Below are 72,089 nucleotides of genomic sequence, written 5' to 3'. Positions count from 1 at the left end.
CGCTAGGTTAAAACAACCACCCAGACCATACATATACGATTTCTCAAATCGTCTATTCAATCGTTTCCGTTCATTTCAAAATCAAGAAATAAGTCTTCAAGATGAATGCAATATATCATCATCATCAAAGCATTCTGTATATCATCACTTATTCAATAACTCAAAGTAAAACACATAAGAGCAAATAATCAAACAAGTATGTGATTTAGGGGAAACTCGATACAAACCATCTCGAGTTGTATTCCCAATCAAATAATAGTCCACTTTTACCTTTCAAATGTGAAGTGTAGGATGTCTTCTAACTGTTCAAAGCTGTACAAGATGACCAATATAAGCCTTGACTTAATTCTGCTCAAAACCATACAACTTGAATGTAGAATAGTCTCAAACCTTGTTCCTTCTTCTATCGATTTCAAAGTTGACGTTCTCGAATTGATATGCCCTGTTCATGCACTGAAATGATAGCATAATAATCAAGGAATCATCAGCTAATAGTTCAGCAACTTCTAAGTTCAAGAATAATAGCAAATCACTTCAAATCAAGAGTTCGACGGCATATCGGTATTACTTCGGCGATTCCGAACATATCAATAACAATTCTCACATATATATCAACTGTTGAAGCTTCAAAACCAACATATCAGCAGGTATAAAGATCAAATCAAAGCTGGAACATCACAAGAATATGATATATCAACCAATCCTCAACCCAATTTGGAGAAAACATAAGATAGAAGCTTAACAACCACACTTTCATATCAAAATCTGATCTCTGTCAAATTCGACTTCTCAAACCTTGATAAACAAAGAAGAAACTTACATCAAATCGAAGGTCGTATTGCAAGGATTCCAGAACATCTTTCGGAATCGAAATCGGATATCCGTAGCTCAAGATATATGAATTTGAAGATGAAGATTGAAACTTGGAAGAATTCTCGGTTGCTTACTCTCGGTTCTTGAATTGGAAATCTGATGGAAAGATCATATACACGTGAATGAGTTTACAAAATCACACGTGTCCTGGTCATTTTCAAAATTTTTCACTTTGGCCCCTCAACTATGCAATAATTGCAATTCAGTCCTCAATTTCTCAATTTATTCAATTTCAATCCTAAACAATTTAAGAATATTAGAATTTAAATCAAAACTCTAAATATTCCCAAATTAAATATTCTTGGATCAAAATTAAATAATTTTGGGCGTTACAATTCTCCCCCACTAGGACACGATTTCGTCCTCGAAATCTGAAGTAATATTAACAGATCATATATCAAATATCAGATAACAGAAAACTAAAGAAGACTCACATCAATGAAATATCTGTGGAAATCTTTGCTTCATATCAGATTCAATCTCCCAAGTCGCTTCTTCAATACCATGACGACTCCATTGGACTTTCACAAGTGGAATAGTCTTCGTTCGTAGTCGCTTCTCTTTTCGATCAAGAATCTGAATTGGCTTTTCGAAATAACTCAAAGTCTCATCGAGTTCAGTCTCATCAGATTGAAGCACATGAGATTCATCAGCAAGATATTTACGAAGCATCGATACATGAAAGACATCATGTATTCCAGATAACGATGGAGGAAGAGCTAATCGATAGGCAAGATTGCCTATTTTCTCCAGAATTTATAAGGACCGATGTAGCGTGGAGACAACTTTCCTCGTTTGCCAAATCTGACAGTGCATCTGAACGGAGAAATCTTCAAAAATACATGATCCCCCTATTCAAAAGACAATGGTCGACGTCGAATGTTAGCATATTTCGTTTGTCTATCTTGAGTTGTCTTCATTCATTTCTGAATAAGCTTCACCTGATCATTCATATCACGTATCATATCAGGACCAGTATCAGGTACTTCAGAAATATCATCCCAGTACAAAGGAGATCGACATTTTCTTCCGTATAAAGCTTCAAAAGGAGCCATTCCTATACTCGATTGATAGTTGTTGTTGTACGAGAATTCACAAAGAGGTAGTGATTCTTGCCAACTAGTGCTAAAATCAAGCACTACAGCTCTCAACATGTCCTCCAATGTCTGAATCGTACGCTCAGACTGTCCGTCAGTCTGTGGATGATAAGCTGTGCTCAAATGTAACTGAGTACCCAAAGCGTTCTGCAAACTATGCCAGAAATGTGATGTGAATCGAGGATCACGATCTGATACAATAGATTTCGGTACTCCATGCAATCTGACAACTTCACGGACATAAATTTCTGCCATCTGGTCGTGTCTATACGTCATACGATATGGAATAAAACACGCTGATTTCGTCAATCTGTCAATAATCACCCAGATAGCATCATAACCTCTAGAAGATCGAGGTAATCTAGTTACAAAGTCCATGGAAATATGATCCCATTTCCATTCAGGTACAGACAAACTCTGTAACAAACCAGGCGGTCTCTTCCTCTCAGCCTTCACCTGTTGGCAATTCAAACATCAAGCTACAAAATCAGTGATATCAGTCTTCATCTGCTTCCACCAATAATGAGCTTTCAGATCGTTATACATCTTCCTACCACCAGGATGAATACTGTAACGACTACAATGCGCCTCTTTCAGTAGTTGTTGACGTACATCAGAAATATCAGGCACTACAAGGCAATTGTGAATGTAAAGAAAATCATCTTGAACCCGGTATTCAGATACATGCCCTGATCAAACTTTATCAATCGAGTTCTGCACCTTTTGATCAAATTTCTGAGCATCTCGAATTCTTACCAATAAAGCTGGTTCAACTTGCATTTGATAGAGTCGTAATGGCTGATAATTTGTATCAAATACTAATCCAGATAAACAGCAATTTTCAATCAAATTCGATACACCAATCGTCGATAAGGATAAAGAACATACCTTTCGACTCAATGCATCAGCTGCTGCATTCGATTTTCCTGGATAATATTTAATCTCGCAGTCAAAGTCTTTCAGCAAATCAAGCCATCTCCGCTGTCTCATATTCAATTCTGACTGAGAAAACAGATATTTCAGACTCTTGTGATCAGAATAGATTTCAAACTGTTCCCCGTACAGATAATGTCGCCAAATCTTCAAAGCAAATACAATGGCGGCCAATTCAAGATCATGAATCGGATATCTGATTTCGTGAGGCTTCAATTGTCTCGAGGCATAAGCAATCACATGACCTCGCTGCATTAAAACACAACCTAAACCTCGGTGAGATGCATCACAATAAACAGTGAAACCACCAGTACCTGAAGGAATCGTCAAGACTGGTGCACTGGTCAATCGTTTCTTCAACTCCAGAAAACTGGATTCACAAGCATCAGACCAGACAAATGGAGTATTCTTCTGAGTCAACTGAGTAATCAGCTTTGTAATACTGGAAAAATCTTTAATAAATCGACGATAATACCCAGCCAATCCCATAAAACTCCGGATCTCAGGAACAGATGTTGGTCTCGACCAACTGATCACTGCTTCGACTTTACTTGGATCCACAGAAATACCATTTCCAGATATAATATGTCCAAGAAAGACAACCTGTTTCAGCCAAAACTCGCATTTCGACAGTTTAGCATACAGTTTCTCGGCTCTTAAAGTTTTCAATACTGTTCTCAGATGTTCAGCATGATCAATCAGATTCTTTGAATATATCAGAATATCATCAATAAAAATAATCACAAAGTCATCGAGATACTTCTGAAATACATGGTTCATCAAAGCCATAAACACAGCTGGAGCATTTGTCAAACCAAACGGCATAACTATAAACTCATAATGGCCATACCTGGTTCTGAACGCAGTCTTAGGAATATCAGAATCCCTAACTCTCAGCTGATGGTATCCAGATCTCAAATCGATCTTGGAATACACAGAAGAACCCTGCAACTGATCAAATAAATCATCAATACGAGGCAAAGGGTATTTGTTCTTTACCGTAGCCTTGTTCAGTTGCCGGTAGTCAATACATAATCTCATTGAACCGTCTTTCTTTCTGACAAACAGTACTGGAGCTCCCCAAGGAGAAACACTGGGTCGAATGTATCCCTTGGCCAGTAAATCTTCTAACTGTTCTTTCAATTCTTTCAGTTCAACTGGTTCCATTCGATAAGGTGCTTTCGAAATTGGTGCAGTTCCTGGCATCAGTTCGAAGTTGAAATCAATCTCTCGATACGGAGGTAATCCTGAAATATCATCAGGAAAAACGTCCGCAAATTCACTAACCACTGGCAAATCAGCCAGGTTCGGGCTAGTTTTTAACACATCAACTGCATAAACAAGAAATCCCTCTGCTCTTTTCTGCAAAAATTGGGTCATAGATAATACAGAAATAAGAGAAATCTTGGCACGTGAACCCTTACCATAGAATTTCCATTCTCCAGCCATTTCAGGTCTGAATCTCACTATCTTCTGGAAACAGTCTACGGTAGCTCTGTACTTGTTCAGCATATCAATCCCAATAATACAGTCAAAATCAGACATACCAAGTACGAAGCAATCTATCTCAATTTCATTACCCTCATACTGTAGTAAACAGTTCTTAACTATCTGAATCGATATAAGACCCCTCCCCAAAGGAGAAGAAACAGATACTACAACAGGTAATGTTTCAACAGGCAAAGCATGCAATGCAACAAATTTGGCAGATATAAACGTATGGGATGCACCTGTATCTATCAATACATATGCAGGATAACCATAAAGAGAACAGTTACCTGCAATCACGTCATCCGGTGCTCCCTGTTCCTGCTCCTCCGTTAATGCATAGACATGAGCCTGTTGTCTCTGTGGCTGACTGCCTACCTGACTTCCTCCTGGCCTCAACTGTTGCTGAGGTGGTGATGGTTGAAAGGAATGGACAGAGGAGGCTTGTCTCGCAGGTTGAGCCACTGATCGTGATGACTCTGCACCTCGTGCCTGTCCAGCACCTTTCTGAGGACATACTCTCGCAAAATGGCCAGTCTGATGGCATATATGGCATTTCCAGATACACCTCGACACTGATCAGTTGGATGTCCTCCACCACAAGTGTTACAGAATACCCCAGACTTCTGTTTCGTACCACTGGAACTTGAAGAACCGCTTCCAGATTTCTTAAATTGTTTTCCTCTAGCTTGCAAATATCCCTTCTTGCCACTGCTACTGCCACCACTGTCAAATTGCGACGACTGTTGCTGAGTTGAAGCTGAAGGTTGTGACTGTCTCGGAGACTGTGCAATATACGAAGCTCCTCGCTGCTGTATCAAGCCAGCTTCTGCTCCTTTGGCACTGTTCAAGGCATCAGCAAAATTATTCGGTCGCCTTGTGTTCACCAATGTAAAAACATCAGGATTCAGTCCATTAATGAACTGATCAGCCATAGCCTCGTCACTGTCTGCAACATGTGGAGCAAATCTTAGCAATGTAGTGAATTTTGCAACGTAGTCTTCAATATTCAAGTTTCCCTGCTTCAGATTAGCAAATTCGGCACCCTTGTCTTTTCGATAAGATACCGGAAAGAAACGTTGATAGAATTCAGTCTTGAAGACATTCCAGGTCAGAACAGTTCCTCGACGCTCCAGAGATTTCTTTGTTGTGAACCACCAGCTTTTAGCAACTTCATGCAACTGATGTCCAACAAGTCTAACTCTTCGTTCATCACCGTAGTCAAGTGAATCAAACAACATCTCCATATCATCAAGCCATCCTTCACATTCAACTGCATTTTCAGTACCCTTCAGAGTTGGCGGCTTGTAGGATTGAAAACGTTTCAATAGTGTTTCCATGGGAGTTGCAGTCATATCTGTCATATCTCGTGATGTACTGCCCTGTTCATTACTCGGGACTGCAATTGCAGGCACTATCGGTGTGACAACTGTCGGTGGAGTATGAACTGTCTGTTCGGGTAGAGAAATAGGAACATGGGGTCTCAGAGGAGGTCGTCCTGGTCTTCGAGACATATCTCATTATCAAAATGGTTAGGATACCAAATCATCAAATTATCTCAGTCCTCCTCTGATCATCTTACCTCTGATCAAGACTCGGTTCTGATTCAATCTTTAAATAAATAATTGAATTACTCAACAAGACATGCTTCCAATCAATTCAGATAATCAGATAACATATCATAAATCATCAGAATCCATGCCTCTAATCAGTTCAGATATTCCAGTAGGCATGCATCTTTAATCATCGTAATCATACTTTCAAATAAAATAAATACAACATCTTGTAATAAAATACTTGAAAGTAAATCATGCTAGCATTTAAAACATGTAATTCAATCACGTAATTAAATCATAGCATGATAAAAACAAAAAAATAAGTAAGGCAGAAGACTCGATCTACCCCACTCACTGTCTATCTAAGTCCAGAATTGTCTTGCTCTGATACCACCTGTTGTGACGACCCGGTTTTTAATCTCTCAAATTCACAAAATTAATCCCAGATCATGAATTAAAGATAAGCAAACACCAAGCATTCAAAGCTGGAAATTTTTTTTTTTTTAATAGGCTGCGCTCGAACAGCTGAAATACGCCGCTCGGGCGCACCCTGTTGGTGTCAAAACAGTAGCCAACTGCCCTGGCTGCGCTCGGGCTGCTGTTTTCTACAGCTCGGGCGCGGCCCTGGGCAGTTTCCTGCTCACAAAACGCAGCTCAAAACCAGCTCTAAAACTTGCTGTCAAACTTGAACCTTTGATCTACTAAAACATGCACAAAGTAAGAATCAAGTTCTAAACATGTTGTATCAACTCCCAAAAGCATCATCATGGTATATAAATCATATCAAGTCAACAACATATATATACATTAACAACTCAAGGCAAGAGTAGAACATCTATTTCAAGTGTTTGTACAAGATCAACTATCAACACTTTAACTAAAGTTCAAGTCTACTAATTCAATGTCTCAACTCTTATTCTCAACATATAAGACAGCAACTTCAGTTCTATACCGGATCATCACGCTAATCTCTCATCCCTTGTTCTTCAATTCCGCTTTTGCCCGGATCCACTTCCGCCTATCGTCATGACACATACAACACAACAAATAGCCGGATAACTCCGGTGAGAAATATATTTCCCAGTAAAAGAGACTAAACATGCAATACAAATCATATATCAAACCCATGATATAAAAGTAATACGATGCATGTTTTAAAACAAGGTTCATTTCGTCATTCGTCAATTGGGATCCCGAGAAGTAGATATCATAACTAATCCACCGACTCTCCCGCTCGAGGTGGGGTTACTTATCTTTCTTCTCTAGACTTTGAAGCAATCATATATGCAAATCAGACGCTAGGTTAAAACAACCACCCAGGCCATACATATACGATTCCTCAAATCGTCTATTCAATCGTTTCCGTTCATTTCAAAATCAAGGAATAAGTCTTCAAAATGAATGCAATATATCATCATCAAAGCATTCTGTATATCATCACTTATTCAATAACTCAAAGTAAAACACATAAGAACAAATAATCAAACAAGTATGTGATTTAGGAGAAACTCGATACAAACCATCTCGAGTTGTATTCCCAATCAAATAATAGTCCACTTTTACCTTTCAAATGTGAAGTGTAGGATGTCTTCTAACTGTTCAAAGCTGTACAAGATGACCAATATAAGCCTTGACTCAATTCTGCTCAAAACCATACAACTTGAATGTAGAATAGTCTCAAACCTTGTTCCTTCTTCTATCGATTTCAAAGTTGACGTTCTCGAATTGATATGCCCTGTTCATGCACTGAAATGATAGCATAATAATCAAGGAATCATCAGCTAATAGTTCAGCAACTTCTAAGTTCAAGAATAATAGCAAATCACTTCAAATCAAGAGTTCGACGGCATATCGGTATTACTTCGGCGATTCCGAACATATCAATAACAATTCTCACATATATATCAACTGTTGAAGCTTCAAAACCAACATATCAGCAGGTATAAAGATCAAATCAAAGCTGGAACATCACAAGAATATGATATATCAACCAATCCTCAACCCAACTTTGAGAAAACATAAGATAGAATCTTAACAACCACACTTTCATATCAAAATCTGATCTCTGTCAAATTCAACTTCTCAAACCTTGATAAACAAAGAAGAAACTTACATCAAATCGAAGGTCGTCTTGCAAGGATTCCAGAACATCTTTCGGAATCGAAATCGGATATCCGTAGCTCAAGATATATGAATTTGAAGATGAAGATTGAAACTTGGAAGAATTCTCGGTTGCTTACTCTCGGTTCTTGAATTGGAAATCTGATGGAAAGATCATATACACGTGAATGAGTTTACAAAATCACACGTGTCCTGGTCATTTTCAGAATTTTGCACTTTGGCCCCTCAACTATGCAATAATTGCAATTCAGTCCTCAATTTCTCAATTTATTCAATTTCAATCCTAAATAATTTAAGAATATTAGAATTTAAATCAAAACTCTAAATATTTCTAAATTAAATATTCTCGGATCAAAATTAAATAATTCTGGGCGTTACATCCCATCTCGCATGCGGCAGGTCATTAGCTCTTTGACAGTGGCGTACCGCTCAGATCTGGACTGAGCTCCAAAAAGTTCTTTGAGGGTCTTGTGAATGTCAGCAGCATTCACTGCATCCTCAAATCGCCTCTGAAGTTCATCAGACATCGAAGCCTGCATGTAGCATTTGGCCTTGATATCATGGTCCCACCATTTATCAAGTTTGGCCAATTCTTCCGGACTCACATCAGTCGGGGCTTTCTTCGGAGGAAACTTTTCTAACACGTAGAAAATCTTTTCCGAGCATAGGACAATCTTCAACTTGCGGAACCATTCCGTATAGTTTGCGCCAATCAGTTTGTGTTGTTCGAGAATAGAAAACAGTGGATTACGGAAATTCATTATAACGGTATACTGAAAAGAAACAGACAATAATCAGTGATTGTTTAATTAATTTACTAAGACATAAAATAAGGCGAGTATAATTTTATTAATTACTCTCCCACTATTTTTACGATTTCACCACCCTCTAGTAAAAACGAGAAAACCATTTTTTTTAGTAGGAACATGGAGCCCAATTTACAAATTATAGTTCCGAATAAAATCAATCAATTATAATTTTAAAAAGGTAGAGTTCAATTGCTGCTAGAGCAACCTCCATGTTTTTACCTCATATCCAATAAAGGGCCCAATAATATGACGTCGTTTAAAGTGATATGTCAAGTTGACCCATCAATATTAAGTTGTGATGGACGATCGCCATGTGAACCCCAATAATATGAGGTGATCCCATGGGAGTTCCACTCAACTTACAACAATTGTCTACTCAATGCACAGCTTTTCGGCGAACGGGCCTTCCCAATAATATGAGATGGACCACGTTCGCGGTTAGCATCTATCATGCATTGATAGTTGATGGAAGGTAGGAAAATATAAACTATATTTAATTTTTCTTTTATTAAACTTGATATTAATTTTAAATCATATTTAAAATTAAGGATTTTAATTTTAAAATTTGTCTCATCATTAAAAATTTGTATGCTTGCAGGATTCATGCAATTTAGTCTAAACATGCATACAACAATAATATCAAATATTAAATAAAGAATGATCGATGCCTATATCTAATCGACCCGTGGTTGTCAATCACGAGTTTAAGTCAATCCTAGGTGATATGCAAGTATGCAATGCAATCCTATTACATTGAGCTTCCAATTTACATTTCTCCGGTCTTTATGTCTGTTGGGCCCACCATTGTATTCAAATCTTTATCTCCCATTAAGTCTAATAAATTTACAATAAATTTCAATTACAAGTAGGGGATACATATTTAAGGGTGGGAACGGGCCATAAACCGGGCCCACTTTTATTACAAATGACAAATCAAATTGGGCCATAATACAAGCCCATTAATAAAAACCCTACAACAATAATAAAAACCAAATGTAAACCACCTAGCATATACCTAAAAAAAATTGGTCATGACAATCGATCATCCTTTTATCCAATTATTTAAATCAATTAAATGATTAGATAACATGCAATTCAAAATGACAATAAATATAAATAGATAAAATCATATTTTATACATAAAATCCCATTTTATATATAAAATCATATTTTATCTAGTATATCCATAAAATCATATTTTATTCATAAAATCTAATTTTATATATAAAATCATATTTTATAATCAATTGTACCAAAATTATTAATTTTCATAAAATTTAATTTATTGGATTAAATTTATAAATTTCCAAAAATTCAAAATTTATCCAACAATTAATTTTCTTAAAATTTTGGGTTCAAACCATTTTGACAATTGCCTCGTGGACCAATCGAAACAATTTTCGATCGGGCCAAAAACTGGGCCCAACAACTATTAGCGGGCCGAAATTCAAAATTTCAAAAAAAAATAAAATTTTAATTTTTCTGGGCTGCCCGGGACGATCCCGGGCAGCCCCCAACTATCGGGGGCCCAGCTGCGCGCAGGCCGCTGCCCTTTCGGGAAGCGGGTAGCCCCAAAAAATTTTTTTTCTTCGTTTTGTTTTCTGAAAAATCGAGGCTTTGTACAATCGATAAATTTTAATCGTTAGATCCGAGAACAATCTGGCTCTGATACCACTGTTGAAACACGTTCTCGGATTCGTAGATATGATACCCAAGGCAACGAAAGGTTTAAAATTTTTATTTTCTGATCTGGAACGATTTCAGATCGTGGGTATCAAATCTTTATGATTAAAACAAATAAGTAAAATAAAATAACAATTAAATTTTACCTCTCAAGTCTCAACTTGAGGTTATGGACTCCAACAGATAAATCCGCTCTTCTTGTATATCCCAGGAACTGATGACTCGATCGATCAACTCCTGAATCAGGTCCACTAACAGAATTCTTAATCCCTCTGACAAACTGCACTATAAAGTCTATCAGAAGTTTCTACGAAGAGAATAAACAGATATGATCTATTAAAACAGACTGCAAATTCAAAAATTTGCAGACTGAAAATTCGAACACAGAGGAGGGGGGGTCGGCCGAAACCCTAGGGAGAGAGCTCTCTAGGTTTTGAAATTTTTTGAGTTGTCTTATCTAATTTCTGTACTGCAATAACTTATTTATAACATGGGCTGCTAACAGCTTAGAGCCCATTAGTCATAAGTTCAAGCCTGACAAGCAAAGCCCGCATGTTCAGAAATTAATATAAAATTCATCGTGACTTAATTTGACAAACCAATTTTACCAATATGTACAGAAACCTTTTCTGTACATTTTAAAGTCAAGATAAATTTTCTGAATCCGAATTCAGTGGTTTCCACAAATGGCAATCCATATTCCATTTTAGGAAATCTCACTCCCTCTACTCATTAATAAGAAGTCCTACTTCTCATTCACTAAATTTAACTCATTAAATTTAATTATCTCAACGGGGATTAGAAATCTATTACTTGTGTAACCCTCAATGGTTCAGGGATACAGCTAGTCGTGGGCCCACAACTCCTTTGTGACTCGAAACAACAATTTTCGACTTGCCCATCGAATCATGGTAAGAGCGCCTAGCAACATCGCCCCATGATTTCCTAGGTATCACTGATAGTGCCTGCAAGAACCAGTGGGCTATGTTTAGCGTACAGTACGGTCCCTTCATCCATATATCCCGATCGAATCAACAACCATTGGTATATCGAGAGTCATTCGAGATTCGATAACTATGCAATACTTCTTGAAGATCAAATAGTGACATCGCATGTGCAACTAGGAAACCAAGTAACCTAAAGCACATCATGTACTCTGGCCAGAGATTTGTCACACTAATATCTCCTCAGATCGCATAGGATATCCACACTCGCAAGCGTGTGGTGAATCCTTGACAACAAAGCATTGACTCCTATATGTGTTGTAACTGTACCCAATCTCGACACCTGATGACCCTCATAGAGTCGGTAAACGAATCAAAGTACAGTACTAGCATATAGAGTCTCCATGATGTTTCAATTAGTAAGGACTAATGATGTACAACCAAAACCACAGACTTTTCCACTCAATTAGTGAAAACCACTTGGAAAGTCTGAATAGGGTAGTTCGATCATTCATACAATGAATATTCATTTGCATGCTTCGAACATCTCTATGTTCCATATCAATGAAACGTGGTACTCGGCATCGCAAATGCTAGTCTCAATCTTGAGCGATCCTTATCCTTATTGCGGACGGCTCAATTGACTAGGAACTGGTTTAGAATATACAGTGATTACAAGATGTGTTTCATGATAGTCATCCATATCCACTATCACATCTTGCATGCACTTTAGTATATTCAAGGTCTTTATCTAAACATCGTATAGCACGTCACAATATAACAATATGATAAAAGATAAAGTAAATGCCAATATAAAGTGTAAATTATATTAAACAAAGATTGTTTACAAATAGAGTCATAAAGGCTCTTAACCACAAGTTGGCTAACAGGGCACCCACTCTTTCAAATAGGTATCCTGGGTAGTGTAGTACTGAACATGAGTACTTTTGACAAGGTAGAATAAGCATGCATGAGTACTCTTGACATGGTATGATGAGCCCGGGAACCGTTGACATGGTAGGATGAGCATGAGTACTCTTGACAGGATAGGATGAACCCGATTTGAATGATCTGCACGCTCTCAAACAAGAAAGAGTCCGGCGTGATGACACTGACGCTCAAGTCAGTGAAATATTCACGCAAAAGAAAGAAAAATACTTAAGAAAATTTGTATAGAAAGTGTTGGAGAGTATACGTAATATAATTGACCTCCTCGATTTTACCTCTGCTAGGGGCATTTACAAGGCAACAAGGTTGGTGACCATCTCGGGATTCTTGGGTAGTGTCCATGCTGTAAGGACGTAGACCACGTTCTAGTATGGCCACGACTTGAAAACATGGGAGAAAACGTGTCTCTTGATTATCGGTCGACATGGTCCATGATAGATTGACTTAGTCTATCTATCTTGTGATTCTTTTCTGGTAAAAGAAAACTTTAAATGTGCTGAAAATGCCAAGGATGCCAAGGTTTTTTTTTCGGCCAGACATCTTTTTCACACCAAAATATCATTCCATCCTGTCCCATCGGGTACTCTTGACCCGACCACACACTCTTTCCACCTTGCAGGTCCATCTTTCACCTAGTCATATATTGGGCTCTCACTTCCTAGCCGGAGTCTGAGGATGACCCGAGAACTTCCCAAAACATCACCGATACAATTCATTTTTCATACCAAGTATTATTTCTCTATTATTTTATCATTCTATTAAAACACTTGTAAGATAAAAATGAAATGAAAATTTTCTTGATCCCTATGAAAATACACATACATATGCATGTATATATATATATATGTATGACATGAGACAGAAGGAATAATTAAATTTTCTCGTGAACATAACCGATTGATTATCAATACAACCACGCAATCGTTGCTTAAACTGAAACATAATAATAATTTTCGCCACTCTAATCAAATATTAATCCGACCATTAGTCCACCAACGATGTATCTCGTGCCACCTCAAGTCAATGCCAAATTATTTTAATTCGTTCTTTTAACCACTCTACATAGAAGAATTAATTAATAGTACGTACATATATATAGAGAGAGTCAATCCTATTTCTAAGCAAAAAGGACAATGAAAAAATAAGGCTTGTTAATAATTTAATTATGGTATATGATGCGATACATACAAAACAAAATCATAATTAAATTAGTGAATCATTAACTTTTTGGAGTCAATTTGTCTTCATGTACTGAAAATATATATATCATGCTGTGGACCATTAGATCTTTTACAAACACTCACATATACATAAATTAAAATTAATTAACAGCTTAAAATAAAATTCCAATCACATGCAATTATATTTGTACGTAATCATCTATAGTATATCCCATGTTTCCTGACATTGGAATACATATGAAAAACAAAAAAGTAATTGGGATGAGCCACCAATGGCCACATGTCAATGTTGCGTGGGATGATATTCACTATAATAACATAGTGGCAGACGCACAAAAACCAGAAGATGATAAATAATATTATTATTATTTAATTTAAACTATTATAATATTAATATATATATAAATCACAAGGTTCTTTATTTATTAAGGTTTCTTTCCTTGTATGGAACAGTGGGAAAGTATATGTATCTTCGGGAATTTCTGAGCTGAGACACAATTACGAATGCATTGCACCCCAAAGGTTGCAGAGATATTCAAGAAACCATCTTTAAAGGTACCTATATATATATATATATATATATATTTTGTTTACTTTTTTTATTATTAATTATTATTATCTGTTTAGCTTAGCTTCTTGCATGAACCCTAGAATTTAAGTTTAATTTCACAAATATTTCTTTTGGATAAATTTGCAAAACATATATACATTGATTGGTACGTGTAAAAGTGGATCGGAGGCTATTTGCATAAATTCATCAGGGTTTTAAGAGTGATGTATGAATAAATTACCAGCTAGTTTAATTTTGTAATTAAGTTCTGATTAATGCATGAGAGCAAATATAGATCTGATCCCATCATACATTAATGTTGAATACAGTTGGGTTTTAAAGTTCATTAATCAAATTCTAGATCAAGAAATTAAGAGCAAGATTTGTATTTTTAATTGAGATATAATTAGATACTGTGATTTTAGTGAGCTTTAGCTGAAGTAATTAAGCAGATGGTAAGTAATTATATATGAAAGTGTTCATGATTATATTTTAAATATAATGCATGTCTTGGATTCATTTTCTGATTTTCTAGCTAAATTTGAGAGTACTATGATAAAATCAAACATTATTAATGTGGTTAATTATAATCACACAACGTATTTTAATTTCTCCCTTTTTTTGTTTCGAATAGATAAATATTATATTTCTTATAAAATAAAAAAAATATTAAATAACATTTTTAGTTCTCAAAACTTAAATCCCATGAAAAGCGTCTATCCTTTAATGGAACTCAATCATAATCTCCACTTATAAAATATATACTTTTTCAAAAAAAGACAATTTTTAAAAAAAAATTAATACACCCTTTACATTATGCAATTCCACATGTCCATCCCACTTTTAGGAAAGGGCTACTACTTTTGGAGAATTGGAGAAATGGATATTTCCTAAATAAAAATAATAATAATAATAAAAAAAGGAAATAATTAATCGTCAAGTTTTGTTCATTTCTCAGATTTCTCAATCAAAGTTAACCCTTTATCGAACGGACTCTATGGACTAGACATTTTATTGCTATATTGGGGTTTAATAATACAACCATTTTAGATTATATGATTTCCACATTATATATTTTTCTTTTAAAGTATGCTGACTTTTTTATTTCCATCATTTTTCAAAAAGAATATAGGAGAGAAGATCTAATTTTAGTAGAGTAATGCCCCAAAAGTATTTAATGGTAGTAAAGTTCAATTGATTAAATACTGACAACTTTGTATTAATTAAGTGGGATAAAATTTTTTAATGCTTAGGTAAAAGTCAATGGTTCCATTATTAATTACTAGAGATAAAATAAATATCCAAATGAAGATTTCTCATGTTTGATTGGCAATGTTTTTATAAACTGATCAGTGTCTAAGAATAAAGGTTTCACTAGAAAAGGCAAGTAATATTTACTTATGATTTAGTGGATTTTTAGAAGAATATGATATAATATAATATAATTAATATATTTTTCATTCATATTTTGGTCCTCAGAATACTATATTCATCTGAATTTATTAGCTCTGTCCAATTTCAATTAGTCGGCATACTTTGTTCAATGCATCTAAAATAAATTTTTAATAATTTTTTTTAAAAAAATTAATATTATTAAATTGTATCCCATTTCAACGGTGACGTGGATGTTATAATTGAGGGTCCATTGAAGAATATATTATAAATTTTATTTATTTATGAAAAATAGGGAGATTTTAAGTTGGTAACATGATGGAATCCTCCGAGAAAGCAGAAAGGGATGGGGATTGTTTGGCTTTAGTTATTATCTCGAATTTCAGTGCGTTGGTTTGTTGGGTTCCGACACTTGGCTGTTTCCTCTCAGACAAACACGCACTTCCTTCCACGTACAAAGAACCAATATAAAAAAAAGTGTCCGCTTTTAGGAATTTTCTTTTCTTTTTGAGAATATGAAATTTTAATTTTAAATGACACAAAAGCTTTTATTTTATAAATTATTATGAGTTGCGATTTCTCAAGATTTTAACTTGGATTACTATTTACTTGTACTATTCTTTCTATCTATCTATCTATCGAAGACGGGAAGTTCTTGGGCCGTTCATGGGGCCGGGCCCCATGAATAGGAGTCCGGGCCCCACATAATTATATGTGATCCGGGCTATTTAGACGGTAGATGCTGCACGGGTGAATTTCACCCGGTGCAGCATAGAATAAACCATTGAAAACCTACTCATATATAATATTTTCGTTTTAATGGGGACAAAATAGTGTTTTGGTGTAATTTTTAATATATTTAAAGTCACCCTATTTCTTTTTATATATTATTATTTTAACCCAATTGTGTAAAACCAAATTAGAAAATATTAATTTTTTTACAATTTGTTTATTCATAATATTTGTGAAAAAGAAATGAATAGAACAAGCACACAATATTTATATGTACACGAGAGCTCCATTAGATACTTGAATCTTTTTTTTTTTTTTTGAGATCCATTAGATACTTGAATCTTGATCCAACTACATGATAGTTAATTAAGAGCAACTTGGATTACTTGCGCATCAAATATATATACCTCTCTAATAATTCATTGAAGATTCTAATATTCACACACACACACACACTATTAATTAAGAGCAACTCTAATAATTAATTAAATTTTGGTGAATTTTTTTTTTTTAAGTCCAAAATTACTCCTCACATTTTATTATAATGTATACAATTTTGTTATTGAATTAACTCTTCAAAAAATAAAACGAAAAAGTATCTTACTAAATCTTGACATTTTTAATTTGGTGAATATCATAACTAAACTTAAGAACAAACATGTGCAACACAAATATTCATATATTATATTACACACATCATATTTGTCGAGTTGCTAATATTAAATAAGAAACAAATGAATGATATGCAATATAAATTTTTTAGATAAAATAAAACCGATTTTACGTATAAATTCTATCGAGTTGATCACGGGACTCATTATAGAACCGAACATTATTTGTCGTAGATAATTAGCTGTACAACTAGATGAAGCACCTAACTAGCACAACTAATTGATTTAAAAATATAACGACCGTGTGTGGACTAGCATGCCGTTGTAACTCGTAAGAGAGCCACCGTGGTTTACCTCACGCGCCGCCGCGCGGACATTCACGCTCTCATTTGCTGCGAAATTGCCAAATTGTTCTAATTACATGCTGTGATTGCTCACACTTTTGCCTCTAGAAACATTGTTTTAAGATGAAGAAGCTCAAAACGAGAAACCGCCACCAGCAACCAGAGGTAATGTTGCCTCCATTCTGGCAATCTTTCAATTACCATTTTCTTTTAATTTTTGACTTGAGAAAGATTGCAGAGGAATTGGGCTGAAATATTGTGTTTGGGTTGCACGTGCCTGCAGCTTTCATGGCGGCGCGTGGTTATGCGCAAGTGGCTCAACATCGCTGCCAGCAATTCCGATTACTCAGCTGATACTGAAACTGAATCTGATTCAGATGAAGGTCCTTTTTTTCCCATCACACGGCGTCGTTTTACTCATGCCTTAGACATATTTTCGTCAACTTCTTATGGGTTTTACAGAATATTGTGATTGGCCAAAAGAATCGAGATTCAAGAATGATGTATCCGATGGAGTTCAGCTCGATGTTGGTGGTAATATGTTGTATTTTTTATATTTCTTTTGCTAGTCGACTAATTTGATCAGAGAGTTTTTGGATAAGAAGACGTCTTGCATTGTTGAATGGGGAGTATGGTTGCTTAATCTGATAGAAAAATCTCAACTTTATCGGCCATGAAATTGGTTTGCTAGAATTGTTCACTCAAGAATTTGGTATTAGGGGGAAATTGCCAAATGACCTTTTTGGAGTTCAATAATCTTTATTTCTGCCAAGAGTCAAACATTCTGGTTGTACATTTTTTCGAATTTATTCTCGAAATCTCTGAATTTTATAATTTATTGATCTTAGCAATTAATTTTACTGTTTTGGGGTATTGATGAAAGTATCAAGAATCTGATTTTTATAGCAGGCATATGTCATCTTTGATGATGTTCTGAATAGGGAGAGCAATTTGATTTGCCACATAGTAATGAAGAGCAAAGGCTTGGTGTATCAATGTGGTTAAATAAACTGTGTTTCGTTCATCTTATAGAAAATCATGAACTTATTAAAATTTGCCCCATTTTCAGTAGAGCTTAAGTCCGCTGTCTGGATATGCATAGGCTTCGCCCTTAATAATTAGTTCTTGACCGATATTTAGTTTCCCAAGTTAGGTGCCGAGGATGTACTGCATTTCAGAGTGCCCATTTATCTGTCTATTTTCAGGCTTCTTATCCTGCTATGCAGTGGAGTTTAGTGTTTATTTACCTCTAACTTTCAGACTCGAATGTAGTTGTGATTTATGTTGCTTATACAATCATTCGATTTCAGAGGCTCTTCCCATCTTAAGAAGACGAAAATCAGAGACATTTAGAGCTCAATATATTGACACAAAGGAAATCAGGTATTCTTTCCGTATATCTTTTATATCATATCACACACTAGTATTATATTCATACGTAAGCTTCTCAAATTTATTAACGCTGCGAAAGTTAAGAAAGATTTTAAATTCCACGATCTTGTCTTCGACTGAGTAGGGTATGCGCTGGCACATGGAACGTTGGGGGAAATGTTCCTCCTGATGATCTGGATCTTGATGGCTGGTTAGATATTGATGATCCTGCTGATATTTATGTAATTGGGTGAGTTCAATATTTTAAATTCCCTTGATTTGATATCTACATACTTGGAGTCAATCTTATCGATAATATTCATGATCTTATTTCTACTGTGCTTCCATTTTATTTTAATTTGGTGTTTGCTGTAAAATATTGCTGTTGGTTCTAATGCAAGATGTCTTTTCCATGTCACCACACTTTATAAACCTTCAGTTTTCAGGAGATCATTCCATTAAATGCTGGTAATATATTTGGTGCTGAAGATAGTCGTCCAGTTTCAACATGGGAAAACATTATTCGTGAAACTCTGAACAGAGTTCCACCAGTGACTAAGTTTAAATGCTACAGTGATCCTCCTTCTCCTTCAAAATTTAGGTCACATGATGATGCCCCAATTATTGAAGATGAAATAGCTCTCGAGACTGACAGTGACTTTGAGGAGGAAATTTATCCTGTGAATGAAGAAGCAAGCGGATTTGATGAAATCAAGGATGGAATGGTCGGAGAGAGATTGCTTGATGTTGAGTCCTGTATCTCAAATGACAATGATGGTTGTGGAAATTCATTTCAAAAGGAGCTGCTTAGAGAATCTTCTTCTTCAAAGAGATTGGATAGATCGAACTGCTTAAAAACAGAGAATTACGAGGAAAAACTGGAAGCCCCAAGTACCCAGTATACCAAGAAATTAACCAAAACACTTAGTGGGACAGAAAGGATGGGCTTAAGCTGGCCGGAGCGACCTTTACATCTTTTAGCTCCGCATGTTTATGAGAGATCAAGTTCCATGAAAATCAAAGCCTCCAAGTCATTCAGAAAATACAATTCTTTTAAATCAAACATGATGCCCGGAAGTAGAATGCGATCTGATATAGCTTCTCTTGTGGAACTTGACCTTGAACTTTTAATAAATCGAAAAAGAAGGCCCCCATATGTCAGGATATTAAGCAAGCAAATGGTTGGAGTTTTTATTACTATATGGGTCCGCCGGAGCTTGAGAAGGCATATACAAAATGTGAGTGTGTCAACTGTTGGAGTTGGTGTTATGGGCTACATTGGTAACAAGGTTTGTTTGTTTTTTTCCAAAACTTGGTTGCATTTTGGTTGACACGTTGTTTAGTTGTCTTTACACTATTCTTTGAAAGAACAATAATTGGAAATTGTTCCTGTTATTGCAACTGATTGTCATTATTTGCCTTAAAACCCACAAGGCACGTGTCCATTGTCGATTTGTGTCTGAGTGGTCATCAGATTTGTCTTCATCAATATGCCATCTATAGAACGCAGAGTAAATATCTGACATCAGACTCCCTTCCCTTTGCACTTTTGGGAAAATGAGGTAATAATATCTGATTGCTTTAGGAATGAGAAGTAGGTTTGGAGAAATTAAGAACAGTCATTGCCTAGGATTTTGTTTTTGGAAAGAAAATCCACGTAAACATAGCAGTTCCTTAAGGATTATAATTCTCGTGTGGAAGTTTTGAAATATTAACTACCAAATCATTTACTTATTTGAAGGCCTCTTTATTTAAGTCCATAAACTAACAAGAAGGGAAATTCACACAAAATAAAATAGCTAAGTAAATCAGTCTATACTAATGTTTTTAGAGTTGGTTTTATGAGATCCCTCGATGTATACTTTGAAGATAAGGGAAAATTAATGATATTGAAATCATGACACTGTATTCTTTATCACTGCTGCCATTCTCACTTATGTAAATATGATGAATGTTCTTGCTTCTTTCAGGGATCCATATCAGTTAGCATGTCTATATATCAGACATTCTTCTGTTTTGTCTGCAGTCATTTGACATCAGGTGAGAAAGAGGTTGATGCGGTCAAAAGAAATGCTGATGTTCAGGAGATACATAGGCGTACAAGATTTAGTTCACTCTCTTCAGTTGGCTTTCATAAAAGCATCTACGACCATGAGTTAGTTCACCAGTTCCTATATCAGTTGCTTTTCTCCCCTTCTTACTTTTTAGTCAGTTTTTATATATGACAACGAACATCTGCTCATTTTTTTCGTTCGAATGACATATGGTGTGTATAAACAACGAATGGGATAGAATAGTGGTGGGAGGCAGAGGAGTCATTTTCTGTGAAAAAAGCAGCCGCAATATATATAGTGGAGACTGGAGAGATAACACAACATGGCGGAGGATTTACATGTTTGATGGTTCAATAATGAATGGCTATAAATTCCATATGGTTCAGACTCTAATAATTTCTCTTACAATAGTCACTCCGCTGTATATTGAAAATCACTTGGGAAAATATGGTAGAATTTTTTGTTTACTAAATCAGAAATTTTTCTTTTAACTAAATCACAATATTTTACTTCACGGGTCCCTGGGTTTTCCCTTTAATGAGGTGAGTTCCCATCTAGTTCAGGATCTACTTGAAATAATTGAATTTGTTTCTTACTTTTATCTTTTGGTGTTGATTAATTAATGGGTGCACTAAGCATGCATTTTATATTTTAGTTCCCGCAATCAGCTATTTGGAGGTGTTAAACTTTGGTCAGGTTGTTTAACCTCACCTTCGTTATCAAAATCCTCCACAAGTACTCTTGGGTCGCACTATCTGCTATTAATATATATGTTATTTAGTGAGAAAACTCCTTCATTTGCTGATTCTTTCTATAAGGTTATTTAGAGATATTCATGTTTTAGCTGTGCAAGAACTTTTTTTTTTTTTTTTTTTTTGAGAGGAGCTGCGCAAGAACTTATCTTCCTGTTATGAAAGTGAATGTTTTTTTGAGGAAGTCATGAAAGTGAATTTACTCGTATGAATGATTGCTTAATATTTTCCTTTTCCATTGCTGTTGTTCATCTCAAAGTATTTTTATCTGAAACTGAAACAAGTTGGAGAATTTTTGCATTTTCTGCCATAGTTTTTACTTTTTAGCTATATTGTATCATTTTAAATGTGGACGGTGTTGACAAATTTCATCTGGTTTCAGGAGAGTTATCTGGCTTGGCGACCTAAACTACCGTATCAATTTGTCTTATTATCAAACAAGAAAGCTAATTTCCCAAAAGGACTGGTCCAAGTTAATTGAGTCGGATCAGGTGAATGTTGAAATGTTCTTGTTTATTTGCCCCCGATTCAAATTTTTTTCCCATCTACAAGTGCTATGGTGATTAATTTTGTATCCGTTGCTTGAGATATTTTCCCTTGTCGATTTGAAGGACATTGCATCTCCTATAGTCGGGGTAATACCATGTACCTACTTGCATATGCATAAAGGTAATAATGAATCACATGCCAGCTCCTGTAGATAAGTTACAAAGACAAGGGAAAAACCTGCACTCTAGAAATAATTACCATCATACAGCAACCTCCAATTAGCAATTTATGCAGCTACTTATCTTATCAGCATCTAGATCAAAATCCTGATTTATTGTGCATAAATAAGCCTTGGTAGCTGAAAACGAATGGCTAATGTAATCTTTGCAACTTTCTAAAGAAAACCTCATTATCACTTTTTTTAAGCATTTGCAAACACCATATAAGTAGAACCGGACCCCCTTGACTGAAGCATGTGAAGGTTTTTGATATTCCCAAAGAATTCAATTGTAAGCATACACACTAATTCATTTAACTCACGCCAAATTTAGCAGCAAAAATTCTGGATAAGAATGAATATGACAGTGTTGAGAATGTCAGCCGAAGTGTTTTGATTAGCGACATACTTCGATCAACATCGAGAACTATGGCATGTTATAGGTCCATTTTTTGGCTGTCTTCTGCCATTTATTTGTTGCATTGACTTAGTTGGATGTTTCTCCTGATATACCGACAATCCCCTGCATTTGCAGCTTTGCAAAGAATTTAGGAAAGGTCGTGTATTTGATGGATGGTCTGAAGGTACTTTGAACTTTGCGCCAACTTACAAATATGAATTGAATTCTGAATCTTACTGTGGAGAGGATCCTAGGGCTGGGAGGCGAACTCCAGCATGGTATGTGTTCTACTTTTCCCATTCTAAATAAACCATCCAAGAAATTATTTATGGGTCTCTTGGGCATTAATCTTTGGAATTAGCTTGAACCATATTATCAATTCCAGCTTGGAAAAATTCTCCGCTTCTCTTACTTTTTTTTTCCTTAACCGCTAATATTACCTTTTGCTTTCTTTTATCAAAAACTTTCTTGCAATGGAAATATAATTCTTCGCTGGGTTTATCCAAGTGTATATGTGTTTTAGAAATTATTTCTGGTAACCAGAAGCTCTCAAAGCTTAAACTTTGTTGATTTACAAAGAATCGTTTTAAAAAAATCTGCACCCTAAATGTTGTCTTGTATTTCCATGTTGTCCAGGTGTGATCGCATCCTAACTTTTGGAACAGGACTTAGGCAACTAAGCTACAGGAGATCTGAACTAAAACTATCTGACCACCGTCCTGTGACTGCCACTTTCTTGGTTGAGGTCGAAGTATTCTCCCAAAGGAAATTGCAGCGAGCGCTCACTTTTACCGATGCAGAAATCGAAGAACAGGATCTTTTCATGGACATCGGACCCGGTAGTGCAATGAGACGGCTACAATCAGGAGAGGTAGGTAGCTACAATTCTGAAGAGAACTAGGAAGGAAATCTTGATATTCATCTATGTACACAAGTTGGTAGTTCAAGTCATTGGTGAAAAGCTTTACTGATAAAGTACAATGTGGAAGTTTTCATATATTTTATTTACTCGATAAAGCAGCAAGAGAACTCTTTTTATAAAACTTGAGACTCTAACTCGATATTTATCAGTCTCATTATTTGCTTCTGTTGTTGCAATGATCAATTTATGCCAAGCTTTTAGAGCACTTGATAGTTATTATATTGATAACTAATGAATAATTAATGTGATTGCTGAATCAGGATGCATCGTATTGGGGGCGTTGAGAACTTGAAACCTGTGGACTGGTTGTCCGTCGTCGGAGTATCCTCGAGTGATGGAGCCCTGCTTGCTGCAAACATGCGCACACTTTTTATTCTTTATGCATCCGCAGCCGAGGTGTTGCCTTAAGTGGTTGCGAACCGCTTTTCCGCTGTGTATATATATTTTCATCTCTTGTCATCAGTAATAGAAATGTAGGCTGAAGAATAAGTATATGGAAGGCTTGTGTCTGATGTTGATATTCACTCTATATATGTCAATGTTATGGTACTATTGGAAAATTGTTAGCCCTCTTTTATTTTGCAGTTAGTTTGTGTAAAGCTGACTTTTATTTTTATACGTTATTGCTTTATAAATCCTGAATGTCTTTCTTGATCGACAAGAAGAAAGCCCCAATACTCGTACATGGATTTTGGCCTTACTTTTGAGTTTTCGTTTACTCAAATGCAAGTAGTTTGATAATAATATGATTCGATTTTTTTTTAATTATGCACCACTCCAATCCAATGTTTCGGCATTACAACTATTAAACAAGTCGCCCCATAATCATTCCGCTTTATAATATACATGGGAATTCAATATTTGACAACGATTTTTTTATCATGAGTTGAGGAATTTATTTAACTAACAACTAATTGTATAAGTAGGACTCTAACCCAAAGAGGTCTCAGGGCCTCACCTTTACCAATAGACAAATATATCCTTAGCTCCAATCACCATGTTTTCAATCTCGGGTGACTCAAAATACATACCCAATTTGTATGAGCTCACACAAATGAACGATGGATAATTCACATGACGAATTTCACTCGATGTCTCTCGTCAATTTATAACTTGTACCCTTGGTTGGAGAATAAGATAAGCGAAGCACTATTTGATGGGAGGATAAGATAAGTGAAAGATGTATAATAAAAATGTGATAAGAAAATGAAAGATAAAGATAACCAATATAATATGATAAATTATAGAGCAATGCTACATGTACAACCAAATTTGTACAACACAAAAAATTCAATACAAAAATTTCATTCATCAAAATCTCATGATAAATTGAATGTAAAATATTGCGATATAATAGCAAAATCTCATGATATATTTGTTGTAAATATCGTAGTACACGATATATGTTGTACCTCTGGCATTATTCTAAATTATTTAATGTTTGGTATGCGTTTTAAATATTAATTAGATTGATTTTATGAATTAAATCAAAATGACTAAAATGTCCTTATTATGTATGCATAATTACCTAAAACATTTGAATGCAAATGTGATGTGAATAGTTAATTAAACATGATTAAAATATTTTCAAAATTTTCAAAAGAAAGATTATCTTTTTGTAGGCTTTTTCTTGGTGGGAATCTAGTTGAGTTTTAGGAGTTATTTTTGGATCATTTAGAGTAGTTTTCAATGTTAGGGAGCATTCAAAAAAATTTCAACCAGAAGATATGGAAGTGCCACTAGAAGGGAAGAACTGCATTGTCACATGAGCTAATTCTGGCCTTGGTTATGCAACTGCTGAGGGTCTTGCTTCAGGGTGCCGATTTTCGATTTAATTTCTTCACAAATTCACAGCTAACTTTCATATATTTACTGAATGGTTTGAATTACTTGATTTAATATACTTATGCAGTGGGGCAACTGTATATATTGTGTGTCGAAACAAGGAACGAGGCGGCGAAGCAGCTCTTTCAAAGATTCAGGCTGCAACAGGCAATAACAACGTTTTCTTAGAGGGTTAGTTTCTTTGGTTACTTCTTGTCAATTTAATAAGCATGTCATAATATTTCAATTCCAAGAAGCAATTTTTATATATGTGTACTTCATTCACCTCACAGATTTGTGATATTTCTTCGACTAGAGATGTGAAGTCATTTAATTGCCACCAATTTTTCATCCAAAGATAAACCCCTTCATATCCTGGTAAGTTAATTAGACTTACTATAGTACTGGCTATTCCATTATACAACAGCGACTTGACAATGGTAAATTTCGATGCATTTTAAGGTTAACAATGCCGGTTTGCTAGAGGATAATCGTGTTATTACCTCGGAAGGGTAAGCATCATGCATTAGAAAAAAATCCATAATCAGTACTTATTTTTAGAGGTTACAAACATTACCCAAACAAGGTGCAGTCTGCGGCAGCCAATGCATGCATTTGAAGTTGATGACTAGTGATTTTGAAATGACGTGATCAGATTTGAGATGAATTTTGCTGTAAATGTTCTGGGAACTTACACCATGACCGAGCTGATGTTGCCGGTCCTGGAGAAAGCCGCACCCGATGCTCGAGTCATAACTGTTTCATCCGGCGGATTGTATATGACTCCGTGGACAGACGATTTGCAGGCGAGTTTTCCGCGATTTCATTGTTAACTTATCTTCCATTTTATTCATAACTCATGAGTTTACTTCTGAACAAGTCTAATGGACTGGAACAGTATGCCAGAAACAAGCGAGTGCAAGTAAGTTTACAATATTTAAAAGCTTATAAGAATAAAAGAAAATTGAACCCTTTTGTTGATTAAACAATATGTCTTCTTTTTTTAAAGGTGGAATTGACTGAAAAGTGGGCAGAGAAATACAAGGATAAAGGTATCGGATTCTACTCAATGCACCCTGGCTGGGCAGATACACCTGGAGTTGCCACGAGCTTGCCTAATTTCTCAAAAGTGTAAGTACTTTCGAGGGCATTATTTATTATTGCATAAAATTATGAATATAATTAATTTATAAATAACTTGTTTAATTTCCAGGTTCTCAGAAAACATGAGAACAATGGAGGAAGGTGCAGATAGGACAGTCTGGTTAGCCTTACAGCCAAAAGAGAAACTCGTATCTGGTTCGTTTTATTTCGACAGGGCAGAGGCACCCAAACACTTGCTATAGACTCCATTGTCGATCAACTTCACTCATTTTCCAATATATAGTCGTGAGATCGATTGCGGTATTCCGGAAATGAAACTTCAGTTCAAAGTTCAGATATATGTTCTTCATTTTACTCTGTATTATGGTATCTGCTGTGTGTGTGCATGCTCTATCTTGGTTTGGCTTTCATGTACAAGAGGTATCTGTATTCCAATCCCAGTTGATTTATTTATATATGCTTGTATTATGTTTGTATCAACTCAAGTACTGAGATTTATTTTGTGCTTAAAATCAGTGGCAAGTTTTATCATAAAACGTTGTGAATTCGAACATAATCCAAAAAGATCTCTTTTTATTGCCAAATTTGGCTTTTGTGCTATCTATGTATGTACTGAAAATGTTTTCTTGATACAAATTTTCTGAAATATTTACTATTTGGATTTTGGAGGATGTAAATTGTAAGTTTTTTGTGTGTTTCATTTTCGGAATTATATATTATTTTCTTGATTCAGATCCTTTGGGACTCATTTGATTTCAAGCAGATACCCGTTATCATGCGTTAATTTATCTTATTTAATGCTCATCTTCCTTACTCACTCTCGCAAGATTCAAAATGTGAAATCTTGCACAAAAAGGAATCAAAGTCTTGCTAGCTAATCTCAAAAAACTTTATTTTTCGAGTTTTTCGATTTCGAGATCGAATATCTCAAAATATACGCGACTCAATTTCAAGTTTGAAACCGATTACCCGGTCGAACTCGAGTAGACAGAGTACAAATCGAGTCTAGCTCGAATAGTATGTTGTCTCGACTGAATTTGACTCATTTGCAACCCTATGTATTCCTAAGAAAAACGTTGCCAAAAATTACACTAAATAATGATGCATGTACCAACAACAATGTAGACACATTTTACCCAATTTTGTTCTTAAAAAAATGATATCTTTTTGTGATTATATTTTTAACCATATATATAGCTAATTTAGTTACTAAAAAGCATTTGATTCATTATTTGGAAAAAGAAAATATAAATATAGGTTGGGCAACAAAGAATACGTGGAAAATTTGGAGCCTCATTACCACAATTGACGTAGGAAAACACGACATATATTGGCCGTGTTAGAAATGACCCAAAACAAGAAACTGCGAACCTCTTTCTTTACATTGTTCATATTTGGATCTCCGTTTCATCATCACACGAGATGTTTCTTGTCAAGGTAAGAAAATAAGGTAAGCAAGCATGCGACCGCCGGCTTTTCGAATTTTCCCGTGTTGTCTCTGATACATTCGTGTTCTTGTTGCAGCCGTGGAGAGCTTTGGCCTTTGGGGTTTATGGGTACAAGAATTTCACTAAATCTGGTTTTGTGTAAGTCCCCAAATGTTTAACATCTACGTTTGTTGTGCTTGTGCTGTTTTTCATGTTTTCTGTCCTTGATCGTAATCCAGATTAGGTTGCATTTCACTCGTTGTAGCGTTTTTCTCGTCGCTTATCTTATCAAAATTTCTGGAAATTGATGGAAAGTACTGGGAGTGCGCTTTTTATTCCCTAGTTATTGGATGTGACTTTAGTTGATACTAGACGCTTCCATACCCAACAATTATATATAGTTCATTTTCGTCTGGGTCATCATTATTGACTATAAATCGATCAGTTTTATGCAAAAAAGATTATCTTTTTGCAGGCCGTAATGTTTTTAAGGTATATGGTACTCCCTACAAGTTTCTTGGTGGGAGTCTAGTTGAGTTTTAGGAGTTATTTTTGGATCATTCCCTCTATGCCCTAAGCGGTTAGTAATTTATGGTACTTTTCAATGTTAGGGAGCATTCAAAAAATTTTCTACCAGAAGATATGGACGTGCGGATAGAAGGGAAGAACTGCATCGTCACAGGAGCTAATTCTGGCATTGGTTATGCAACTGCCGAGGGTCTTGCTTCACGGTGCAGATTCTCGTTTTATTTCTTTTTATATTTTCATCATCTTCGCAAATTGATGTGATCATATTCACAATCAGACTTCCATTTGTTGAATGGTTTGAACTTGATTTAATACTTATGCAGTGGGGCAACTGTGTATATTGTGTGTCGAAACAAGGAACGAGGTGAAGCAGCTCTTTCAAAGATTCAGGCTGCAACAGGCAATAAGAACGTTTTCTTAGAGGTTCTTCGGCTACTTTTTGTCAATTTACTACGCATGTCATAATATTTCAATTCCAATGACCAATTTATCTGTGTACTTCACCTCACAGGTTTGTGATATTTCTTCGACTAGAGATGTGAAGTCATTTGCCACCAGATTTTCATCAAAAGATAAACCCATTCATATCCTGGTAAGTTAGACTTACTATAGTATTCCGTCGTCAGAAAATTCTTAGGGCATCAGGCAAATAAATTTTTAAGAAATGAGCTAACTAAAACTTGTAAAGCCAGCTCCTTTCTTTGGTTTTGCTTAGTGGTGGAGAAAAAGTGGTTTTAGAAAAGAACATAGGATATTAAAGTGTTTTCATGCAAGGGTTAATTTAACCCGTCACCCCTCTACTAGATTCACCCATGGTTGACTCCCTTACTTCAATCTAGCTTTATAACACGTTTAGGATGCATTAATTATATAACAGCAACCTGATAACCGTAAATTTTGATGCATTTAAGGTTAACAACGCTGGTTTGCTTGAGAATAATCGTCTTACTACCTCAGAAGGGTAAACAGCTTTTCTTTGCTTTATAAACAAGGTGCAGTCTGCCACGGCCAATCCATTTGAAGTTGATTAAGTGATTTTAAATGACATCAGATTTGAAATGAATTTTGCTGTAAATGTCCTGGGAACTTACACCATGACTGAGCTGATGTTGCCATTCCTGGAGAAAGCTGCACCTGATGCTCGAGTGATAAATGTTGCATCTGGCGGAATGTATACGTCTCCCTTGACAGATGATTTACAGGCGAGTTTTCCACAATTTCATTGTTAACTTACATTTCATTCATAGCTGAGTTTATTTCTGAAATTTACCTTTTTCAGTTTAGTGGTGACAAGTTTGATGGAGTGGAACAGTATGCCAGAAACAAGCGAGTGCAGGTAAGTTTATGATATAAAGAATCGAACCCTTTTGTTGATTAAAAACCTTTTTTTTTGCTTAACTTGTGATCGGAATGATCCCTTTCAGTAGATGTAATTATTAATTTAAACCACATCTTGAGTTCTCTAAAAGGGTGTTTATGACTGTTAAAATCAATTCCGCTATGTCCCATTTCTGGGCAATGCCAGTTTTAACTGATTCACATAGCAATATATACATTTTCTTACGTAAGATCGAATCTAAGAATTCAGTTGAATGTATATAATATTAGTAACCATGCATGAAGTCTCATCGCTCAGTTCCTAATGTGAAGGACTTGTAATATTTTTCTGGCTATACACATACTGTTATTATCATCTCTGAACAGCAGCAAGGTGTCCTATCATATCTTTGGCTATTAAACCACATGTTTTTCTTTATCGTTGCCTTTTAAATGTTGGAATCTTTGGATGCATGGAATTAAGTTCTCTCTCAAAAATATTTGTGAGATGATACAGAAGAAGCTGATAATGTTTCAGGATAGACTATATAGAGTGCACCAGCTGACACATTTTATTTTAGGTGGCATTGACTGAAAAGTGGGCTGAGAAATACAAGGATAAAGGTCTTGGATTCTACTCAATGCACCCTGGCTGGGCAGATACACCTGGAGTTGCCACGAGCTTGCCTCGTTTCTCAAAAAAGTAAGAATTCTCTCATCACATGCCCATTTCGAGTGCATTTCTTTGTCATCTGAATCGAAGATTTCTTGCATAAAATATGCAGTTACCCGAATATAATTTAATAGCATGCCAACTTGTTTTCCAGGTTATCAGGAAACCTCAGAACAATCGAAGAAGGTGCAGATACGATAATCTGGTTAGCATTACAGCCAAAAGAGAAGCTCATATCTGGTGGATTTTATTTCGACAGGGCAGAGGCACCGAAACACTTGCCATTTGCAGCTACAAAAGGTTCCCATGTTGCTATAGACTCCGTTATTGATAGACTTCACTCATTTTCCAATATCTCGTCATGAGTTAAAGTCTATTGTTGTATTCCAGAAATGAAACCTCAGTTGAAATTTCAGATATTGTTCATTTTATACTGTAGTATGGTATCTGTTGTGTGTATGCTTCATCTTGGTTAGGCTTTCATGTACAAGAGGTGTCTGTATTCCCAGTTTTCTATTATGTTTGTAATAACTCGAGTGCTGAGATTTGAGCTTAAAATCTCAAGTAAATAAATCGGTGACAAGTTTCATCATAAAATGTCGTAAATTCGAAGTTAATCCAACGATCTTATTTGATTGCCAAATTTGGAGGTTGGTGATGTTTTTCTTTTTATGTACCGAAAATGTTTTCTTTATACTATATTTCTAAAATAACTATTTGGAGGATGTAATTGTAATATTTTGTATGTTTGCATTTTCTGAACTATATATTATTTTCTTGATTCAGACAAGCAGATACTCATTAAGCGAATGTTTATCTTAACGCTCATCTCACTCATTTGCAAGATTCAAACGTCGAAATCTTGCACGGAAAGGAATCAAAGTCTTTATCAAGCGTCTCAAAAATCTTTTGGTGATATTTTTAGATGTCATATTTCTTATTATGTGATAATATATTGAATAATTGCATTTTTTTTTAATGCTAGATGTAACATTTAAAATTTATAACCATATTCTGAAATAAGTACTGAATAAATTATTTGAGTTTTGAGACCAAGAAACTATAGGAGCGAAGTGCAGCAAACAGCAATAGTTCTGAAATTCAATTACCTTATTATAATCATAGTCAAGAATAGAATATTCAACAATGTCGATATTTTCAAGATTCGCCTATACATATCTAATCTGATCCATGGATGATGGATCATCACAGGATACATATGCAAGTTCTTTGTTCTACTTGTCTGGCAAGAACCAGAAATAAAAGTATCTCAAACAAATATCAAATTCCGCGAAAAAGTGAAAGCTAACCTCAAGATTTATCAATGTCCAACATGGAAAATTAGGAGCGAAGGACTAATCCTTTGCCATGGAAAAAAGATGGATTTTCTCCATCATTTGGACATGGATTGTTAGACCCTGACTCTATTCCCTCCTATTACTCGGGAATAGTCGGGTCGTTCAGCTCCTAGCTCACAGCAGCCTATCTCGTTAGCCACAGAACTACTGCTGCTTAACTTAGATTGTGCTTTAAAAAAGAAAAATATATATACCAGAAACATTTACACGACTGCACGTTTAGGCCCTATCATCTGTCTGTGGTTTCCGTTATTCGATCTAACCCTCCTCTTCATCAAGAAGCAGAGAAATATCAGAATTAAAATCAGTGGTGTCGAAATTTGCAATTGTGGCCACGGCATAAATTCCATTACTTCAGCACTGATCTTGTTCACAAAGAAACAGCTAGAATCAAGTTGAAGTAGATCACCATCATGAGTGGTATCAGGATCAAGAGCAAAATCTAGGTTCGCTGCTGCTTCTCCCAGAACAACACAAGCCATCTTTGATCTGTATCCTGGCATTGATGCCATAACTGCAAGAATAAAATTACAATATTTGTTACCTTTTTTTAGAATGATAAGGAGAGTGACAAGAGAAAGAAACGATACGACAAAATTAAGTGTGTTTTATCTAGCAGAAAGAAGCACACTCGAAGTCTGCACTAAAGACAAAAATTTCCCGATAATTTATCTCCTCCAAGAGGTGTGATTATTTGCCCAGAAGCTTCTCCTCACAAAAGAAAGGAGGAAAAAGATGAAGGGATCTAAACATGGAATGCTGTTGTTAAGTATCATGGTCTGAACATGAAGGTCCAAATTGTGGTTGACCAAGACTCGAGACAGATGTCATGCCCAAGGACTAAAGGATGGCATGTGAAATAGAGAGTGAAGATGGAAGAGGTTACTGGAGAAGAAGAAAAGGTGCAGAAAAGTTTTATACGAAGATTAAAATAACAATATTTTAACAAAGGGTAACACTGACAAAGTTGTATTAAAAATTTAAATGATCATTTTTTTGACCGGAAAAAACAAACAATCGAATAATCTTCACACTGCACAACTTGACTAATCACATCATACTTTTACACTCCAATTATAAATCACATCAGCACAACAAAACACATATCCTTATCTTTTTTATTTGGCTGCTCTAAGTCATAAAATTCATCAACTTACGAGAATCACAAGGATATAATATTCCTAAATAAATTGCATTGTGGGTAAGGTTGTAAGCTTCATTCTACTCCTGATGTATCAAAACCAACAAATACAATCATGTTTTTAGAAGCAAGACTAATCCAACCATTCGGTGAAGCTTTTCCCTCAAGGAAAGAACATTAGGTCAGCAACAGACAAAACCAACATCTGAAGTAATTTTTCCAGTCAGTTACCTTCATACTTCTCTTTGGGAGGTAACAAGCGATGGTAATCAGCAAATTTTTTGCCAGCTGTGATCTGTCAAAATTGTGAAGTCAGAGAAGGAAAAACGGAAACACGCGACCAGCTGTGAAAAAGGTAAAATAAAGAGAAGTAATAAAATATGAGATAGAAAAGACATTTTATTTTGCAAAACTATAAACAGAACTAAGCCAAAAGTTTTTGGGCTACTTCTATTTATCATTTCTCTAGAAACAGATGCTCCCAAGTAACGCGATCTACCTATGCATTATTTCTCGAGAAACAAATAACTGAAACAACCTGTTTCTAAGCATCTCAACATGACCAATAGACTAATGCTTTTACACATGCACTGGGCAAACAGAATCATGCCAATTGTCTCTACAAATTATACCCCAAAGAAATGCCCTTAATTGCTTATTTGCTAACGGAACAGGTATGTAATTCTAAACCTTTTTTCAGAGAAGCAGAATATTCTTTAATCAATTACATGATAATGTCGGTGAATGATTGTACCGTTTGGTTCATTCCCTGGATAACTATTGATGCAGGCAAAAGTCTTCCACTATCTGATGAAATAATTCTTCCATGAATTCCTGTCTACATGATAAAGAAGCACAAATCAATAACATACTGTAAACCAAACTTATAATGTATGAAGTGGCAAAACCGTGAGAAGCTACTTAATAGTTGTAAACACATACACCTCCTAAGATCGTAAGAATCACCAGCATTTCATCTAATCTATATCTGAATGACTAAAATTTCAATTTTCCAAATCCTTTTAATTGTTGAGTCTAATATACGTTCAAATGCTCTGAGAACAATCTTGGCGTGCTTTTATAACAAAATACTCATCAAGATACAGCTTACCGAATTTTCTCATCTTCTAAGCAAGCTTCATACTAAAGTAAAAACTACAAAAAGAAAGTAAAAATTTCCCAAAAAAAAAAAAGGTTGAAAACTCAAGTAAAAACTATCGTGCTTGAACTGACCTTAACTAAGCTTGCCACCATGTTCAGCATACTCATTCTATTATATTCCCATAGAAGTGGAAGCTATGAAAAATATAAATGTGTTAGGCAGGGTAACAGCAGAGAGTAGTTATTCCAGTTATTAAATAAAAAGAGGAAGCATAAGCCATTTACATTTAAAATGTTGTGAAATGATGCTTAAGTTTTTTATATTCCTAAGAGAATGTAAACCTATCAGGATTCAGGATTAATGTCAAATAGATACGATCTCATAAAAAATAGAACATCCCCCTGCAAAATAAATTCTCAAGAGGTATTTAAAGCACCCATCAAATGTACCACAAGAAACATGTGAAAATGCATTGCTCATTAAGCATGAGCTTTCAGAACTAAACTTCCAATTGGATGAAAATATAAATTAATGGACACATGAACTTTTAGCTTATTTGTCACTGTCATGTCCGATATTATAGATGTAGGTAAAAGAATTGATGCTCAACAATTCTGAATGAATTCATTAGGCCACAAGAACAGCATATATATACAACAATAGGAATCAATAATAATTCCCTGAGATTCTAAGATCCTATAAAAAAAGGAAACTTACCTATTGACTACGACTAGAATATATGAATAATTATATCATAATTATATACATAAATAACTTCATTATATCAGAATTATATACATAAATAACTTCTCACAGTAAGATCATATTATCTCCTGACAGGATAAGCTGACTTGTTCGAGTTGCCTACAAAAATCAGAACTGCTATTTCCATTTTAAAGTTTTCTAGAATCCACATAATGTCAGTTAAGAATAGGAATTGGAATAATGTAGGCGATGACAAATATATTTGCAGGGAGTTTAGACCTTATGGAGTAAAAAAGGTGACGAAACAAACATTCAGATAATATTAAGCATCACCTAAGAAAATTCAAACAGAAATCTAACCTCATTAGCGTTGGGCCATTTGTTGTCGCTGATCTCCAAAGTCAGCTCAAAGCATCCAAAGTGAATGTAATTCCAGTCTTGCATGCCACCATATATAGGATACCTACAAACATGATGCATTTAAATCATCAATACTTAGGAATTCTGACAAATGCAGAAAATTAGTAATACTGAAAGCATAACATTTGAAGCACTTTTCAGTTAAGGAACTTCACGATTATGCACCTATGCTAGCAATACCAGAATGCTCCATTTGTGATCCCCCCTGGAAATTCCTTGCTCCGAGACATATTATAGTGAGATCTACTGTATAACGTGGCCAAAAATTTGAAAGTTTTGTCATCTGGGCAGCCATAGTAATCTTTCCTGCAAACGACCAATTTTAGCACATACAACTGGAACGAAATATTAGAAACCCGCAGAATACCCTTTATGTGATCCGGTCAAAAACATAAAAGCTGACAAGAACAACAGGAATGATAGTGTGCAACAGCAATCAGCAGTGCAAATACGACTTGACAACGATCACACAAAAGCCTGGTTGTATATATTTGATTATTAAATTATTCACTTTTTTGACCATTAAAAGTTAAAACATATATTGTTTGATCATAAAATTTGCTGGGATTGTTTGGTGTGGCTGTTAAAACCAGATTCTTTAGAGATTCTTAATCTGGAACCAGTATCCCTTGACCTACCTATTACTATGGTCCAAGTAAGAAAAACTGATTCTTATTGCATCCATTCCTGACTCGGTTATCAGATCATTTGCGTGGTAAGGAGTCTGGATATTGCAATGGCACACACTGTTATAGCAGGTTGCCAAAATTTGTCAGAAGGAAATATTTTTTAGACACAACACACACACACAAATATACATCAAATATTGCATACAAAAGTTCATCATGGAAAAGTATTTTTTCCATTTTCTAAGCACCTACTCAAAGAATGTAAGGCTTCTGAAACAAAACATCACATGGTAATAGTTGGGAACAATAAGCCAGTCAATCCCGGACCAGTAATAGAGTCAATGGCCATACGAAAAGTTTACTACAATAATTTCATCTATCAATGAGATCTTTAGTCGTATGATATCACCAATTTCAGAAGAAGAGGATCTGAACTTATTTTAAAAGTACAAACCAGTTATTACTTATTAGTTATTATACATAGTTAAAGTTACCAACAGATTCACAATCTTCCTACTATTTTACATTGATGGCCAATGAGTACAGATCCACAAGCAATTCAGAATCAAATTAATCAATGAAAAATAAGGGCAAGTGGCTGATAATTAGAATCATGAGATGATGAGTCAGTAAAACAGGTGCAGAATCAAGGGCCATAGCACTTGAGATTTCCAAAGGAATTGCCTTCTAGAAACTTACCTTTTATTTTCTGTTCCATCCCACGGATAATTTGCAACAAGGGCTCCCTATTAGGAAAAGAAAAGACCAAACCAGTTATCAACCTTCTTGAAGGCAACGATCGAACATGAACGTCTCTATCTCTATGCATTGAGCAGAAGTATATACAATCAGTATCAAACAAGCATACTTCAGCAAGTTCATGTAAGATTTAGTTACCGTATTTTTTTTGTTCTGTTTTGTCGATGACCATGATATATCCATTTCCTCATCTTTTTCAATAAAAGCCATAACTTTTTTTGCCTAAAAATACAATGTTCATTGCTGTATCTTTTTATTCAGTTTCGTTGATGACCACGTACATCACAATTCCCTTTTTTTTTTAAGAGACAATATCTATTTTTTCACATAAACCGTTATCATCTTTGGAAACAATTGCTTATCATCTGATTCCACGATCTCTGTGCTTGCAACTAATCTGCCTTTAGCTTACTCATTTTATTCTCTCTTATTTTTAGATAACTACTTTACTAGTGCTGAAAAGTTAAGTGGTAAAAAACAGAATTTATGGGCAAAATTGTGATGTATCATATATGGCTGTACAATCCAAAGATCTATTCCCGAATCGAAATCCATTAAACACTTGAGGGGGGGAAATTGTTAGGGGGTCATGCATCCTGCTGCCTTGGGTCGACTGCAAATAATCATAGAAGGACAAACAAACAGAGGCAGCAAGGGGTCTGTTGGCAGCCCATAACATTGCCTAGATGACATTGCATCCATTCCTTGCTATATTATTCGAGCCATAAACACGGCATGGACAATAGGACACAAGAAAAATTACTCTTGAAGATTAATGGAGTATGTCATTGTTAATTTTGAATAACACTCAGCTCCCTCAGCAATTCTTTTATATAAATACAATATTTCAGGGCAATTTCTTGAAAAATACCAGGAGGCAGGATAGATTGATAGGAAATTTAACCAGAAAAATCACTAGAATTACACTTTTCCTCGACATAAAAAATCAGATTAACATCATATTGGAATACTGAGCACTTTCTATGAACTATCAAGCTTCGGAGCAAGAGACCACGAGAAAGTATTACCCCATGTAGACTGGCAGATGCTGTAAACCTTGTCTCCTCCAGCCATTTCATGATCGCTTTAGTTTCAGGTTGTCGCAGTTCCAAATCATCATTCATAGGAAAGAACTATGTCAATCGTGTTAGACAATCCTCTATTTAATGAGAGGCCCCAATTAAGAATAAAATGAAGTAAATCAAACATTCACAGTTATATTCAACATATTTGTATAATGAAAGTTTGAACAAATCCTCAGAATTATGGTTTGGATATCAGAGTATTCCATCGTTGAGAGCAGGAGTAAAGAAAGTATAAATATTTTTCTAATCTAAGTAATATTTGAGAAAAATTGAATTTTTATTCAGCCCAGACCTTTCGCTAACAATTTCAGAAGCCAAAACTTGTTTGATCTGTCAAAATTTTCCTAAGTGAAAGTTTGGATGCCACACAAAAATGTTAACCATGTCTAATACTTCTCAATAATCTGTTTATGTTAGATAGTTCAGAAGTCAAGCTTTTTGAGGACTTAAATTTGGTGAGGTTAGGACCTTGCACCACCATTTGGTGTTGGCCTTAAGACACTGTAATTTGTATTAAGCATTTTCAAAACTCCTAGTTTTTCAGTATCATCCTCTTATTCCTACAAAATTCATTGCAAGAATGGAAATAGTTATTTAATCGAGTTCACAACCAAGTAATCCAACTATAAATGAAACTTAACGGGAAGAAAAAAAATTCCTGAAGAATAAAAATCATGAATGACATATAAAACTACAATGCAAATTATGCAATAAATACCTGGTCTGGAAAATCACGATTTAAATCAATGTTGTTTGCATTGCCTCGACGCCTTAGGGCAAATCCATCAGGGTTCATAGATGGAAGCAAATGAAGGTGGACATTGTCCACAATCAAGGTGGCCTGTGAGCAAAACAAACCACAAATCAGACACTAGGCAATTTCCTAATCGTAAATTACATGAATTTGATGCATAATATCTATATCCCAAAGATACCGCATATAACAAATAAGTAACTATGCCAATAAATACTTGGGAAGAAAATCATTAGAAAAGTACATAATAACAAGAGGATTTCAAACCTTACAAATTACCTAATATAAATATCTATTCATATGCAAAGTTTCAGGAAGGAACATGTTTATATACTTGGCCAAAGAGGTCCATCTAAAAAGAAATAAGTTTAAAACTGTCAACTAGTAACTACTACTTAGAGAATCCGCTAAGGCATAAAAAAAATTGCTAGTTTCTAGTTCAAGATCAGAAAGTAAAATGGGATCTGAATAAATTGCACAAATTTTGAATAAACCTAAAAAAATAATGTAATAAGTCAGTGAAAGGAAGGGGTACTTGTTTATAGTAATTACATCAAAGCAAAGAAGGCGAAAGAACAAAGCATTACCAAGGGGTCATCCATGTAGTTATCACATATCCAACTACCTAGTCGTAATAGAAGCTCGCGACCTACAGGTTCATCTCCATGAACATTTCCAATGAACTGCGGAAACGAGGAATAATTAGAGAACACGTGGCACCAGCAATAAGACCGATCCTTTATAAGCAAGAAACAAAGACTTTTAACACAACTGATCCTTTAGCCATTATGGCACAGTAATAACTATATCACAAGTAGATTGGTTGGATGATACTGCCAAAATCAGACATCATCAAGGAATATAGGGTACAGCATCACTACCTTGAAAGCAGGTTCAGCTTCTATCTGTCCTGGCCTGTCAGAAAATTCCAAAACCCACTACAATCCCAAAACAGGAGATTAGGCTATCAGTATAAGCCCACACACTAAAAATTATATTCAGAGTGAACTGTTGGATTATTTATAAATAAATCAGAACCAGTAGAAGCAGTACCAGTGGAACTCCAAGTACACTCTTCCCAATACTGTTTATGAATGAAATCAGAAAATCAATCAACAAGAAAACATAAAGAGGATAAAAAAAGATGTTCATGCAGAATTTAGAAAGCATGGAGCATCTGACTGTACATCATCACACCCATACAATATCCAAAAGTGTACATCTTCAACCGGGTTATGCAGTAAGAGACAATCTGTATCTTAATATACAGCAGTGGTATAAAGTTTTATACATTTGCAATTGCAAAAAAAAATTCAAACAAAATTACTGATTTCAGCAATTCTTTTTTTTTTTTTTTGAGGGCTTTCTGAAGACGTAATGAATCATATCTCACCTGTAAATTCTTGAAATGTTACTACATCGGTGGTTTAATTCTTTCATAGCCTTCTCGAGATCAGAATTACTCATATACCCTTGAGCTAACTCTTCGCTGGCAAAAACCAAAATTTGAAAACGACAGTAGTCCATTAAATAACTATCTAATCCTTTGAATAACTTGAAGGATGACCGTCCCAAAGTAAATAAATAAGAAGAAAGTGTATGAACGTACAGTTTCTGTATGAACTCTTCCTCAGTTATCCTCAAGTAGTTTTCATCCAGTAAACGCCTTGCTGAAGGGCTGTACTCCTCGCCAACATAACCAACTGAAAACAAATTAAGACTTCAATCAAAGATATATACAACTAGTTGTGACATTAATTTTCCCCAGAAAAGTTTGATAAGGAAAAGGTAATTAGCGTGAGCAATAAGCACCACACACCGTCATGTATGAATTATACACGAGGGGTGATCACGAATACCAGGGAGGAAAACACAATTTCAATTTCAGCGGCCAGTAACAATAAAATCTCCATAAGAACAAGCTAAAAATCAGAATATAAGTACAAGAAATTCCTCATAAGTTGGATAAATAAATCAACACATTAGAATTTATCGAAAAGAAAGGATCTTTAATCTTCAAATCACAGTCAACCAACTAACACCACTACCAGCATCACCACAAATCAGAATTCAATCTCCGCTGGCACTTAAGCGATAAAATAAAATACCAAACAAATATTTAAACTCGAAATCAAACTCAAAAAAAAAAAAAAGAGCGGATCAAGAGTGCAGACATACACGAGCGGTTAGAGTGGTGAAGGGCGCGGCCTGTGGCTATGGCGGAGCAAGACAGTGATCCTAGGGTTAGAAAGAGAAGGAAGAGAGAGGATTTCATCGTGAGTGTCTTCTTCGGCTATAATTCATCACAACCAGCGTTCAGATTCAGGCCAACTTCTAATGTTAAATTTGTTTATTCCAAAGTTTGTTTTTGTTCATACTTGAGAGCCCGTCTGATTGCAAAAACATAAGTAAAAGTGGTTTTTTCAAAAAAAATAAAATAAAATAAAATAAAATTTAAACATATTTATTTCGTATCATGACTCCGTGACAAAATAAACATCTTTGTTTTAATTCCCTAATGAACACCAAAATACCCAATTGCCCTCATTTTTAATTCAAAACCTCAAATACCCTCATCTACATATCGTATCTAATTCCTCTCCATTTCTCTACCGATAGTTCGAAAAAATGCCACGACGAAGAAAGAACGAAGATATCACCGTGATCTAATTTCTCTCCGTTTCTCTGCCGATATTTCGAAAAAATGACACGATGAAGAAAGAACGAAGATACCAAGCACACAAAATGGGGAAAGAATAGATGAAGAAAAGTGTAAAGGAATGTGAAAAAAATCGAAGAAAGATACGAAGAAAAACAAAATATTTTTCAATTTCTATCGTTTGTTTCGTTCTTGAAAAATATTTGGGGGTTTTCAAATATTTGTTGTTTATTTTAGCTTATTGACATATTTTCCCCCAATTTATAGGGTTTGTCGTTGATGATGTTAGTCTATCTATTTTCAGATGAATTGATTTCGAGGTAGTAAATCAAAATTTGTAGTGTTTTGTGCAATTTAGTTTCTATTTGTTTTTAATCTTTTGATACAAAAATTTTCGTGATTTTGAAATTATAATTGGTTATATTAGTTAGTGACAGTCATTTTTCCTAAATTCTTGGTTTTGTATTTGATATTGCAATTTAATAGATGTTTAGTTGCATTGAATTGTCTTTCCAAAATTTTTTGAAATTTATAAATGGGGTGCAGTGCTTTATTAGTATGCAGCAAATCGAAATTTCTTGTGTTTTGTACATTTCGATTTTTATTCACGTATTTTTTCTTTTGTTTTGGTTCCTGTTGTGGTGTACTACAAGAGATTTAAATGGATGTTTTTTTTCTTTATTTTTGGCTCACTAAATTGAAACTCGTTGAGATTGATATTATTATTTATTTGGAATTTTAAGCATTGTAAGACCCAAAAATATTAAATTATTAATTGTGGGATTTGAGAATTAAATTCCATATTATGGGCTAATATTGATTTGAGAAGTTATGAGAATTATAGATTTAATTTTCGAGCCGAAAATATTTAATTTGAGAATTGACGAATTTTGAGAATTAAATTCCGAGAATTCTTAAATTAAAAGAATAAATATTCGATTTGAATATTTATGGAATTTAAGATTAAATTCCATGTTTCGAGAATTAAAAAAGATTAATTTTAAAGATACAACCCGATCAGGGACTGATTTGCAAATATCGAAGTTTGAAGGGCTAAAATGCAAAAGGCCGGGATAATTTAATTAATCCGAATTTATTTAATTTTAATCCGAGTATATTTAATTTAGGAATATTTAGAGTTTCGATTTAAATTCTAATATTTTTAAATTATTTTGGATTGAAATTGAATTAAAAAGAGGGTCGAGGACTGAATTGCAATTAATGAAGACTTGAGGGGTTAAATTGCAAATATGCAATACATATCCGATTTTAATCAGAATTATCAGCATGAATACGTGTATTTCATAGATAATTCAGAATTTTCAGAACAGAGGAAGTCGAGCTTCTTCAATTCCTTTTGATTTCCGATTTTCAAAACCCCGTAACTTTTGATCCGATCGTCCGATTTCGATTCCGAAAAGTGTTCTGGAATCCTTGCGACTAGGGCTTCGATTTTCTGTAAGTTTTGAATTACTTCGGCAAGTTTTGAAGATTGAAATTTGATAGAGATCATAATTTGATTGTATGTTCATGTTCTTGAACGTTTCTACCTCGTATATTCGAAACCGAATCGAAGATTGATCATTGAATGAACTTGTTATGATTTCCAGCATGTATATAGAGAGTTATAGCAGCTGATTGTGTTTGATATCCTGGTGTATGAGGTTATAGTACTGATATATCACACATTCATGAAGTTAAATAAGTTAGATTCGAATTCGATATTTTGTCGGTTACCGATTTTTAATCGCTATGTCATCGATTGATGATTTGAAGCCGTTTTGTGAAAGAGTGGGTGCCCGGTTAGCCAACTTGTGGCTAAGGGCTTTTATGACTCTATGTAAAACAATCTTTTGTTTAATATAATTTACACTTTTATAATGGAATTGACTTTATCTTTCTTCATATTGTTATATTATGATATACTATTGTTGTTTTGATAAAGACCTTGAATATACTATAGTGTATGTAAGATGTGGTAGCACATGGGGATGGCTATCATGAAACACATCTTATAGCCACTGTATATTCTAAACTGTTCCTAGTCAATTGAGCCGTCCGCAAATAAGGATAAGGATCGCTCGAGATTGAGACTAGCATTTGCGATGCCGAGTACCACGTTTCATTGGTATGGAACGTAGAGATGTTCAAAGCATGCAAATGGATATTCATATGATGAATGATCGAACTACCCTATTCGGACTTTCCAAGTGGTTATCACTTATCGAGTGGATAAAGTCCGCGGTTTTGGTTGTACACCATTAGTCCTTATTACTTGAAACATCATTGAGACTCTATATGCTAGTATTGTACTTTGACTCATTTACCGACTCTATTGGGGTCATCAGGTGTCGGGATTGGGTACAGTTACGACACATATAGGAGTCGATGCTTTGTTGTCAAGGATTCACCACATACTTGCGAGTGTGGATATCCTATGCGATCTGAGGAGATTTTAGTGTGACGAATCTCTGGCCAGAGTACATGATGTGTTTTAGGTTAATGGGTTATCCTAGTAACACATACGATGTCACTATTTGATCTCCAAGATGTTATGCATAGTTATCGAATCTCGAACGACTCTCGATGCACCAATGGTTGTTGATTCGATCGGGATATATGGTTGAAGGGACCGTACTGTACGCTAACCAAAATCTACTGGTTCTTGCAGGCACTATCAGTAATACCTAGAGAATCATGGAGCGATGTTGCTAGGCGCTCTTACCATGATTCGATGGGTAAGTCGGAAATTGTTGTTCCGAGTCACAAGGAGTTGTGAGCCCACGGCTAGCTGTATTCCTGAACCATTGAGGGTTACACAAGTAATAGATTACTAAAACCCCGTAGAGATAGTTAAATTTAAAGAGTTAAATTTAATGAAAGAGAAGTTGGACTTCTTAACTAAAGGGAGTGGGATTTCCTAAAATGACATAGGATGGACATTTTTGGAAATCACTGAATTCGGATTCAGAAAAATTATCTTGACTCTAAAAGATGCAGAAATGGTTTATGTGCACATTGGTGAAATTAGTTTATTAATCAGAGTCACGATGAATTTTATATTAATTTTTAGAACAATGGGCTTGGTTTGTTGGGTTTAAGTTATGGATTGTGGGCTTTAAGGAGTTAGAGTCCTAATACAATTATAACTTAATCTAGTCTAGAAATTATCTATAAAAGGGACTGCAGTGTTCGAAAATTACAAGCTTTTCAGTCTAGCAATTTTCGAAATTTCAGTCTATATTATTCAAGAGGATTTTCGAATTCTCTGTCCCTTTCGGAGAAAATTCGGTCTTGTGATTTTTGTGAAAAATTACAATCTGGATTAACAGATCATATCTGTTTATTCTCTACGCAAACTTCTGATTGATTTTTAGTGCAGTCAATCAGAGGGTTTTGTTTTCTATTCGTGGACCTGATTGAAGAAACGTTCGTTCATCAGTTCCGGGGATATACAACAAGAGCAGATTAAATTCTGTTGGTGTCCATAATCTCGCTTCGAGATTTTAAGGTAAAATATTTAATAGTGATTATTTGTTTTACTTACACAAATTTAATCGTAAAATTTTGATACCCAGATATGGAATCGTTCCATATTAATAAAATAAAATTTTTAAACTTCCGCTGCACCGGGTATCAATTCTAATTGATCTGAACACAGTTTTCCAACAGTGGTATCAAAGCCAGGTTGCTCAGATCAAACGATTAAATTAATCGATTGTACAAAATTTTTAAGCCTCGGTTTTTGAAACAAAACGAAAATTTAAAATTGAAATTTTAATGGGCAAATCGGGCAGCGATTGGATCGCTGCCCAGGGCAACGACGGGCTGCCCAGCCCGGGCCCCTTTTTGGGGAGCGGGCTGCCCGGGATTGTCCCGGGCAGCCCGGAAAAATTATTTTTTAATTTTTAATTAAAATTTTAATTTTTGAAATTCTAGTTTTTGATTCGATCGAAAATTGTTTTTGATTGGTTCACGAGGCATTAGATCGAATTGTTCGAGTCCGAAAATTTTAAAATTGATTTTTGGATAAATTTGAATTTTTGGAAAATTTATAAATTTTATCCGTTAAATTAAATTTTATAAAATTAATTATTTTGGTACAATTGATGATAAGATATGATCTTATGGATGGATAAGATAAAATATGATTTTATCTTTTAAATTATGATGCCTTTGCATGTTTATCCAATTATTTAATTATTGAATTAATTAATGGATAAAGGATGATCGATTGCCATGACCAATGTTTTAGGTGTATGTTAGGTGATTTACATTTGTCTTATTGTTGTTGGTGTTTATTAATGGGCTTGGTTTATAGCCCAATATGATTGTCATATGTAATAAAAGTGGGCCTGGTTTATGACCCGTTCCCACCTCTAAAAATGTATCCCATATTTATCATCGAAATTTATTGTAAATTTATTAGACTTAGTGGGAGACAAAGATTTGAAGAAATGGTGGGCCCAGCAGATAATGAAGACCGAAGAAATGTAAATTGGAAGCACAATGTAATAGGATTGCATTGCATACTTGCATATCACCTAGGATTGGACTTAGACTCGTGATTGGCAACCACGGATCGATTAGTTAATGGGATCGATCATCCTTAAATAATATATGATATTATTGATGTATGCATGTTTAGACTAAATTGTATGAATCCCGCAAGCATACATAAATTGCATGATGAGACAAATTTTCAAAATTAAAAATCCCTCATTTTAAATATGATTTAAAATTGATATCAAGATTAATAAAAAGGGAATTTAAATATTGTTTAAATATTTCTACCTTCCATCAACGATCAATGTATGAGATGCTACCCGCGGATACGGTCCGACTCATATTATTGGGGGGGCCCGTTCGTCGGAAAGCTGTACATTGGATCGACACATGTTGTAAGTTGGGTGGAACTCCCATGGGATTGGCTCATATTATTGGGGGATCCACATGGCGACCGTCCATCACAACTTAATATTGATGGGTTATCTTGACATGTCACAATAAACGACGTCATATTATTGGGCCCTTATTGGACATGAGGTAAAAACATGGGGGTTACTTTGGAAGTAATTGGGCTCAACCTTTTGAAAATTATGGTTGGCTGATATTATTCGGGATCATGATTTTTCAATTGGACTCCATGTTCTCACTAAGGAAAATAGTTTCCCGTTTTCACTAGAGGGTAGTGAAATCGTTAAAATAGTGGGAGTGTAATTCATAAAATAAAATTCGCCATATTTTATGTCTTAGTAAATTAATTAAACAAATAACTGATTATTGTCTGGTTCTTTTTCAGTATTATATTACGATGAATCCACGCAATCCACTGTTTTCAATTCTCGAACAAAACAAATTGACTGGCGCAAACTATATGGAATGGTTCCGTAAGTTGAAAATTATTCTTACTTCGGAAAAAGCTTTCTACGTGTTAGAGAAGCCGCCTCCGAAGGAAGCCCCGGCTAATACAAGTCCGGAAGAGTTGGCCAAACTTGATTTATGGTGGGACCATGATATCAAGGCCAAATGCTACATGCAGGCTTCGATGTCTGATGAGCTTCAAAGGAGATTCGAGGATGCCGTGAATGCTGCTGACATTCACAAGAACCTCAAGGAACTCTTTGGAGCTCAGTCAAGGTCGGAGAGGTATGCCACCGTCAGAGAGCTCATGACGAGCCGCATGCGAGATGGGACTTCGGTCCGTGAGCATGGGGTGCGCATGATTGGGCTCATTGAAAAGTTGGTAATACTCGACTTGACTTTGGAGCATGAACTTAGCGCGGACTTGTTGCTTCTATCACTTCCTTCATCGTTTGACGGTTTTGTGATGAACTTCAATATGAACAAGATAGAGGCCACCCTTGAAGAGATGGTCAATATGCTTGTCACATATGAAGCCACACTAAAGAAGGATAAATCGGTACTCTTGGTTGGCTCCTCTTCTAACTCTAAGAAAGGACCAAGTGGAAAGGGTAAGAAACGTTCTGCCCCTCCCAAGAAGATTGTACCAAATAAGAAGGAAAAGGCCAAGGCTTCAGTTGGGATAAAAGATGAAAACGTTTGCCATTACTGCAAGAAACCCGGTCATTGGAAACGTAACTGCAAGGAATACCTCGAACAGTTGCGAACTGCAAAGGGTATGTTTTACATTGAAATAAATGTTTCGCTTAATACTTCTTCTTGGGTATTGGATACCGGATGTGGATCTCACATTTGCAATGATTTGCATATAATGACAAGAAGTCGTAAGCTAAGGATGGGTGAGACCCAGCTAAGGCTCGGGAATGGTTCTAGAGTCGAAGCCAAAGCTATAGGAGACATTTATTTAGTTTTGCAGAACAATTTTAATTTATTTTTGAGAGATGTTTTATATGTTCCGGATTTGGTCAAAAACATTATATCTATTTCTATGCTTGATAGAGATGGTTTTTTTTGCAATTTTGTGAATGAGATTTGCAATATTTACAAGAATGAATGTTTGATTGGAAATGGACAACTTGAAAACGATCTATATAGCTTAAAATTAAAAGACGTTCCAATTAATTATGTTGATAAACCGGTAACAACAATTAAAAGGAAGGACGATAGTCAAAACCCGGCAAACCTTTGGCATGCTAGGCTAGGTCATATTTCTTCAAGGAGGATGAACAAGCTAGTGGGAGAGGGCATGTTTGATATGTCTGATATTAACTCTCTACCTACTTGTGAGTCCTGCCTAAAGGGAAAAATGACTAAATCTCCTTTCAAAGGAAAACCTGAGCATAGTCAAAATCTATTGGATTTGATCCATACAGATGTTTGCGGTCCATTTAGGATTGGTACTAAATGTGGCAACACCTACTTCATTACCTTTACTGATGATCATTCTAGGTATGGGTATTTATATTTAATGAAATATAAGTCTGAAGCATTTGAAAAGTTCAAAGAATTCAAGGCTGAAGTAGAAAATAAACTAGGTAAAAGTATTAAGGCACTTTGATCGGATCGAGGTGGAGAATACTTAAGTACCGAGTTTTTGGACTATCTAAAAGAGAATGGGATTCTCTCTCAGTGGACTCCTCCTATGACACCTCAGCTTAATGGTGTTTCGGAGCGTCGCAATCAAACTTTGTTGGACATGGTTTGATCCATGATGAGCTTCACTGAGCTCCCACCTTCGTTTTGGGGCTACGCGCTTGAAATGGCGGTATTGTTGTTAAACAACGTCCACACTAAAGCAGTAAATAAAACACCATACGAGTTATGGAATGGCAAACCTCCTAAGTATTCGTACTTGAGGATTTGGGGATGTCCTGCTTACGTGAAGCAGACAGTGGGAGATAAATTGGATAGTCGATCCACTTTATGTTATTTTGTAGGGTATCCGAAGAATTCAATCGGATATTATTTCTATCATCCTGCTGAAACAAAAGTGTTTGTTTCAAGGAATTCCACCTTCTTGGAGAAGGAGTTCTTATTGGATAAGAAAGGCAAGATGATGGAACTCGAAGAAATTCGAGAAGAACCCAAGATACAAAATAGTGATCCTACACCTCAAGAATCATCACAAGACACGCCTATTACTAGGAGATCCGAGAGGACTTCTAGGCCTCCTATTAGATATGGTCTTCTTCTTGAAGGGGATCAAAGTGAACCCGACATTGGATGTGATCCAAGAAACTTTAAGGAAGCAATTTCTGATGCGGATTCGAATTTATGGCTTGAAGCTATGCAATCGGAAATAGACTCGATGCATTCTAACCAAGTTTGGTCTTTAGTAGATCCTCCCGATGGAATTGTTCCAATTGGGTGCAAATGGATCTACAAGAGAAAGTTTGGGCCTGATGGAAAGGTATTGACCTACAAGGCACGATTGGTGGCAAAAGGTTATACTCAAAGACAAGGAGTTGACTATGATAAAACCTTTTCACCAGTCGCAATGTTCAAGTCCATAAGAATCCTTATTGCCATAGCAGCATGGTATGACTATGAGATATGGCAAATGGATGTAAAGACTGAATTTCTTAATGGAAACATTAAGGAAGAGATCTATATGATGCAGCCTGAGGGATACACATCCATGGGAAGCGAGCATAAGGTATGCAAGCTTCAGAGATCAATCTATGGTCTCAAACAAGCATCAAGAAGTTGGAACCAGAAATTTGATGAAACGATAAAGGATTTTGGTTTTATCAAGAATCCGGAGGAACTATGCGTGTACAAGAAAGTAGTTAAGAATGCGGTAACATTCTTAGTACTTTATGTTGATGACATCCTACTCATGGGGAATGATGTAGGGATGTTGCAGTCAACAAAGATATGGTTATCAGGTAGATTCTCGATGAAGGATTTAGGTGAGGCATCCTATATTCTAGGAATTCAGATCTATAGAGATAGATCTAAAAGAATGATAGGACTCACTCAATCAACCTACATCGACACCATATTGAAAAGGTTTTCTATGGATGAGTCCAAGAGAGGACATCTACCTATGTGTCATGGAGTTTCTCTATCCAAGTCTATGTGTCCCAAGACTGACGAAGAGATAGAGATGATGACACACGTGCCATATGCGTCAGTCATAGGTAGTATCATGTATGGGATGATATCTACCAGACCGGATATGGCCTATGCTCTGAGCTTCACGAGCAGATACCAAGCCAATCCCGGTCAAATGCATTGGAAAGCCGTGAAGGATATTCTTAAGTACTTGCGAAGGACTAAGAATTTATTCATGGTTTATGGAGGGAGAGAATTGAAGTTGGAAGGCTATACCGACTCTAGCTTCCAATGTGACGTGGATGACTCGAAATCAACCTCTGGATTTGTATTCGTGCTCAATGGCGGTGCTGTCTCTTGGAAGAGTTCCAAGCAGGACACCACAACGGATTCCACCACTGAGGCAGAATACATTGCAGCATCAGCTGCTGCTAAAGAGGCGGTTTGGATAAGGAAATTCATCCAAGAGTTGGGTGTAATTCCTGAAGCTATTGGTCCAGTCCCGGTGTACTGTGACAACACGGGTGCCGTTGCTCAAGCAAAGGAGCCAAGGTCTCATCAGAAGTCCAAACACGTACTGAGGAAATACCACATCATCCAGGAGATCGTGGAAAGAGGAGACATCAGTGTCGAGAGAGTGGCCTCTACAGACAATATCGCTGATCCGCTTACTAAGCCCTTGCCAGGACCATTGTTTGACAAACATCGCGAAGCAATGAGATTACGTAGTATGACTAGTTGGCTTTAGGGCAAGTGGGAGATTGAAAGAGTGGGTGCCCGGTTAGCCAACTTGTGGCTAAGGGCTTTTATGACTCTATGTAAAACAATCTTTTGTTTAATATAATTTACACTTTTATAATGGCATTGACTTTATCTTTCTTCATATTGTTATATTATGATATACTATTGTTGTTTTGATAAAGACCTTGAATATACTATAGTGTATGTAAGATGTGGTAGCACATGGGGATGGCTATCATGAAACACATCTTATAGTCACTGTATATTCTAAACTGTTCCTAGTCAATTGAGCCGTCCGCAAATAAGGATAATGATCGCTCAAGATTGAGACTAGCAGTTGCGATGCCGAGTACCACGTTTCATCGGTATGGAACATAGAGATGTTCAAAGCATGCAAATGGATATTCATATGATGAATGATCGAACTACCCTATTCGGACTTTTCAAGTGGTTATCACTTATCGAGTGGATAAAGTTCGCGGTTTTGGTTGTACACCATTAGTCCTTATTACTTGAAACATCATTGAGACTCTATATGCTAGTACTGTACTTTGACTCGTTTACCGACTCTATTGGGGTCATCAGGTGTCGAGATTGGGTACAGTTACGACACATATAGGAGTCGATGCTTTGTTGTCAAGGATTCACCACATACTTGCGAGTGTGGATATCCTATGCGATCTGAGGAGATATTAGTGTGACGAATCTCTGGCCAGAGTACATGATGTGTTTTAGGTTAATGGGTTATCCTAGTAACACATGCGATGTCACTATTTGATCTCTAAGATGTTATGCATAGTTATCGAATCTCGAACGACTCTCGATGCACCAATAGTTGTTGATTCGATCGGGATATATGGTTGAAGGGACCGTACTGTACGCTAACCAAAATCTACTGGTTCTTGCAGGCACTATCAGTAATACCTAGAGAATCATGGGGCGATGTTGCTAGGCGCTCTTACCATGATTCGATGGGTAAGTCGGAAATTGTTGTTCCGAGTCACAAGGAGTTGTGAGCCCACGGCTAGCTGTATTCCTGAACCATTGAGGGTTACACAAGTAATTGATTACTAAAACCCCGTAGAGATAGTTAAATTTAAAGAGTTAAATTTAATGAAAGAGAAATTGGACTTCTTAACTAAAGGGAGTGAGATTTCCTAAAATGACATAGGGATGGACATTTTTGGAAATCACTGAATTCGGATTCAGAAAAATTATCTTGACTCTAAAAGATGCAGAAATGGTTTATGTGCACATTGGTGAAATTAGTTTATCAATCAGAGTCACGATGAATTTTATATTAATTTTTAAAACAACGGGCTTGGCTTGTTGGGTTTAAGTTATGGATTGTGGGCTTTAAGGAGTTAGAGTCCTAATACAATTATAACTTAATCTAGTCTAGAAATTATCTATAAAAGGGACTGCAGTGTTCGAAAATTACAAGCTTTTCAGTCTAGCAATTTTCGAAATTTCAGTCTATATTATTCAAGAGGATTTTCGAATTCTCTGTCCCTTTCGGAGAAAATTCGGTCTTGTGATTTTTGTGAAAAATTACAATCCGGATTAACAGATCATATCTGTTTATTCTCTACGCAAACTTCTGATTGATTTCTAGTGCAGTCAATCAGAGGGTTTTGTTTTTTATTCGTGGACCTGATTGAAGAAACGTTCGTTCATTAGTTCCGGGGATATACAACAAGAGCAGATTAAATTCTGTTGGTGTCCATAATCTCGCTTCGAGATTTTAAGGTAAGATATTTAATAGTGATTATTTGTTTTACTTACACAAATTTAATCGTAAAGTTTTGATACCCAGATATGGAATCGTTCCATATTAATAAAATAAAATTTTTAAACTTCCGCTGCACTAGGTATCAATTCTAATTGATCTGAACACAGTTTTCCAACATTTTGATAGCCTATGACTGAGATGAGATGTTCTTTTAGATGTTATCGATGATATAGCAATTTTATTTCTCAGTTTCAGACTAGTTAGAAGGCTAACGACTCAAGACTCCGAATTCGAACCAAAGAAGAAGATGTGAGGTTTGAAATGATGTTGATTGACGATATATTGATGATTTTGATTCGATTCTGAAATGATTGACTAGAATGAAGATTGATATGAATGTTTTGATGCTATGTTTCAGATTTGAAGTGTTCAAAACAGAAGAAATACGAAGGTATAATGACGACATCGCGAGTCAGGGATTTTGAAACTCAAGATCGATTATTCTTGAGTTGTCCCGCAAAAACCACATACGTGTTTATGTTTCGATTTGATTTTGATGTTGTCGATCCATCCCAGATAGTGGATCTTTGATTTGAGTCGATATGATTATGATACGATGATGTTATTGAATTGATTATATGCCAAGGTCTGAGGCGACCTTATTTTCGAGTCCAAAATGACTACGATAGATGAATATCCATGTCAAGATCGGTTACGAATCTTGATGGCATCGATGATATATGAATCAATTCTTAATCGAGATATGCGTTATTTACTCTATTGTTGAGTCGTTACGAATAGAGTTGATATGATTTATTTAATGCTTTATATGTCGATTATACTGAGAATGTTTTCTCACCGGAGTTTATCCGGCTGTTGCTTTGTTTTGTATGTGTGCATTGCAACAGATGGGGCAGGAGCTGGTCTGAGATGACATGGACAGCTCGGGAGCGAGACTTAGCAAGTGTGGACTCGAGTTTAAGTGGAAGAATGATAGTGAGATTACATCAAACTTAGCAAGAAAACTAGAAACTTGAAGTTGAGATTTGAAGTATTGAATAGCTTGTAGTTTTGTGATGTTTATGTAATTTGTTTGATGTAATGAAAGCATGATTTGATGCTTTAAACTTCCTACTTGTCGATATGTATGTTTCCAGATTGTATATTATGTTTGGAATCAAATTTATGGTTGATTCATGCCATGGTTCCAAGTTCTTGACAGCAAAATGATTTCTGCAAGTTTTTGGAAATGTCTTCCGCTCGATCGGGGAAAAACGTGCGATCGAGCGCGTCCTATCACTTTGCAAACCCGAGAGCAGGTTGATGTTGCCCGCTCGATCGGATGAAAGTTACCGATCGAGCGCGGCATGTAAAAACTCAAACCCGAGAGCATGATCTTATTGCTAGCTCGATCGGCTGATTTTGCCCGATCGAGCGAGGCTCTGGAATTTAAAAAAAAAAAAAAATTCTGCTCTTGTTTTATTATTCTTAATTGTTTAATTAATCATTAGTTGCCCTAAGACGAGATTAGCAACCCGAGGTCCCCACAACAGGTGGTATCAGAGCGTAAGTTTCTTGGACTGAGATAGAAGCTGAGCGGGGTAGATTGAGTCACATGCATTTATAGTATTGCATGATTATGCATTACTCGATTTGATGATTCGATGATTTGATAAATTGCATGTGAGCGTGATCTATCTTTGAAATTCAACTGCCTGATTTACTGATTTGTAAATTTTTGAATTTCTTATCGATGTTGTTTTAAAATTTTCCCCGGGTGATGTAAGCACCCATAATTGAATAGAACAGTGTTCTTTGGGTGACATAAGCACCCCAGACTGACAGAATAGTATGGCCAGACTAAACAGAATGGTATGGTCAGACTGAACAGAACAGTATTGCTCAGCTGAAAGAAGTATCTCTGATTTAACAGAACAGAATATCAGTGAATGAATAGATGTTATTGCAGGTAGAAGTTGGCCTGAAGAACTTTATAAGTCGTTCAGATACCTGAAAGATATAGATGAATGACGTATCAGATTGACTGTCTACCAACTTCAAGACCTAGCAATTAGCTGAGAGATTTTGATGAAGAAATTCTGACAGAATTGAGGTATATTTATTTGTTGGTAAGTGCTCAGAACAGATTTTGATTAACGGTTCTTTGCCACAGCAGATAGAAAGGATGAGAAGGCAGGATATGCCAAGAAAGAAGAATAGCCAGAAAACAGAATATACCAATCAGAATTAGAGCAATTTGCAGACTGAAGAATATATTCCTAGATTTTCAAGCCTACTACTACGATTCTATGAATTATAGATGATGAAGAAGCTCAAGATTGAGTGTTTAATTCATGGCTTGAATTCGAATATTATGTCTGAATAAATGTTGACAACTGAAACATTTTATGAAAGACATAGACAGAGCGAAGAAAACTGAAATTGAATGATGAAGCAGAAGGAATGAAATTGTAGATATGCCATAGTGTATGAGATAATCACAACTGGCTGCAATTTTTCCTTCCAAAATAGATGTGAAGTGAACGTATGAAAGTAGTTCTTTAACTCTAGTAGACCGATACAGATGTGTTTGGGTCTGAATGCAGAGTATGTCAGAGATTACTACACTCATTGTAGAGGGAGTTATCCGAACAAGCAGTGTAAAGACATTTCAAGCCAATGTGCTAGACTATATTCGAAGCAAATGAGATTCTGAGATGATTTGAATGAAGAACGGTTCCAGAAGTATACAGAGGATCAGAATGAAATTGCACCTGAGAATGAAATTGCAGGTAACAGATTTATTTTGTTTTAACCTGTTTATGTTATTGGTGCAATAGATACATGATAGCTGAAAGCTTATTATATGATCACCTTTGTATCAGAAAAGAGACTTTGTGAATTGAACTGAAGAATGGAACTATTGCTTCGATGAACTGAAACTGAACATGATTTTGTTCATATTGAAATATCTGTTTATGTTGCATGATAGATGATGATGCAATAATCAAATACAGATTAGCAGAAGATTGATGATAAGAAACGATTGAATTAGATCAGCAAAAACATAATGTGCATATGAATATGATGATATGATATAGAATCTCAAATTAAGATTCTGTGATTTCGATTTGATATATGATGTTTGATTACAGAAATATTCCGAAATCAGTATATTCGATGCACTAGATATGTTCAAGATCTAAATCAGTATTGATAGATATGCCGATGAATAGAGATGACAGATATATTCCAGTAAGATTTCGACTTTAGTTTAAGTTGTGAACTGGAATTTTATAGCGACTTGATGAATTGATGAATTGAATGCTGCTTTTGAGGTTTATAAGATAGACGATAATCTGAAAATCAGTTACAATTGAGTCTTTTATTTGATTATGCTGAATTGATTACATCAATTGGAAATATGATTCTTGAAATGATTGAATATTGATTGGCTCTCATGGCACATTGCTTTCGTTTAGAGCCTATGTTGATTCACTCATTCTGAGATGGGTGATGCAAGTGAGTTGTTTTCACTTTGTAGAGTTTGTTATCCAGAAGATTTGATTTTGGATGACCTTGATTGAGAGATTTGCTCAATCTTGATTTATTTCTTTTGATTTTGAGAATTATTGATCCTTTGATGATATTTCAGCGTCTTTTAAGATTGTTGGCTCGTAACTGATAGAAGAATTTGAATATGATCCATGATTTTTGGGTTAGATGATATGAATTGTCGGTATTTGGAGATAGAAATGAGGAATGAAATAGGCATCCGATGAATTGATTCCAGATTTCTGTGTATTCTGGTTTGAATATTCAGACGAATATATCACCAATCAGAATGATTCTCGATTGAAAATGAGCCAGAACTATTCAGAAGATGAAAAAAAAACCATAGAAAATAAACTGAAACGATGAGAATTCAGTAAAGAATGCCAGATTGAGATATGAATTGAAGCCTCAGATCAGAATGGATGAATTCGTTTGTGACTGATTATCTGATTGTGCCTGATATTTTTGAAAAGAGATATCAGAATTTGAAGAATTGCACAACAATGAATTCAATATTCATTCAATAATTGTTTTATCAGAAGATAAAGCAAACAGATGTAACAGAATTAGTACGTTTTCGAAGTTAAACGTATAGAGAGTTTCTGATAAAGTTGAAAATCGTTGACCATATGAGTTCAGTGATAGTTTAGAAACTCCAGAAATTGAAACGAGATTATGATTTGAAAGAATATTTTGCGAAACTACCATGATGAAGCAGTATAGATGAGGTAAACAGGTGGTAGTTATGATCAGATTGACTGAAGTTACTGGGTAAGATGATCTGTCTGTACGAATGAATCACTGATCCGTGATCAGAATTGTGTGAGATGTCACATTAAGCCAAGAATTATTGTTTCAGATTGAAACATTGGGTGTACTATTAAATTGTAATACAAATGATCAGAAGACTTTGAGTACTTTTTGAGGTAAAGGTACAACATATTATCCTTGAATTGGAAGAATAGTCAGAGAAGATGAATCGAATTTCGAGAATGAACTTTACCTGACATGATACCGATTATCAACAGCTCTGAATACTTTGAAATCTGTGAATACAGCATATTATATTCTGATTAATAGATAGTCCGAATAGACTAATCAGAATTTTAGAATACGCTGTATAAGATGTGATACATATATGACTAGATAGTTGTGAAGAAGATAGAGATATGATGAAATTACAGGAATGATTAAAATCTATTGTCAGGATTAAGACTTTAGATTTATTCGACAGAATGTGGCATCGATTGATTGACTGATGTTCTGAGAGTTGGTTATATGTGATTGCATTATACCATTCTTCGATTGATGGATTATCTGAGTTGATTTTCCAGATGTTGAAAATATTCTCAGAACTTTAATACCTGATTCGGTATTACTTGACTTGATGTGTTGCCACTTGATGATTATAATTCCTGTAACAGCTATTGAGTCGATTTTGAGATAATGCTATGATGTTATGATGGAAAGAAATCCGATTTCTTTGTGTTGAAATGATACTACCGAAGTATATGACATCAGATCAGACATGATTTGTCGATATTAGATCAGATTTGATTTGAGATACACAAAGATTTTGAAGATGAATCCGTACGAAAGGAAAACAGAGAAGAAGAAACAGAATTAGTAATTGAATGATAGATATAACTTTTGAAGCTGAAACTGATTCGTTAAGTGAAAGATTTATTCTTGAAACATCATTCAATTCAGAATAGAGAAAGAGAAGAGTTTAATTTACAAATTCAGAATATGAATGAGAATACTGATCTTGAAGCGATGAACATAATGATAGTGTAGACTTGATATATGTTCTATGCAGAGCATGGAATAATATAGAGAAAGAAACAAGTCAACACAAAAAGCTGAATTTCACTGACTGAGATGTCAGATAGAATTGATGATTTGATTGAACGATTTATTCTTTTCAGCTTGATATGATGGATCTGATTTGTTCCACGTATCTATGTGAAGAAAGTATCAGTCGATTCTTCCTACGTGCTTTAATCCGATGAGATAGATATTGAAAAGATTCTGAGTTAAGTCGATTATTCGACAGATCCTTGATTGAGAAAAGAAACCACTCAGAAAGAATTCTTATCGGTTAATTAAAGTACAAGAAAATAGAAGCAGATTCGAAGAAATAGTCTGATAAGAAATGAAGAGATGAGATACGAAGATCAGAGTTGGATGATTGTAGTGAGAATTACTTCAGATAATCATTCAGTCTATCAGATTGAATAGTTCGATTGAATACGATTTCGAGGACGAAATCATTCCTTAGAGGGGAGGGATTGTAAGGCCCAGAAATATTAAATTATTAATTATGAGATTTGAGAATTAAATTCCATATTATGGGCTAATATTGATTTGAGAAGTTATGGGAATTATAGATTTAATTTCCGAGCCGAAAATATTTAATTTGAGAATTGACGGATTTTGAGAATTAAATTTCGAGAATTCTTAAATTAAAAAAATAAATATTCGATTTGAATATTTATGGAATTTAAGATTAAATTCCATGTTTCGGGAATTAAAGAAAATTAATTTTGAAGATACAACCCGATCAGGGACTGATTTGCAAATATCGAAGTTTGAAGGGCTAAAATGCAAAAGGCCGGGATTATTTAATTAATCCAAATTTATTTAATTTTAATCCGAGTATATTTAATTTGGGAATATTTAGAGTTTCGATTTAAATTCTAATATTCTTAAATTATTTTGGATTGAAATTGAATTAAAAAGAGGGTCGAGGACTGAATTGCAATTAATGAAGACTTGAGGGGTTAAATTGCAAATATGCAATACATATACGATTTTAATCAGAATTATCAGCATGAATACGTGTATTTCATAGACAATTCAGAAGTTTCAGAACAGAGGAAGTCGAGCTTCTTCAATTTATTTTGATTTCCGATTTTCAAAACCCCGTAACTTTTGATCCGATCATCCGATTTCGATTCCGAAAGGTGTTCTGGAATCCTTGCGATGAGGGCTTCGATTTGCTGTAAGTTTTAAATTACTTCGGCGAGTTTTGAAGATTGAAATTTGATAGAGATCAGAATTTGATTGTATGTTCACGTTCTTGAACGTTTCTACCTCGTATATTCGAAATCGAATCGAAGATTGATCATTGAATGAACTTGTTATGATTTCCAGCATGTATATAGAGAGTTATAGCAGCTGATTGTGTTTGATATGCTGGTGTATGAGGTTATAGTGCTGATATATCACACGTTCATGTAGTTAAATAAGTTAGATTCGAATTCGATATTTTGTTGGTTACCGATTTTTAATCGCTATGCCGTCGATTGATGATTTGAAGCCATTTTGATAGCCTATGACTGAGATGAGATGTTCTTTTAGATGTTATCGATGATATAGCAATTTTATTTCTCAGTTTCAGACTAGTTAGAAGGCTAACGACTCAAGACTCCGAATTCGAACCAAAGAAAAAGATGTGAGGTTTGAAATGATGTTGATTGACGATATATTGATGATTTTGATTCGATTCTAAAATTATTGACTAGAATGAAGATTGATATGAATGTTTTGATGCTATGTTTCAGATTTGAAGCGTTCAAAAGAGAAGAAATACGAAGGTATAATGACGACATCGCGAGTCAGGGATTTTGAAACTCAAGATCGATTATTCTTGAGTTGTCCCGCAAAAACCACATACGTGTTTATGTTTCGATTTGATTTTGATGTTGTCGATCCATCCCAGATAGTGGATCTTTGATTTGAGTCGATATGATTATGATACGATGATGTTATTGAATTGATTATATGCCAAGGTCTGAGGCAACCTTATTTTCGAGTCCAGAATGACTACGATAGATGGATATCCATGTCAAGATCGGTTACGAATCTTGATGGCATCGATGATATATGAATCAATTCTTAATCGAGATATGCGTTATTTACTCTATTGTTGAGTCGTTACGAATAGATTTGATATTATTTATTTAACGCTTTATATGTCGATTATACTGAGAATATTTTCTCACCGGAGTTTATCCGGCTGTTGCTTTGTTTTGTATGTGTGCATTGCAACAGATGGGGCAGGAGCTGGTCTGAGATGACATGGACAGCTTGGGAGCGAGACTTAGCAAGTGTGGACTCGGGTTTAAGCGGAAGAATGATAGTGATATTACATCAAACTTAGCAAGAAAACTAGAAACTTGAAGTTGAGATTTGAAGTATTGAATAGCTTGTAGTTTCGTGATGTTTATGCAATTTGTTTGATGTAATGAAAGCATGATTTGATGCTTTAAACTTCCTACTTGTCGATATGCATGTTTCCAGATTGTATATTATGTTTGGAATCAAATTTATGGTTGATTCATGCCATGGTTCCAAGTTCTTGACATCAAAATGATTTCTGCAAGTTTCTGGAAATTTCTTCCGCTCGATCGGGGAAAAACGTGCGATCGAGCGCGGCCTATCACTTTGCAAACCCGAGAGCAGGTTGATGTTGCCCGCTCAATCGGATGAAAGTTACTGATCGATCGCGGCATGTAAAAACTCAAACCCGAGAGCATGATCTTATTGCTCGCTCGATCGGCTGATTTTGCCCGATCAAGCGAGGCTCTGGAATTTTTAAAAAAAAAAAAAATTTCTGCTCTTGGTTTATTATTCTTAATTATTTGATTAATTGTTTAATTAATCATTAGTTGTCCTAAGATGAGATTAGCAACCCGAGGTCCCCACAAGCATATTCTTCAAAAATTGAAAAGAAACACACACACACACACACACACACACACACATATATATATATATAAGGCATACAATATGTAGTTGTGTTTATAGAATTTTGTCTCTGATTTTTATTATAGGAATGGTTGTAGAAGAGAAATCGGTTAATGATCATCTTATGAAGAAGAGTGGAAAGAAATATTTCTCACGATGTTCCCCTCCTGGATTAAAATACATTAATAAATTTTTTTCTTGAATGTGTAGGAAGAAGTTCTCAAGAAGTTGACAACACATGATAATAATAATAAAAAAAGACGATACATCCAAACGATCATGGAGTTTTTCTTGCAAATTTAACATCTTTCACAATGGGTAGACTACAGGACTTGAGTGAAGATTTATTTAAAAAATGTAGATATATCATTTTCCCCATGAATGACAAGTGACATTGGTTTTTGTTGGTTTACAAATGAGATGAAGAGGTATTTATGTAGTGACCCTGCATGGTATCACCTACTAACTGACAACTAATAGCATGCATTAAACATAATACAACAAAATAACTTAACAGAGTAAAACGTGCGGAAACTTAAATTTACATATCAGCTTAGTAACATAATTCAGGCTTAAATCTGTAGTGATACAACCAAATCGAAATACTTAAAAGTAAACATTATACAGCTAAAACAAATCCTGCTGTATAAATTCCCCTGAAAAGATCCGGCTCCCTAGTCCTGCCTCGAACTACCGGCTCCGTCCATCCTGCGACCTGACCCATAGAATAGGGTGTCCAATATAACAACTAGGACGTGAGCGCTAACGCCCAGTACATAGACATGAGTAAACATATGTATATAATGCATGCAACATGATGACTGGTAAAAGGTCATCTGAAAAGTCATGCTCAGTACCGGCGCCACATGAGTGCTGTCACCGCACGGATCAACCTCTGGGTGCAACCACACTCGTCTAGTATACCAGAGTAGACAGACATAAATGCCCCCTCCGTCGCGGTACTCTCAGTGACAGACTATTGAGTATAGAGCTGAGCGGCTCTATAGTCAGGTATAACAAGGTATAGGCTCAACGTGTATATGCACATGACATATGAATATAGAAAGCGGTAAATCATATATCATGCCATATAATAATGCCAAATAAATGCAACATATAAACATGTATACTCGCTGGCAATCTCAGTCAATGTGTACGTACCTCTAGGCTAGTTCAAGTATAGTAGGATCCTAGGTTCCAAGCCTATATTCAAAAGTTCACCGTATCACTACATAAATTCTATAAGTCTTAACTAAGCTAATAAGTACTCCTAAAACTTAAATAGATTCCCAGACCATACCTTCATCCGTAGTAAGCCCTTTGGAGTCGCTAGTCCCGGATGACTATAACCACACCTTGGTTATTCCAGAACCTCTATTATAACCGATAGGGCCCTCAAGTGTATATCTCACACTATATAACTGAAGAAAGAAACTCGGGAATTCGTATTTAGAAATGAATCTGAGAAGCCCTATTTATAGGCAAAATTCCCGGCCAGGATCGGAACTTCCGATTTCAGGATCGGAGCTTCCGATCCAGCTCACTGCGTGCATGTGTGACACGTCGGGATCGGAACTTTCGATCGGGCGATCGGAGCTTTCGATCTGCTCTACGTTCAACACTTGTCAAAACTCGCAGCCGAGTCATCGAGCATTGCTGGAAGCTGGAGATCGGAACGTCCGTTCCAGGATCGGAGCTTCCGATCTCGGTGCTTCCGATGAGGTTCCGAAGTGGCTGGGATCGGAGCTTCCGATCTGGGTTCGGAGCTTCCGATCCGGCCCAAAATCAAAAGCCCAAATTAAACTCCGGAATCAGTTAATTACTAACCCTTAATCATGTTTAACATATTATTATCTTAAAATAGAATCTGGGTTACTACATTCTCCCCACCTTTAGATATTTCGTCCGTGAAATAACATCTAAAGACAAATCAAGATAACAATATGAAACATCAAACCATGTTTTATTACAACAATTGTAATTACATCTTACATGGTAAATCAAAAGTACAAAGCAAACAACTCAGGATATTCCGCTTGCATACGACTTTTAGTTTCCCAAGTTGCTTCTTCAACGCCTCGGTGCTGCCACTGTACCATCACAAGTGGTATCGTCTTGTTCCGAAGAACTTTCTCCTTCCTGTCTAGGATACGGATTGGTCGTTCAACAAATGACAGATCTGGCTCTAGCTGAATATCAGTAGACTGAATCACATGAGATTCATCAGCTATATACTGTCGAAGTAACGACACATGAAAAACATTATGTATACTGGAAAGATTTGGCGGTAAAGCCAAACGATATGCAACATCTCCGATCTTCTTCAGTATTTGGAAAGGCCCAATGAAACGAGGAGACAACTTGCTTTTCACGCCGAATCTCATTACCTTCCTGAAAGGTGATACTCGGAGAAACACATATTCACGAGGCTCAAACTGAAGTGGCCTGCGGTGAATATTAGCATAACTGGCTTGTCTATCTTGAGTAACTTTAATCATATGCTTGATCAAATCTATCTTTTCTACAATCTGCTGCACCAATTCAGGACCCTCGACTTGTCGTTCCCCGACTTCATCCCAGAATAACGGAGTACGACACCGTCGACCGTACAATGCCTCGAAAGGTGCCATATCAATACTACGATGATAATTGTTATTGTAGGCAAATTCGATCAAAGGTAACTGATCCTGCCAAGATAAGCCAAAATCCATGACAAAAGAACGTAGCATATCCTCCAGTGTACGAATCGTCCGTTCTGACTACAGGTCAGTCTCCGGATGATATGCAGTGCTCAAACTCAGAGTGGTACCCAACGCCTCCTGAAAACTACCCCAAAAACGTGAGGTAAATCGCGGATCTCTATCAATGACTATGCTCACTGGAATCCCATGTAATCGCACTATCTCCTGGATGTATACACGTGTCATGCGATCATAAGAATACTCCCGGTTATAAGGAATAAAGTGTGCTGATTTTGTCAAACGGTCAACAACGACCCAGATAGCATCACACTGACGTGAAGTCATAGGTAAGTGGGTGACAAAATCCATAGTTACGTGCTCCCACTTCCATTCAGGAATCTCAAGATTCTGCAGTAATCCACCTGGTCGTCGATGTTCAGCCTTGACCTGTTGACAAACCAAACATCTTGAAACAAATTGATACACACTTCGTTTCATCCCTTTCCACCAGAATCTAGTTCGCAAGTCCTTATACATTTTTATGCTTCCAGGATGAACAGATAATCGACTCCTATGAGCTTGAGAAAGAATATCATTCCTGAGCTCTACAACATTAGGTATAACCACTCGATTAGATAAGCACAATAAACCATCTGCCTGAAAATGTAGATAAGCACAACTAACCCTTAATCATGTTTAACATATTATTATCTTAAACTGGAATCTGGGTTACTACATTCTCCCCACCTTTAGATATTTCGTCCGCGAAATAACATCTAAAGACAAAATCAAGATAATAATATGAAACATCAAACCATGTTTTATTACAACAACTGTAATTACATCTTACATGGTAAATCAAAAGTACAAAGCAAACAACTCAGAATATTCCGTTTGCATACGCCGAATCTCATCACCTTCCTGAAAGGTGATACTCGAAGGAACACATATTCACCAGGCTCAAACTGAAGTGGCCTGCGACGAATATTAGCATAACTGGCTTGTCTATCTTGAGCAACTTTGATCCTATACTTGATCAAATCTACCTTGTCTACAGTCTGCTGCACCAATTCAGGACCCTCGACTTGTCATTCCCCGACTTCATCCCAGAATAATGGAGTACGACACCGTCGACTGTACAATGCCTCGAAAGGTGCCATATCAATATTACGATGATAACTGTTATTGTAGGCAAATTCGATCAAAGGTAACTGATCCTGCCAAGATAAGCCAAAATCCATGACAGAAGAACGTAGCATATCCTCCAGTGTACGAATCGTCCGTTCTGACTGCCCGTCAGTCTCCGGATGATATGCAGTGCTCAAACTCAGAGTGGTACCCAACGCCTCCTGAAAACTACCCCAAAAACGTGAGGTAAATCGTGGGTCTCTATCACTGACTATGCTCACTGGAATCCCATGTAATCGCACTATCTTCTGGATGTATAAACGTGCCATGCGATCATAAGAATACTCCCGGTTATAAGGAATAAAGTGTGCTGATTTCGTCAAACGGTCAACGACAACCCAGATAGCATCACACTGACGTGTAGTCATAGGTAAGTGGGTAACAAAGTCCATAGTCACGTGCTCTCACTTCCATTCGGGAATCTCAAGATTCTGCAGTAATCCACCTGGTCGTCGATGTTCAGCCTTGACCTGTTGACAAACCAAACATCTTGAAACAAATTGATACACACTTCGTTTCATCCCTTTCCACCAGAATCTAGTTCGCAAGTCCTTATACATTTTCATGCTTCCAGGATGAACAGATAATCGACTCCTATGAGCTTGAGAAAGAATATCATTCCTGAGCTCTGCAACATTAGGTACAACCACTCGATTAGATAAGCACAATAAACCATCTGCCTGAAAATGGAATCCAGATGTATTAACTCCATTGGCCAGACGTGCCAAACGCTGAGTCTTAACATCAGATATCTGAGTATCTCTGATCCGAGAATACAATGCTGGCTCAGATAAAATAGTATACAAACGAATCTCATTCCTCCCTTTCTTGTGCTTGAGCGTAAAACTCAATGAACAACACTCTTGAATCATATGAGATATTTCATTAGTCTGAAGTGCAGAAAGTCTCACCTGCCGACTCAAGGCATCAGCAGTAAGATTGGCAGAACCTGGATGATATTTGATTTCACAATCATAATCCTTCAGAAGATCCATCCAGCGTCTCTGTCTCATATTCAACTCCGCCTGAGTGAATAAATACTTCAAACTCTTATGATCCGTAAATATCTCAAATTTCTCGCCATAAAAATAATGCCTCCAAATCTTGAGTGCAAATACAATGGCGGCTAATTCGAGATCATGTACTGGATAATTACTCTCATGCGTCTTCAACTGTCGAGAAGCATAGGCAATAACATGTCCATGCTGTGTCAGAACACATCCTAACCCCTGACCAGAGGCATCAATATAGACAACATAACCTCCTGATCCAGAAGGTAGAGCTAGGACAGGTGCAGTAGTAAGACGTCTACGCAGCTCGTGAAATGACTTCTCACAATCCGAGGACCATATGAAGGAAACATCTTTCCGAGTAAGCAGAGTCAAAGGCCTGGCCAACTGTGAAAAATTCTCGATGAACCGACGGTAATATCCAGCTAGACCCAAGAAACTACGAATCTCAGCAATCGTCATCGGATGAGACCAGTTCAGCACTGCCTCAATCTTACTAGGATCAACAGATATCCCTTCATTAGAAATCACTTGACCGAGAAACACTACCCGATCAAGCCAGAATTCACACTTGATCAATTTCGCATACAACTGCTTATCTCGTAACGTCTGTAAAACAATCCTTAGATGCTGTGCATGCTCATCCTTGTCATGAGAATAGACAAAAATATCATCAATGAAGACGATGACAAATCTATCCAGATACTCTCAAAATATCTGATTCATCAGATTCATGAAGACTGCCGGTGCATTCGTCAAACCGAATGGCATCACCAGAAATTCATAATGCCCATATCTGGTCCTGAAAGCAGTCGTAGATATATCTGAGTCTCGTACCCGCATCTGATGGTATCCAGATCTCAGATCTATCTTCGAGTAAACAGAAGTACCCTGTAATTGATCGAACAGATCATCAATCCACGGCAAAGGATACTTATTCTTGATGGTGACACGATTCAACTGCCTGTAATCAATACATAATTGCATCGATCCATCTTTCTTCTTGACAAATAAAACAGGTGCTCCCCACGGAGAAACACTCGGACGAATATATCCCTTATCAAGCAAATCCTGTAACTGCTGTTTCAATTCCCTCATCTCTGAAGATGCCAGACGATAAGGTGCTCGGAATATAGGCGTAGTTCCTGGTACTAAATCAATACCAAATTCAACCTCTCGCACCGGAGGAAAACCAGGAATCTCATCAGGGAATACATCAGAAAACTCGCTGACAACCGGTAACTGATCAATACCCGTACTACTCGTGGAAATATCAACTGCATAGATAAGGTAGCCCTCCCCACCTGACTCCAAGACATGACATGCCTTAAGAGCCGAAACAAGTGGCATCGGAGGTCGCGCACCCTCACCTTAAAAATACCAGCTATCACCCTCAACCAGATGAAACTGTACCAGACGCTGATAAAAATCCACAGTAGAATGATACAAAGTCAGCATATCTATTCTCAAGATACAGTCAAAATCTGTCATCGCTAATATCATCAAATTAGCTGCTAACACATTACCCTCAAACTCCAGAAGGCAACCCATCACTAGACGCTTAGTTACTATCTCTTGCTCCAACGGAGTAGATACAACTAAATCCATATCTAATGATACATAAGGTAATCTATGTCTCTTAACAAAGCGACTAGAAATAAAGGAATGCGATTCTCCAGTATCAATTAATACAAGTGCAGGAATACCACATAACAGAAAGGTACCTGCCAACATGCGATCGCTTCCCTCTGTAGCCTGCTCCTGAGACAGAGCAAACACCTGCCCTTGAGTCTGGGAACGATAACCAGAAGAACTCTGTGGTGCTGGCTGCTGACGTGGAACAATAGAAGCCTGAGATCCAACCTGTGATCCTGATCCACTAGCAGAACCCATGCGCTGAGGACAATCTCTCCGCAGATGTCCCTGCTGACCGCAAATATAACAAGCACCAGTAGCTCTCCGACATGAAGCTGCAGGATGCTTCCCTCCACAATGACTACAAAACTCCTCCTCCTCCTTCTTCTTCTTCCCAAAACGGAACATACCTCGTGAACCACGAGATCCAGATGAAGTAGTAGGAGTAGAAGAAGACGTAGGTCCAGATTGCACAATAGATTGAGCTCGAGGCTCAAAAGATCCACTAGGCTGTGCTGGCATCATCAATTGTGCCCGCCTGTTGCTAGTCTCCACAAAACGGCAACGGTTCACCAAAGTCTCAAAAGATACCGGGTCATCACAGACGACAACCTGAGAGTAGATATCTTGGTTCAAACCTTGTAGAAAGATATCATACTTCGACGCATCACTCTCATTGATATGAGGACTGAAAGGTAGCAGATCAAGAAATCGTTGCTGATATTGATCAATAGTCATTGATCCTTGCCTCAGAGTAAGCAACTCCATCGATCGTGCTTGGCGAACAGCCGGAGGAAAATACAATTTCTGGAACTCCCGACAGAAATCCCCCCAAGTCACCTGTCCTCTCTCAGTACGTGCCTGAGCAACTTTGGCATCCCACCAAAAACGTGCTCGATCCTCTAGAACAAATTCTAGAACTTCCAATTTCTGATCCTCAGTGCAATCGAAAGCACGAAAAGTACTCTCGAGTTTAGACATCCAACTTCTAGCTTGTTCAGGATTCTCGCCTCCCACCAAGGGTTTCGGTCCTACTTGCATGAATTTATTGATAGAGTAGCGACGTCTACCCTCTTGATGACGATGTTGATCATCATGATGATGATGGCGACGATGATGATGACCACCTCCCTGGCCAACACTACCGTGACTCTTGTCAGCCATATCCTGAAAAGAATTGCACATTAAAATACCAATGCGCAAGAATTACTCAAGACTAAACTAAATCCCAAGTACTAATCCCAAAATCTAAGCATGCTCTGATACCAAAAATGTAGTGACCCTGCATGGTATCACCTACTAACTGGCAACTAATAGCATGCATTAAACTTAATACAACAAAATAACTTAACAGATTAAAACGTGCGGAAACTTAAATTTACATATCAGCTTAGTAACATAATCCAGGCTTAAATCTGTAGTGATACAACCAAATCGATATACTTAAAAGTAAACATTATACAGCTAAAACAAATCCTGCTGTATAAATTCCCCTGAAAAGATCCGGCTCCCTAGTCCTGCCTCGAACTACCGGCTCCGTCCATCCTGCGACCTGCCCCATAGAATAGGGTTTCCAATATAACAACTAGGACGTGAGCGCTAACGCCCAGTACATAGACATGAGTAAACATATGTATATAATGCATGCAACATGATGACTGGTAAAGGGTCATCTGAAAAGTTATGCTCAGTACCGGTGCCACATGAGTGCTGCCACCGCACGGATCATCCTCTGGGTGCAACCACACTCGTCTAGTACACCAGAGTAGACAGACATAAATGCCCCCGCCGTCGCGGTACTCTCAGTGACAGACTATCGAGTATAGAGCTGAGCGGCTCTATAGTCAGGTATAACAAGGTATAGGCTCAACGTGTATATGCACATGACATATGAATATAGAAAGCGGTAAATCATATATCATGCCATATAATAATGCCAAATAAATGCAACATATAAACATGTATACTCGCTGGCAATCTCAGTCAATGTGTACGTACCTCTAGGCTAGTTCAAGTATAGTAGGATCCTAGGTTCCAAGCCTATATTCAAAAGTTCAACGTATCACTACATAAATTCTATAAGTCTTAACTAAGCTAATAAGTACTCCCAAAACTTAAATAGATTCCCAGACCATACCTTCGTCCGTATTAAGCCCTTTGGAGTCGCTAGTCCCGGATGACTATAACCACACCTTGGTTATTTCAGAACCTCTATTATAACCGATAGGGCCCTCAAGTGTATATCTCACACTATATAGCTGAAGAAAGAAACTCGGGAATTCGTATTTAGAAATGAATCTGAGAAGCCCTATTTATAGGCAAAATTCCCGGCCAGGATCGGAACTTCCGATCCAACTCACTGCATGCATGTGTGACACATCGGGATCGGAACTTCCGATCGGGCGATCGGAGCTTCCGATCTGCTCTACGTTCAACACTTGTCAAAACTCGCGGCTGAGTCATCGAGCATTGCTGGCAGCTGGAGATCGGAACGTCCGTTCCAGGATCGGAGCTTCCAATCTCGGTGCTTCCGATGAGGTTCCGAAGTGGCTGGGATCGGAGCTTCCGATCTGGGTTCGGAGCTTCCGATCCGGCCCAAAATCAAAAGCCCAAATTAAACTTCGGAATCAGTTAATTACTAACCCTTAATCATGTTTAACATATTATTATCTTAAAATAGAATCTGAGTTACTACAATTTAGACTGTGGAACTCCATTCATGATTCATTTCCAGTTGGGACAACAAAAGTTTATGTAAGTTACACCATATTTTATTTAAATACAAATTAAGTCTGAATTTTAAAAGTATTATTTGTTGTAGGTAAAATTTTTGGTTGGTGTCATACGTCACTTCTCGGGATTTCAGATAGTAAGTGAGCCAGTGCTAAGAAAATCTTGTCGTCAACAAAGAGCAACCCTCGATTGTGGCGTCTATTCATGCATGTGGATGGAGTTCGTAGCTTGTGACACGAATGATAACTGGACATATGCACAAGATGTCCAAATGGATACTTATAGATCCCGTGTTGCAACCACAGTATTATCTGATGAAAATGGGTTGTTGAAAAATAAGTTTTAGTAGTTAATAACTTGTCATTATGCTTATGGCTTAGAAGTTATTGTAGATGTCACTAGTAGAATTTATTCTTTTTACTTCGCCACTTATTACTTCGGTAATTAGTAATTACGAAGTAAAATGTAACAATCAACTTCGATAATAACACGGACGAAGTAAAAGTTCACCTTTTACTTCGGTACTTAAAAAACCCGGGCTTCACTAATAATTTTTTTTGCATTTTACTTCGGCATGCTATTTTTAATGAAGTAAAAACTTAAAAAATAAATTTTTTAATTATAAGTGGTGAAGTAAAAAGATGAACCGGATCCTTGCTTGACTTACGTATCTTTCTTTTAATTTTAACTTCTATCACTTAGTAAAAAAAAAAAAAAAAAGAAATTCACCTTATCAGCTCGCGATCCCCTTTCTTCTTAAACCAAGAGGCCGTCGATTTACATCTCCAGCCATCCACCACCATCGTAAGCCGCTTGCCGACATCGTAATTTGAAAGCCCAAGGTCTGAATCCTTATGTTTTGGTATCAATTTGGGTTTTACATATTTTGGTATCAATTGATGTTAACAATTTTTTATTCCCGTGACCCGCCCGTCATTAATAAATTCGTATTCCCATTTCTCAAGATCTCAAATGCTAATCCATTTAGGGCTTCTGAAGATGTTGAAGGTAGCGGTGTTGGCCTTGCCGGTCCCGAGCTCAGGAATCCCTTCTCCATATTCATTTCCATTCCAACACCAAGCCCTGAAACCTATAAACCAATGGAATCCATCAACTTCATCAAAGGCTACGACAAAGTAATCCCACCGGAAGAAGACCAGCGTAACAGCCAACAGATCAGTAATCGCCGCCGCAGAATCATTGCCATATCCTCCACGATTTTCCTCACCATCATCGTCATTTCACTCATCGTTGCTCTGGTCCACGATTCCACCATGGAATAATTTGCCGAGGTTATAAGATCATTTTTTTAATTGAGCTTTTTTGGAGGCATTTAAAGTTGTTGTGGCTTTGGCCTTGATTGTGAATAATTGAATCATGAGACCTGGAAATGGAAGCGTGCAACTGAATGCGACCCTTTATTTTTGTTTTTCTAGATGTTGAAAACTTTTCCGATTTCATCAAAGTATTTGAGAAGTATTTCCGGGTTCATATTTTCATGAACTAGGTTTAGAACTTTTTATTTTCACCAGTTTTTTCTTGTGCCCAAATTGTGTGCTGTATGAATGAGAGGTCGTGCTACTAGAGTTGAAAGAAGTTTCAAATATACTGTTGGTGCCTTGTCAAGTAAGCTTGTTTCTGAATAAGCTCTTGACTTTGCTATGTGTTAAACGTGCTGGCAGAATTTGATCTGGAGAATTTTCCTTGACCAATGATTTTGGTCCAGAAAGGAATGATTGCATAATATCAGAGACTCAGGGATGAGTTATGCCAGGGTGCTCATGACTGTCGGGTTCCGAGATGGTATAGTAAGTGCGACCTTATTCCGGTGTACTCTGGAAGGATTCTTTTGTTCCAGTTTGGCATTATAGGAAGACTTACCTCAGTCTCGTTGTTTGTATAGTCATAGCAATAGGTATAATTATCAGGAGAATATTCAGGATTTATTTGAGTCTTCTGGAGTTATACTTGGTACTGGATTAGTTCCAAGGGATTTGAATTATCATCTGACTTCATCAGAGATACAGACTTTCGTTTTCGTGGACAGAATAGTCTTGGAAAGGATTCCTTGACAAGTGAATATTCTGGACGGGTATTTCTCGCACGTGATACTGGGGGAGAACCAGGAGGTTTTACCAGTATTGTCTAATTCTATCAGAGGTATTTTAGTGATCAGGATATTGATTACGAGATGAACAGGAAATTCTAAGTGATGAGTTTACTTAGGTAAATTTTCCTGTAAGAATTGGAATTCGATCGATGGATTGTCAAGCAAAGAAGAATTTTATCAGGGCACTGTGATGACTTATACTAGGAGACGTGAACTGTGATCAACGATAGACATGGGAGAGTATATTTCCATTGATATTCTGGAAGTCTTTTGTACTTCAGGAAAGGATGAAAAATTTACTCAGTCTAAAGATCATTGCAACAGTTACGTTAAAAATATAGTTTGGTGTCAGTTTGATAACCTTGAAAAGATACTCGATTCTATTGACAGATGTCATGAGCCTACTAAATTACAGCATGGATTCATCAGTATGAGAATTCACTTGGTTAGTAAAAGCTGGGCACTTAGGTGTTCATGTATGTTTTGAAATGGTCAGTTAAACTGGTGCAAGTTTGGTGC

The 72,089-nt window shown here is 36.3% G+C and overlaps 4 protein-coding genes across 7 annotated transcripts; 3 read left to right on the top strand and 1 right to left on the bottom strand.

The window, feature by feature from the left end:
- The first annotated feature begins 16,963 nt into the window (after positions 1 to 16,963).
- On the top strand, positions 16,964 to 24,081 carry LOC140877205 (type I inositol polyphosphate 5-phosphatase 1). Of its 2 annotated transcripts, none has more exons than XM_073280735.1 (11): positions 16,964 to 17,427; positions 17,501 to 17,645; positions 17,725 to 17,796; positions 18,573 to 18,645; positions 18,779 to 18,883; positions 19,073 to 19,922; positions 20,604 to 20,788; positions 21,822 to 21,930; positions 22,681 to 22,823; positions 23,182 to 23,416; positions 23,728 to 24,081. In XM_073280735.1, exons 1-11 carry the CDS (start codon positions 17,386 to 17,388, stop codon positions 23,749 to 23,751), a joined length of 1,983 nt encoding a protein of 660 aa, XP_073136836.1. In that variant the 5' UTR covers positions 16,964 to 17,385; the 3' UTR covers positions 23,752 to 24,081. The 2 variants fall into 2 exon arrangements, with proteins under 2 accessions (XP_073136836.1, XP_073136837.1); XM_073280736.1 differs by having other exon boundaries at positions 16,965 to 17,427; positions 17,546 to 17,645.
- Positions 24,082 to 25,161: 1,080 nt separating this feature from the next.
- LOC140884862 (uncharacterized) lies at positions 25,162 to 26,794 on the top strand. Of its 2 annotated transcripts, XM_073291743.1 has the most exons (7): positions 25,162 to 25,283; positions 25,380 to 25,483; positions 25,585 to 25,669; positions 25,754 to 25,803; positions 25,947 to 26,213; positions 26,301 to 26,422; positions 26,505 to 26,794. In XM_073291743.1, exons 5-7 carry the CDS (start codon positions 26,151 to 26,153, stop codon positions 26,635 to 26,637), a joined length of 318 nt encoding a protein of 105 aa, XP_073147844.1. In that variant the 5' UTR covers positions 25,162 to 25,283; positions 25,380 to 25,483; positions 25,585 to 25,669; positions 25,754 to 25,803; positions 25,947 to 26,150; the 3' UTR covers positions 26,638 to 26,794. The 2 variants fall into 2 exon arrangements, with proteins under 2 accessions (XP_073147844.1, XP_073147846.1); XM_073291745.1 differs by having other exon boundaries at positions 25,754 to 26,213.
- Positions 26,795 to 27,731: 937 nt separating this feature from the next.
- LOC140882421 (uncharacterized) lies at positions 27,732 to 30,958 on the top strand. Of its 2 annotated transcripts, XM_073288414.1 has the most exons (10): positions 27,732 to 27,845; positions 27,920 to 27,981; positions 28,434 to 28,553; positions 28,674 to 28,773; positions 28,862 to 28,942; positions 29,262 to 29,311; positions 29,402 to 29,552; positions 29,630 to 29,686; positions 30,249 to 30,370; positions 30,495 to 30,957. In XM_073288414.1, exons 3-10 carry the CDS (start codon positions 28,465 to 28,467, stop codon positions 30,703 to 30,705), a joined length of 861 nt encoding a protein of 286 aa, XP_073144515.1. In that variant the 5' UTR covers positions 27,732 to 27,845; positions 27,920 to 27,981; positions 28,434 to 28,464; the 3' UTR covers positions 30,706 to 30,957. The 2 variants fall into 2 exon arrangements, with proteins under 2 accessions (XP_073144515.1, XP_073144514.1); XM_073288413.1 differs by lacking the exons at positions 27,732 to 27,845; positions 27,920 to 27,981 and adding an exon at positions 28,018 to 28,314 and having other exon boundaries at positions 30,495 to 30,958.
- A 471-nt stretch (positions 30,959 to 31,429) lies between these two features.
- LOC140880492 (carboxypeptidase SOL1) lies at positions 31,430 to 40,670 on the bottom strand. Its single transcript, XM_073284988.1, has 15 exons — positions 40,472 to 40,670; positions 39,903 to 39,996; positions 39,687 to 39,782; positions 39,347 to 39,377; positions 39,175 to 39,231; positions 38,881 to 38,976; positions 38,258 to 38,380; positions 37,483 to 37,587; positions 36,395 to 36,441; positions 35,247 to 35,372; positions 35,007 to 35,109; positions 34,073 to 34,135; positions 33,594 to 33,677; positions 33,071 to 33,134; positions 31,430 to 32,212 (listed from the first exon to the last, which is right to left on the bottom strand). The coding sequence occupies exons 1-15, from the start codon at positions 40,566 to 40,568 to the stop codon at positions 31,902 to 31,904; spliced, it is 1,497 nt and encodes a 498-aa protein (XP_073141089.1). The 5' UTR covers positions 40,569 to 40,670; the 3' UTR covers positions 31,430 to 31,901.
- Between the last annotated feature and the right edge of the window lie 31,419 nt (positions 40,671 to 72,089).

The sequence above is a fragment of the Henckelia pumila genome, chromosome 2 (assembly GCF_033568475.1).
Source record: "Henckelia pumila isolate YLH828 chromosome 2, ASM3356847v2, whole genome shotgun sequence".
Classification (NCBI taxonomy): Eukaryota; Viridiplantae; Streptophyta; class Magnoliopsida; order Lamiales; family Gesneriaceae; genus Henckelia; species Henckelia pumila.
The sequence above is the reverse complement of the archived record's forward strand: the minus strand, read 5'-3'. Positions and strand labels throughout refer to the sequence as shown.

Bases quoted from the DNA above. Each gene is read 5' to 3' on its own strand.
- LOC140877205 (XM_073280735.1), top strand. From the start codon at position 17,386: ATGAAGAAGCTCAAAACGAGAAACCGCCACCAGCAACCAGAG. The intron at 17,797-18,572 runs GTAATATGTTGT...ATTCGATTTCAG, and splicing joins AGTTCAGCTCGATGTTGGTG to AGGCTCTTCCCATCTTAAGA. The intron at 21,931-22,680 runs GTGAATGTTGAA...CTGCATTTGCAG, and splicing joins AGTTAATTGAGTCGGATCAG to CTTTGCAAAGAATTTAGGAA.
- LOC140884862 (XM_073291743.1), top strand. From the start codon at position 26,151: ATGAGTTTACTTCTGAACAAGTCTAATGGACTGGAACAGTATGCCAGA. The intron at 26,214-26,300 runs GTAAGTTTACAA...CTTTTTTTAAAG, and splicing joins CCAGAAACAAGCGAGTGCAA to GTGGAATTGACTGAAAAGTG. The intron at 26,423-26,504 runs GTAAGTACTTTC...TTTAATTTCCAG, and splicing joins TTGCCTAATTTCTCAAAAGT to GTTCTCAGAAAACATGAGAA.
- LOC140882421 (XM_073288413.1), top strand. The intron at 28,774-28,861 runs GTTCTTCGGCTA...TTCACCTCACAG, and splicing joins ATAAGAACGTTTTCTTAGAG to GTTTGTGATATTTCTTCGAC. The intron at 28,943-29,261 runs GTAAGTTAGACT...GATGCATTTAAG, and splicing joins ATAAACCCATTCATATCCTG to GTTAACAACGCTGGTTTGCT.
- LOC140880492 (XM_073284988.1), bottom strand. From the start codon at position 40,568: ATGAAATCCTCTCTCTTCCTTCTCTTTCTAACCCTAGGATCACTGTCT. The intron at 33,135-33,593 runs GTACAATCATTC...CAATTTTGACAG, and splicing joins TCCAGGGAATGAACCAAACG to ATCACAGCTGGCAAAAAATT. The intron at 32,213-33,070 runs GTAACTGACTGG...TTATTCTTGCAG, and splicing joins TCCCAAAGAGAAGTATGAAG to TTATGGCATCAATGCCAGGA.